The following is a 72,089-nucleotide window of genomic DNA, read 5'->3' as shown; positions in this document are numbered from 1 at the left end:
TGTCTGGATCAGATTTTTTTTATTAATAAGACAAACTTTGGAATATGGATTTAATAGATGGGGGGGAGGGGGGGGGTCAGCTCATCCGTGTCATGGTTTTGAGCTATGGCATTAACGTGGTTCTATTTAGGGGTTATCCAAGCCAGACAAATCCTTTAATAGATGAAGGGGAGTTTTCTCCATTAGCCAATGATATGAGCATACATTTTAAGGGGTGTTCCAGTAATAAAAACTTAGCCACTATCCACAGGATAGGGGAAAAGTGTCTGATCATGGTAGTGGTGAAGGGGGGTTGCGACCTCTGGGATGCATACCCAACCATTCCATTCATTGTCTATGGCACCATTGAAATAGGCTATCTCTGGTGACTCCACAGAGTATACATGGAGTATGTGTCAATTTAGCAGGGAGTCGGACCCTGTTTCTGCAATTGGGGGGTTCCCAGAGGTTGGACACCCTGCAATTAGAAACGTATTAACTATCTCTGGAATAACCCTTTAAGATACACTTCCAATGGATAGAATGGGTAAATATTTAAGGCATTTAATCACCTGACATTCTTTGGGGATCAAAGGAAGATGGACGTTTTTTTAAGGGCCCTGGAACATATACCACTAACTCTGTCGGCTGTATTCTCTGAAGAATATGGGACATGCTGAATGTTGGCTCCGGTTTGGCACTATTAGAGGGCTGCCTAGAATCCACTAGTTTCTGTGTTGTTCATTGAATTTAAAGTGGCATGTTCTGTAAAGCTGAACATTACATTTCATTAAATGACCGAATCCTCCTTTGAACCCAATAAGACACCTTCTCTGTATATTGCTGCTGGGTATGTTGCATGGAAAATAAATATATAGTACGTATATCACTTTTCTAGAGTATTCTGTACAGACAAATGGCATGTCTCTTTCTATCTCATTACCTCTCCGGGAGGCTGAAAAGGAAATCCTTTGGAAGCTTTATCAGAGTTCTATCATTTTCTGATTTGTCTTTCGTGACCTTGGGAACAACCGAATAAAAAGATGACTGCAATTACTGTATATGTGGCTCTGCTGCAAGCAATTTATAGGGACAATGTTAGCACCTGTCCTCTGCAGATCTGCATTTATAACAGCAATGCCATGGTATTGTAGCTAAGAATGTAAAAAAATCCTCCGACGTAGAATGAAAAAAATGTCTTAACTGACTACTTTTAAGTTAACATGAATGAAGCATTGTTCTAGTGTATTGTCTTATCATCAGAGCATGTCTTTCAGAGAAAGTCCGCTTTCTATTGCAGCCCATCTGTGGGTCTGGTTCCTTGCAATCTGCAACAGTTGGGAAGGCCGTATAATGCCACACATTGCAAAGGAATGGCTGTCAATAACAATAATAATAATAATAATAATTAAGGTTGCACCAATATCATTTTCTTAATACTGAGTACAAGGACCAATCCTTTTTTCATTGATGTCGATTGGCAATGACATGTAGAACACACAGACAGCTATAATAAAATGGTGGATGATCACTATTGGTGTATCACTAGATATAATACAGAGGATAAGAGGGGAATACATGATAATGGGGATACAGGGAATAAGAGAAGTTTACTTGATATAATACAGGGGATGTCCTCTATAAAATAATGCTCCTTTAGTATTAATGTCGCCTTAATGCCTCCTGGGTTGCCCTCCACCTAATAATAACAACCCCCTCTCCCCCTCCTAAATGATGATGACCCCTGTATTGACTACATAAAAAATTATAATAACAGCACCTACCTATCCTTGGTTTCACGATAAATGGAGCTTCTTTGTCTTCATGTATGCAGCCTTGGGGATCCCATTCTGCGGCCTTTGCGACTGCATAAAGGTGAAGGTATCTGGTTGTTGTGCAAATTTCCAGTAATGGTGCCTTACTGTAAATAAAAATGTTGATATTAATAATAATAATAATAATAATAAAAATAATATGCATTATGAATGACAGCCCATGCAATACATGGATGGTTCTGGAGCTAGCAGAGCTGTTATTTACTGTGTTTCTGAACACTTAGGAAAGTGTTTTCTGAGTAAGAGACCAAAATTATTTACATCATAATATGTTTTGACCAGGGTTGTTTTTATAAGTGTCATGGGGGCATGGCTTTTTGATAAAGGAGGTGATGGCTGAGTTCATGTGATACATGCAATGACTTGACCTGGTCTGGCCAATAGGGTTAAGTTTTCTAGTGTTTAGCTGAAACATCATGCATAGCTGTGTTGATGCCCGATCCTATCAGAGGGGTTGGACTTTAGCCTATCACATCTGGTCTCTGTGTCTACACCCCTCTCGGGTAGATATAAATTCCCAGGCAGCCTGTCATTCATTGCTTGTGTTTGTTTATATCTGCACTAGCTCTTGAGGTATTATTTGCTTGATTTTTCTCTGTGTATAACTGATCTTTTGCTTTTGTAACCTGCCCATTCTACTGTCTTCCGTATTGGTACTGCATTCTATCCTGTTTGTTCCGGCCTATCTGACATTGTTCTGTCTGTTTGTCCGTTTGCTGTACTGTGCTCCCTGGTTTGTGCTTTTGTTAATCATTTGTGTCCTGACCTGTTTCCCTGACCTCTGTACAGTGTTATTCATTGTTTTGGACCCTGTTATGCCCCTGCATTGACTGAGAACAGGGACCGCCATTCAGTAGAGGATTTGTTATTTAGGGTTGATTCGCAAGTAGCAGGAAAAGTGGCTGTGGGTGAGCTCAGGGCTGCACAAATCCCTGCCCGAGGTAACAATACATATAGAAGATTTCTTTACATGTAGTAGATTTCATTGTTATATGAATGTCCACACAATGTTATGGTGCTCTCCTTAAGGAGAGATCTTACCCCTTTGACTAATTTTTTATTGAATATTGAGACCAAGTAGAATAAAAGGAAAGGGGGATTATGAGAGGAAGAACTTGGATACTTTTTGTGTGCATTTGCTGTGTTTAGTGTCCTTCAATGGGATTTTCTAGTTTACTGGTTATTTTTAACTTTCAATCAAAGTGCTGGACAATATGACATTTATAACATTGGAAACTCTCCAAATATTATCTTAAAAGTATGAAGTATTTCAAAGCATTTGAAGCTGGCTTACAATACTTTCTGCTCTCTGTTTTTCTGTACTTTCTCGGCTGCATTTGGATCATAAAAAAATATATGTACCTCAACCGATTAAGAATTACGATAACATTTTGGAAATTACCAATAAGCCCTAGAGTCTTGAACTCTTGCTAGAGATAATAATACAGTACAGTACATTACAGTACAGTACAAGTGTAAGATATATATATATATATATATATTTATTTATATTTTTTTACTAAGATTAAAATGCATTCCTTAGCCACATGATATATTCCTTAACCACAAGAAATAACTATCTGAACAATGGGGGTCTGCCTGATGGAAAATGGAGACAGTTTGTCCCCCAAGTGAATGTAGTGACAGCGCACATGCTTAGCTTCAGCTAGGTGAGTGCCAGTGTACACACCTTCTATATTTTTTCTATTACAGTGTGCTCTTTGTGGGGAATTTATCAATCCGTTTCTAAATTTTTTTTTTGTCTAAATTTGTCACAGGAAAAGTCGCAGACCTTTAAAATTTCCTGACCATGATGTGATCTTATTTAGACCACTTTGTGTAGTGGTCACTAATTTATCATGTGCGACTTTTTGTGAAAAGTCTCACAAAAGTTGCAAAGGCCAGATTTAGAAGTTATCACAGGGCAGGTTAACCATGCCCTATAGAACTCTAGGCAGAGATTGTATTAAAGTCCATAAGATATTTAACCCCTTAAGGACGCAGGACGTAAATGTACGTCCTGGTGCGGTGGTACTTAACGCACCAGGACGTACATTTATGTCCTGTGCATAACCGCGGGCATCGGAGCGATGCCCGTGTCATGCGCGGCTGATCCCAGCTGCTGATCGCGGGCGTCAGCCATTAACCCCTCAGGTGCCGGGATCAATACAGATCCCGGCATCTGCGGCAGTTGCGCGATTTGAATGAATGATCGGATCGCCCACAGCGCTGCTGCGGGGATCCGATCATTCAGAACGCCGCACGGAGGTCCCCTCACCTTCCTCCGTCCGGCTCCCGGCATCTCCTGCTCTGGTCTGAGATCGAGCAGACCAGAGCAGAAGATCGCCGATAACACTGATCTGTTCTATACATGTCCTATACATAGAACAGATCAGTATTAGCAATCATGGTATTGCTATGAATAGTCCCCTATGGGGACTTTTCAAGTGTAAAAAAAAATGTAAAAAAATGTAAAAGTAAAAAAAAAGTGAAAAATCCCCTCCCCATATAAAAAAGTAAAACGTCAGTTTTTTTCTATTTTACCCCCAAAAAGCGTAAAAAATAAATTTTATAGACATATTTAATATCGCCGCATGCGTAAATGTCCAAACTATTAAAATAAAATGTTAATGATCCCGTTCGGTGAACGGCGTGAACGAAAAAAAAAAAAAAACTGTCCAAAATTGCTACTTTTTTTAATGCATTTTATAAAAAAAAAATTATAAAAAATGTATTAAAAGTTTTTTATATGCAAATGTGGTATATAAAAAGTACATATCATTGTGCAAAAAATGAGCCCCCATACCGCTGCTTATATGGAAAAATAAAAAAGTTAGAGGTCATCAAAATAAAGGGATTATAAACGTACTAATTTGGTTAAAAAGTTTGTAATTTTTTTTAAGCGCAACAATAATAGAAAAGTATGTAATAATGGGTATCATTTTAATCGTATTGACCCTCAGAATAAAGAATACACGTCATTTTTACCATAAATTGTACGGCGTGAAAACAAAACCTTCCAAAATTAGCAAAATTGCATTTTTAGTTTTAATTTCCCCACAAAAATAGTGTTTTTTTGGTTGCACCATACATTTTATGTCATTACAAAGGACAACTGGTCGCGCAAAAAACAAGCCCTCATACTAGTCTGTGGATGAAAATATAAAAGAGTTATGATTTTTAGAAGGTGAGGAGGAAAAAATGAAAATGTAAAAATTAAATTGTCTGAGTCCTTAAGGCCAAAATGGGCTGAGTCCTTAAAGGGTTAAAGAGGTACTCCACTGGAAAACATAATTTTATTTTTTTTTTTAAATCAACTGGTGCCATAAAGTCAAACAGATTTGTAAATTACTTCTATTAAACAATCTTAATCCTTCCAGTACTTATCAGCTGCTGTATTATCCACAGGAAGTTCTTTTATTTTAAATAGGTTTTTTTAAAGAGTCGTAGACTTGAAACGCGTCAACCGTGCATGTTGACTGTTTGTTCACCTTTTTACTGATGATTTTAAAGCTGCAATAAACTTGGAGTTTTAAGTGTGCCGGCCGTTCCACTTTTCATTCTTCTAATTTACAAATCTGTTTAACGTTCTGGCACCAGTTGATAAAAAAAAAATGTTTCTCAGTGGAGTAAGGGGGTTAATACAATTAAGGGGGTTAATACAATTGCCGCACGGTCGGCACTACTCTGCAACAGTAAACCAGAGCAGTTCTATGGTCAGTCATCAAAGCCTGTGCGCCATTTGATAAATTTGGTGCACGGCCGCCACTTTCACAGCAACCTTTTTGCTCTAAAGTCAACAAGAAGAAAATACAGATTTGATAAATCCCCTCTTTATTCTTTTGTCATTGTGCTCCCCAATTTATTATTCCGATTATTGTCTGCCATTTTTCCAGGCACATGTTTTCAGGTGCATCTTAGGTATATTTTGTTCCAGTAGTGCCACCCCGTTTATCCTCTATTTGTGCTTTACATTCATGGCTGTAAATGTGGGAACCCCTGAATTTTTTCAAGAAAATTAAGTATTTCTCACAGAAAAGGATTGCAGTAACACATGTTTTGCTATACAAATGTTTATTCCATTTGTGTGTATTGGAACTAAACCAAAAAAGGGAGCAAAAAAAGGAAATTGGACATAATGTGACACCAAACTCCAAAAATGGACTGGACAAAATTATTAGCACCCTTTCAAAATTGTGGATAAATAAGATTGTTTCAAGCATGTGATGCTCCTTTAAACTCATCTGGGGCAAGTAACAAGTGTGAGCAATATAAAAATCACACCTGAAAGCAGATAAAAAAGGAGAGAAGTTCACTTAGTCTTTGCATTGTGCGTCTGTGTGTGCCACACTAAGCATGGACAACAGAAAGAGGAGAAGAGTCTGAGGACTTGAGAACCAAAATTGTGGAAAAATATCAAAAATTTCAAGTTTACAAGTCCATCTCCAGAGATCTAGATTTGCCTTTGTCCACAGTGCGCAACATTATCAGGAAGTTTGCAACCCATGGTACTGTAGCTAATCTCCCTGGGCATGGACAGGAGAGAAAAATTTATGAAAAGTGTCAATGCAGGATAGTCCAGATGGTGGATAAGCAACCCCAAACAAGTTCCAAATAGATTCAAGCTGTCCTGCAGGAAGCATCAGTGTCAGCGCGAACTATCTGTCAACATTTAAATGAAACAAAACACTATGGCAGGAGACCCAGGAGGACCCCACTGCTGACACAGAGACATAAAAAAGCAAGACTACATTTTTGCCAAAATGAACTTGAGTAAGCCAAAATCCTTCAGGGAAAATGTCTTGTTGACAGATGAGACCAACATAGAGCTTTTTGGTAAAGCACATCATTCTACTGTTTTCCCGAAAACGGAATGAGGCCTACAAAGAAAAGAACACAGTACCTACAGTGAAATATGGTGGAGGTTCAATGATGTTTTGGGGTTGTTCTGCTTCCTCTGCGCACTGGGTGCCTTGAATGTGTGCAAGACATCTTGACATCTGAGAATTACCAACGGATTTTGGGTTGCACTGTACAGCTCAGTGTCAGAAAGCTGGGATTGCATCTGAGATCTTGGGTCTTCCAGCACATATATGTCAAACATATGTCAAAAAGCACCCAGAAATGGATGGCAACCAAGCGCTGGAGAGTTCTGAAGTAGCAGCAATAAGTCCAGATTTAAATCCTATTGAACACCTGTGGCGAGATCTTAAAATTGCTTTTGGGAAAAGATGTCCTTCCAATAAGAGAGACCTGGAGCAGTTTGAATAGGAACAGTGGTCCAACATTCTGGCTGAGAGGTGTAAGAAGCTTATTGATGCTTATAGGAAGCGACTGATTTCAATATTTTTTTCCAAAGGGTGTGCAACCAAATATTAAGTTAAGGGTGCCGATAATTTTGTCCAGTCCATTTTTGGAGTTTGGTGTGACATTATGTCTAATTTGCTTTTTTTTAAACATGTGTATAGCAAAACGTGTTACTGCAATCCTTTTCTGTGAGAAATACTTCATTTTCTTAAAAAATTTCAGGGGTACACACATTTACGGCCATGACTGTATTACTACTTTGCTGCTATATGAGATTACATCAAGTATAGGAACCAGAGTCTAGTCACAGGAGGGGCACTATCAGAGTATCATGCGCCTGTCGACATGCCCCCTCCCATAGACTTGCATTCAGGGGGCGTGATTTGATGTCCCAAGGGGCGTGGCTATCACATCACAACCCCCACAGCCTGTATCCAGAATTTGGAACAAGATGTTCAGAACACTGGGGCAGTGGAGTACCCCTTTAAGTACGCAGCATAGTGCCCCCATACTAGGTAGGCAGCATAGTTCCCAGTTCCCCCACACTAGGTAGGCAGCATAGTTGCCCCACACTAGGTAGACAGCATAGTTCCTTCACATTAGGTTGGCAGTATAGTTCCTCCACATTAGTTTGGCAGTATAGTTCCCCCACATTTGGTTGGCAGTATCGTTCCCCCACATTAGGTTGTAGTTCCTCCACATTAGGTAGGCAGTATAGTTCCCCCACATTAGATTTACAGGTGATTACAGGTGTCGTCTTCTCTATAGTGAGGAGAATACACAATGATATCAGTGACTACAGGTGACATCTTCTCTATAGTGAGGAGAATACACAATGATATCAGTGACTACAGTTGACGTCTTTATAGTGAGGAGAATACACAATGATATCAGTGACTACAGGTGACGTCTTCTCTATAGTGAGGAGAATACACAATGATATCAGTGACTACAGGTGACGTCTTCTCTATAGTGAGGAGAATACACAATGATATCAGTGACTACAGGTGACGTCTACTCTATAGTGAGGACAATGTACAATGAAATCAGTGACTACAGGTGACGTCTTCTCTATTGTGAGGAGAATACACAATGATATCAGTGACCACAGGTGACGTCTTCTCTATAGTGAGGAGAATACACAATGATATCAGTGACTACAGGTGATGTCTTCTCTATCGTGAGGAGAATACACAATGATATCAGTGACTTCAGGTGACAGCTTCGATGATACATACCGCTGTGACTTTGCCAGCTAAATCTTCTATCTGCAGAAAATGACACCCAGATGGCTCCTTAATTTGTCAGTGAATTCTAATCCTCTATATGAATAAAAAAAAAATATTTTAATACTGCTAAGCACCATATCCTCTGAATATAATACTACCACACACTGCACTCTCTGAATATAATAATACCGCACACTGCGCTCTCTGAATATAATACTACCACACACTGCACTCTCTGAATATAATAATACCACACACTGCGCTCTCTGAATATAAAAGTGCCACACACTGCACCCTCTTACTATAATACTAACACACACTGCACCCTCTGAATATAATACTAACACACACTGCGCTCTCTGAATATGATACTACTACACACTGAATCCTCTGAATATAATACTACCACACACACTGCACCCTCTGAATATAATACTACAACATACTGCACTCTCTGAATATAATACTGAAACACACTGCACCCTCTGAATATAATACTACCACACACTGCACCCTCTGAATATAATACTACCACACACTGCACCCTCTGAATATAATACTACCACACACTGCGCTCTCTGAATATACTACCACACACTGCACCCTCTGAATATAATACTACCACACACTGCGCTCTATGAATATACTACCACACACTGCACCCTGTGAATATAATACTACCACACACTGCGCTCCCTGAATATAATACTGCCACACACTGTACCATCTGAATATAACCTTGCCGTGTATTGCACCCTCTGAATACAATACTGTAATGTATTGTGGCCCATAAAAATCGTACCACCCCTGAAATTCCTTTATAATATACACCATATCTCTAAAATGCAAAACACACTGTGCCTGCACATATAGTAATAATGACCCATCCTGTGCCCCACAAATAATAATTATGACCCCTCCTGCGCCCCCCACATATTAATAATGTCCATCCTGTTCCCCCACATAATAAAAATGCCCTCTGTCCTGTGCCCCTAACATATAATGCCCCCTGTGCTGTACCCCTTACATATAATGCCCCCTGTGCTTTTCCCCTTACATATAATGCCCCCGTCATGCTCCCCTAACATGTAATGCCCCCTGTGCTGTGTCCCTCTTATAATGCTCTCATCATGTGCCCCTCGCATATAATGCCCCCTGTGACGTGCCTCTCACATATAATGCCCCCTGTCCTGCCCCACAGGGGGATCATATATGAGGGGCACATGACAGGAGCATTATATCTGAAGGGCACATGGTGATGATGGGGGCATTATATGTGAGGGGCACAGCACAGGGGGCAATATATGTGAGGGGCACAGCACAGGGGGCATTATATGTGAGTGAAACATGACAGTGGATCCCCTGTCATGTGCTCTTCTCATTTAATGCCAACCCTGTCATGGGCACCTCACATTAAATGTATCCTTTTTTATGTCCCCTAAGTTTTTAAATTGCCCCCTGACCACAGTGCCATATAGTTGTGCCAAACTGTTAAAAAAATATACACTTATATTAAGTTCCCCCGTTGAGCAGCTCTCCTTACTTGCACAGACTGTGCAGACAGGTAAGCGGCAAACTGCGGTGACAGGATCTTAAGGTGCCAGCGTGATAATGTGACGTCTTGTCGGCCTGCTGTTGATCGACGATCATGTCCCAGCGGCGAGAATGGTAAACTAATGAGCAAGTGGTGGAGATTCCACCATACTAGAAATCGGGGGCAGAAATCTCGGGGGTGGGGGGGTGGGGTTGGGTTTGGGGGGCAGTTGCCCCCCCCCCCCCCGCATCCGCCACTGATAGGAACATTCATGGCAATTGAGTAAAGCAGAATAACCATAATATATATGTCGTCAGGGGCGTAGCTATAGAGGTAGCAGAGGTAGCAGTCCCACCAGGGACCTGGTGCCTAAGGGGGCCCCAAAGCACATCTTCCCCATAAGAAACCAGTATTATAATTGGCATATTGGGCCCTGTTGCAGATTTTGCATTGGGGCCCAGAAGCGACAAGCTACGCCTCTGTATGTTGCTATATAGTGACCTTTATACATGTGAGAAATTTATATATTTAAATCTATATTTTTATAGTTCTTCATTATAGAACCAACGTTTGACCATACTGTAAGTCTCCATTCAATTTTGGGACCTATGTAGTACTTTCCATCTTTTCCATCTAAACTGTTTGAAGTTCTCACAATGTTGCTTAGAAGGCCATGACTGTCAGCACCAAATCTTTTTAAAGGCGCCAAGCCAAGGTGCAGACTTAATAACTGTCTTACTGCCTGGGGCATAGCATTGATTAATGATTGATTGATTGTTTCACTGCAAATTATGAATAAAGTTTACAGAGAGGCAATCTGGTAATGAGAAATCTGACAGCTAATCATTGTTGAAGAAGAAATTAGATTTATTAGCAAAGTGTCTGCTACAAATAAACGTTAAACAAAAATGTCACTCTCAAATTACACTATACGACGACTGTGCTTCACAACCATTGTGCCTCCAGCTGTTGCAAAACTACTACTCCCAGCATGCCCAGACAGCCAACGGCTGTCTGGGCATGCTGGGAATTGTAGTTTTGCAACAGCTGAAGGCACGCTGGTTAAGAAACACTGCTTTATGATATTCAAACATGTATCGGTTCAGAGTTGTGGTCTACAATTTTAGTGGGTCAATCCAGGAAATGATGTGGTGACCAAAAATAATCAACCATCTATCATTACTCTAAGTAGAAATGAATTCATTTTGTCTAATTTAGTCTACTGATTATGGTTGGGACTCCTTATGGGCACAATGGGGGAGATTTATCAAAACCTGTCCAGAGGAAAAGTTGCCCAGTTGCCCATAGCAACCAATCAGATGGCTTCTTTCATTTTTAACAAGGCCTCTGCAAAATGAAAGAAGCGATCTGATTGGTTGCTATGGGCAACTAGGCAACTTTTCCTTTGCACATGTTTTGATAAATCTCCCCCAATATGCCCACTCAAGAGAAAAACAAGAAATTATGTTTCAAAAATCACAATCACTACTTAAAGTGGTACTCCGGCAGAACTATTATTTTTTAAATGTTTTAAAATAAACTGGTGTTGGAAAGTTATACAGATTTGTAAATTACTTCTATTTAAAAATCTTTATCCTTCCAGTACTTATCAGCTGCTGTATGCTTCTGAGGAAGTTGTGTAGTTCTTTCCAGTCTGAATACAGTGTTCTCTGCTGACACCTCTGTCCATGTCAGGAACTGTCCAGAGCAGGAGCAAACCTCTCCTGCTCTGGACAGTTCCTGACATGGACAGAGCACTGTAGTCAGGCAGAAAAGAACTATACAACTTCCTCTGGAACATACAGAAGCTGATAAATACTGGAAGGATTACAATTTTTAAATAAAAGTAATTTACGAATCTGTATAATTTTTGGAGTACCCCTTTAAAAAAGACTTGCGGTCAGTTACGATAATAGGTAGTGGATTTTATTTTTATAGCTCTGGATGCACGAGATAAAGGGGCTTTTATTTTTGGTTGACTATTTGTACTTTTCACTGAAAAGTCAGATGGGTGTGAGCTTTATTGCAAAATGGGTGTGAATGCTTGCCTCAGGGGTTGTGATTTGGAGGCCAAGAGGCCTTGAAGCTAAATAATAGGGATGTAATTATAAAGCTCCTGATCCTCCCCCCTTAGCATAGCATTCACATCTTGTTTTGCAGTAAAGTTACCACCCAATTGACTATTTAATGAAAAGTACAGATAGCATAGTCAACCAAAATAGCAAAACCCGAAATATTGTCAACAGAGGGGAATAGCTAGAAGGTAAAAGCAATCTAGGAATCCAGGCACCCGAAGCTATAAATTGATGTAAAAAAATTATAAATATTTAGTTTGGAACGACTTTAGGTCTTCTTTAAAGAGGTACTCCGGCCCTAGACATGTTTTAACATGTCTGATCGCGGGGGTCTAGCCACTGGGATTCCCGGGCCGATGCTGCGGCGTTCATAAACATGAAAGCCTGAGGCTTCCCTGTTTGTGACGTCACGCCATACCCCTCCATTCATGAATCATACAAAGTAATTTTTTGAGCTGTTATTTCCGACACTGATCCATTGTCACGATTCGGCTTACAGGTAGTGGATCCTCTGTGTCAGCGAGGGATTGGCGTGGACCGTGCTGGTGGACCGGTTGTAAGAGGCTACTGGTGTTCACCAGAGCCCGCCGCAAAGCGGGATGGTCTTGCTGCGGCAGTAGCAACCAGGTCGTATCCACTAGCAACGGCTCAACCTCGCTGACTGCTGAGAAGGCGTGGGACAGAAGGACTAGGCAGAGGCAAGGTCAGACGTAGCAGAAGGTCGGGGCAGGCGGCAAGGTTCGTAGTCAAGATGGATAGCAGGAGTTCAGGTAACACAGGCTTTGGCCAACACTAAACGCTTTCACTGGCACAAGGCAACAAGATCCGGCAAGGGAGTGCAGGGGCAGTGAGCAGATATAGCCAGGGAGCAGGTGGAAGCCAATTAAGCTAATTGGGCCAGGCACCAATCATTGGTGCACTGGCCCTTTAAGTCTCAGAGAGCTGGCGCGCGCGCGCCCTAGAGAGCGGAGCCGCGCGCGCCAGCACATGACAGCAGGGGACCGGGACGGGTAAGTGACTTGGGATGCGATTCGCGAGCGGGCGCGTCCCGCTGTGCGAATCGCATCCCCGACGGCCATATCAGTGCAGCGCTCCCGGTCAGCGGGACCGACCGGGGCGCTGCAGGGAGAGAGACGCCGTGAGCGCTCCGGGGAGGAGCAGGGACCCGGAGCGCTCGGCGAAACATCCATATTCCACATGAAGATTGAATACGTCAATTCTTCCGGTACAATCAATATATTTCTGCACTAAATAAGTGCCGATTTCTTCCTTATTTTAGCATGGAGCATGTAAGGAAACTTCATTAAGGAAATTTTTTTCACCATTTCTTTTCCTCAGGGTGAACATACCTTTACAGTGTGCAGTCTCACAGACACAGTGTAAGGGCTCCACCTGGCCAATCACTGGCTGAGGCAGTACACCACCACGGCCAGTTAGTGGTGGAGGGGCACTGTGAGCTTTGCATAACCCCTTTAACAAGGGAAAAGCTAGAAGCCACAGGGCCCCAATGCAAAAAATGATCCTGGGCCCTCCTACCCCCCCCCCCCCCTTCCCATTTTTTTACTAGTTAAAGACCAAGGACGTATATACACAACCTTGTGCCATTAACTGTGTATGGCGCAGGCCCCTGACTCGAGTCCGCGCCATACCAGCTGGCCCCCAGCTGATTACTGTAGCTAAGGGCCGCCATCAATAGCTGACATGCAGCGATCGCCATGGCCGACTATTAACCCTTTAGATTGACGCTATCAAAGCTGACAGCGGCATCTAAAGGGACCTATAATAGTCTCTGCTGGTCCAGTGGAGTGGATCGCCTCCCCTGCAGCGCGATCGCAGGGGCGATCCACTGCTGAGGTAGCCGGAGGGCTTACCTCTCCTGTAGTCCTGTCTGTGGCTCTGTGATTGATTGAGCCTGGCTGGACCAGGCTTTATCACTCGAGCGCAGAGCACGCAGATCAATGAAGTTCTATGGAACTACATTGACCTGCATGATGAATCTAAGGATTCCTCCTAAAGGGACTACTAATAAAGTGTAAAACAAAAGTTAAATACAAGTTAAAAAAAATCACCCATTAACCCCATCAATATTAAACGTTTAAATCACCCCCTTTTCCCAAATTCCACATAAAAAAATATGTAAACATAATAAAAATAAACATATGTGGTATCGTCGCATGTGTAACTATTTAATGTTATTTAATCTTTACATTCAATGGTGTACATGTAAAAAAAATACCAAAATTGTGTATTTTTGGTAAAATTTGTATAACCTAAAAAAGTTATAAATAAAATTATATAAAAAAATAAACATGAACATAGGTAGTATTGCCGTGTGCATTAATGTTCGTACTATTAAAATATACTTTTATTGTAGGGTCACACATAACGGATCAGCAGCGTATGTTACGCTGCATATCCGCCGATGACCCGACCCTATAGTCTTCCTCCAGCTGTTTTCCCAGGTGTCCTGTCTGCAGCAGCAATCTGTGTGGCTGCTTGTAACAGTTTGAGGCACACTATAGGGTCATCGGCGGATCTGCAGTGTAAAATGTGCTGCAGATCCGTTAAGTGTGACCAGGGCAGATTAAGGCTGCCTGGAAGACAGAGCATTTCATTATGATGCCCCCCCCCCCGACAGTTCTCCCACATTAGGTGCAGTATAGTTCCCCTACATTAGGTGCGGTATAGTTCCCCACATTAGGTGCAGTATAAGTCCCCCCACATTAGGTGTGCAGTGCAGTCCCCCCACATTAGGTGTGCAGTACAGTCCCCCCACATTAGGTGTGCAGTATAGTTCCCCCACATTAGGTGTACAGTACAGTTCCCCCACATTAGGTGTGCATTACAGTTCCCCCACATTAGTTGTGCAGTACAGTTCCCCCACATTAGGTGTGCAGTACAGTTCCCCCACATTAGGCGTGCAGTACAGTTCCCCCAAATTAGGTGTGCAGTACAGTTCCCCCACATTAGGTGTGCAGTACAGTTCCCCCACATTAGGTGTGCAGTACAGTTCCTCCACATTAGATGTACAGTACAGTTCCCCCACATTAGGTGCAGTACAGTTTCCCACATTAGGTGCAGTACAGTTCCCCACATTAGGTGCAGTACAGTTCCCCCACATTAGGTGCAGTACAGTTCCCCACATTAGGTGCAGTACAGTTCCCCCACATAAGGTGCAGTACAGTTCCCCCACAGACATACAGCCTTCAGCCATATACAGTGTATGGCTGGAGGCTGTATGCCTGTTTACTGCCCCACTTCAGTGTTCCGACCACCGCTCCTCCAGTCCGGGGTCACAATCTACTGCTGTGGCCTATGGGCCATAGCAGTAGGTCCAAGGAGCGGAGAGGAGCGGTGGTCGGAACACTAAAGATGAAGGGCCGCTGGTGACTTACCATGCGCGTGTCCTCCTCGTGTTCCACTCCGCTCTTCTATGGGTGCACGCACGGGACGTCAGTGACGTCCCTGCGTGTGCTACCTCCCGGCAGCCCCTGCGTTTTTAAAGTTAACGTGGGGCCGCAGAGAGAGGTAACCTGGGCATCCTTGTGTCCTGAAAAGATTTTTTGGGACACAGGGATGTCTCGAATGTGATGGGGGCCCCCTGCGGGCACGGGTCCCGGAGCAGATGCTCCAGGAGCGCCAATGATGATCCGGCCCTGCGTGTGACCCTACCCTAATGTTAATCTGTACAAGGTGATTTATGGTAATAAGTGAGGTTTCCACAATATATATTTTTTTCTTTAAGTTAAGACAGTTTTGCCACTTTGCAAAACTACTATGAAGTGAGCGCAGGAGCTCCTGCGCTCACTTCATAGTCATGGCGTAAATGAACAGCGCTGCACGCCACAGCGCCGTACATTTATTATTGTCTTAATCTTACTGGGCGGGATAGCGGGGCCGGCGAGCGACCAGGCGAACGGGTGGGCGGACGGGCAGACAGGCGGCCGGGCAAACGATCAGGTGGATGAGCGGGCGGTCACTCTGGCGAGCAGACCTGCTACATTGCAAAAAGAGAAGGGCAGGGCTTCCTGGACTTGGCACCGTATGTGCCCTGCCCCTCCTCCTCCACTCACGGTAAGGCAGGGGTGAGACAGTCACGGCGTGATGATGCCTCCGCACTAACCCCACCGATCCCAGGTCCTGATGCCGCCGCGCTGCCCCAGGTCCTCATGCCAAGGGGCCCGGTCGCAATGGCCACCATTGCGACCTCTAAAGCTACACCACTGCCATTTAATATGATTCTGAAATGAATCATGAGATTAACCATTCAATCAGAAACCAACCCTGTCCACCAAGACAGACAGATTCAATGTTACATATTTTAGACTTATACATTGGGCCCTAATGTTATCTCTAAGGAGTACTGCAAACAGGCAGAAAACTGGAAAAACAAAACCAGAAACACTAGTGAATTACTCCTTTTCATCTTTGTGCTGAGCCAATGTATCCAGCTTAATAAATGTAACATTTCATTATGGTTCTGTCAGGCCAGCAAAATTGTTATCAATACATAGATGCCATGGTGATAATGAATGGTTATTATATTAACAAGCAGATAAATGAGAAAAGTGATATTTGTTATGGAGCACAATGAAGAGTGAAAAGCAAATAAATAACATATTACTGTTATTGTTCACACTACAGGATGATTGATCCGCATTGCATCATCACCCATAATTCTCTACCTTTCACCAAGTATTCATATGTGAAGGTTTAGCTATAGATTATTATGGCCCATATATCATGCTTATTACTTCTTCCAGAAAGCCTTATTAAAATCTATGTTCATCATCGTCACTCAGAAGGCTTGTACAGGGGATGAATAGTATATTCTCCCTTGCAGGACTGTATCCTTTCTTTAAATGAATGCCATTGCTTTAAATGGAAAAAACAAAGGCGCTCCCTGTGGAGTTACGTAGGTGGTAAGGGTATGGGGAAATGAGGGATTCAATACCGCTTACTGAAAATGGTTGTGCACCAACATACACAACAATGGTAAATGTGTGTAGTTGAATAGGGGGTCCGTCAGCAGCCTTCCTGGAGTTGTAGTATCAGTAGAAAGAAAATACTTCGTAATACCAGGATTTCGTGGCGCTGATTAGGACGCAGGACGCGTTGCATTATTGTTAACAAACCTGATGTTCGTAACTCTTAATCTGTGAGTCCTGCGTCCTGATCAGCGCCACAAAATCTTGGTATTATGAAGTCTTTTCTTTCTACTATTGCTTTAATGGACATTTTGCATCTGAGAGACTGCTAGCCTTGCATGTTTGCTTATGTATATATATATATTTATTTATTTTCTTTTTTTTTGCATGTAACACATTCAGTACAATTTATATATGTTTGCTAGAACTATAGGATGGCAGGCCGTGATGCCACCATGTTGGATTGTTGTGACTGCTGACAGGGATGGGACACTTCTGGCCTGTTGGACTGGTGGATTAGAGGCTGGGAATGGAGTTGACAGCTATATATATCTACATAAAAGGTTCCCATGTAACACTAAAGAAGGAACAGCTGGTCAGCTTTCCTCACTTTTTTGTCCTCATATATTGAAGTCTCCTGGTCTGTAGCATTTTTTGTGGAAATGTCATTCGTTTGGGATATGTATATGGCAGAACCATCATGTGCAGAGGTGGTGAGACTACTTGTGGGCCCTGCAGGGAAGGGGTACCAACAGTGTCATTATCAGTGCCACTTTTAACTATAAATTTACCAAAACCCAGGGCCTAAGCCTGGGGCATAATATCCCTACTGTGAAAAAAACCCTTTTAACCCTTTAACCCTTAACCCCTTGGGGATGGAGCCCATTATGACCCTAAGGACGGGAGCATTTTTTGCAAATCTGACCACTGTCACTTTAAGCATTAATAACTCTGGAATGCTTTTACTTATAAATTTGATTCCGAGATTGTTTTTTCGTGACATATTCTACTTTATGTTAGTGGTAAATTTTCAGCGATACTTGCATCCTTTCTAGGTGAAAAATGCAAAAATTTCATGAAAAAATTGAAAATTTAGCATTTTTCTAACTTTGAAGCTCTCTACTTATAAGGAATATGGATATTCCAAATAAATTATATATTGATTCACATATACAATATATCTACTTTATGTTTGCATCATAAAATTGACGAGTTTTTACTTTTGGAAGACATCAGAGGGCTTCAAAGTTCAGCAGCAATTTTCCAATTTTTCGCAAAATTTTCAAAATCGGAATTTTTCAGGGACCAGTTCAGGTTTGAAGTGGATTTGAAGGGTCTTCTGGTTAGAAATACCCGATAAATGACCCCAATATAAAAACTGCACCCCTCAAAGTATTCAAAATGACAATCAGTAAGTGTGTTAACCCTTTAGGTATTTCACAGGAATAGCAGCAAAGTGAAGGAGAAAATTCAAAATCTTCATTTTTTACACTGGCATGTTCTTGTAGACCCAGTTTTTGAATTTTTACAAGGGGTAAAAGGAAAAAAATCCTCTCAAAATTTGTAACCCAATTTCTCTCGAGTAAGAAAATACCTCATATGTGTATGTCAAGTGTTCGGCGGGTGCACTAGAGGGCTCAGAAGCGAAGGAGCAACAATGGGATTTAGGAGAGTGAGTTTTTCTGAAATGGTTTTTGGGGGGCATGTCACATTTAGGAAGCCCCTATGGTGCCAGGACAGCAAAAAAAAACACATCGCACACTATTATGGAAACCACACCCCTCAAGGAACGTAACTAGGGGTACGGTGAGCCTTAACACCCCACAGGTGTTTGACAACTTTTTGTTAAAGTCGGATGTGTAAATGAAAAAAAAATATTTTTCCACTAAAATGCTGTTTTTTCCCCAAATTTTACTTTTTTACAAAGGGTAATAGGAGAAAATGCCCCCAAAATTTGTAACCCCATTTCTTCTGAGTATGGAAATACCCCATATGTGGACGTCAAGTGCACTGCGAGCGAACTACAATGCTCAGAAGAGAAGGAGCGCCATTGAGCTTTTAGAGAGATAATTTGTTTGGAATGGAAGTCGGGGGCCATGTGCATTTACAAAGCCCCCCGTGGTGCCAGAACAGTGGAACCCCCCACATGTGACCCCATTTTGGAAACTACACCCCTCACGGAATGTAATAAGGGGTGCAGTGAGCATTTACACCCCACTGGCGTTTGACAGATCTTTGGAACAGTGGGCTGTGCAAACAAAAAAATAAAATTTTTCATTTTCACGGACCACTGTTCCAAAAATCTGTCAGACCCCTGTGGGGTGTAAATGCTCACTGTACCCCTTATTACATTACGTGAGGGGTGTAGTTTCCAAAATGGGGTCACATGTGGGTATTTATATTTTTGCGTTTATGTCAGAACCGCTGTAAAATCATCCACCCCTATGCAAATCACCAATTTAGGCCTCAAATGTACATGGTACGCTCTCACTCCTGAGCCTTGTGCGCCCGCAGAGCATTTTACGCCCACATATGGGGTATTTCTGTACTCAGGAGAAATTGTGTTACAAATTTTGGGGGTCTTTTTTTCCTTTTACCTCTTGTGAAAATAAAAAGTAAAGGGCAACAACAGCATGTTAGTGTAAAATTTTTTTTTTTTTACACCAACAGGCTGGTGTAGACCCCAACTTTTCCTTTTCATAAGGGGTAAAAGGAGAAAAAACTAAACAAAATTTGTAGTGCAATTTCTCCCGAGTACGGAGATACCCCATATGTGGCACTAAACTGTTTCCTTGAAATACGACAGGGCTCAGAAGTGAGAGAGCTCCATGCGCATTTCAGTACTAAATTAGGGATTGCATAGGGGTGGACATAGGGGTATTCTACGCCAGTGATTCCCAAACAGGGTGCCTCCAGCTGTTGCTAAACTCCCAGCATGCCTGGACAATCAGTGGCTGTCCGGAAATGCTGGGAGTTGTTGTTTTGCAACAGCTGGAGGCTCCGTTTTGGAAACACTGCCATACAATAAGTTTTTCATTTTTATTGGGGGGGGGGGGGGGGGACAGTGTAAGGGGGTGTATATGTAGTGTTTTACTCTTTATTAGGTGTTCGTGTAGTGTAGTGTAGTGTTTTTAGGGTACATTCACACTGGCGGGTTACACTGAGTTTCCCGCTAGGAATTTGTGCTGCGGCGAAAAATTTGCCGCAGCACATACTTGAAGCAGGAAACTTGCTGTAAACCCGCCCGTGTGAATGTACCCTGTACGTTCACATGGGGGGGGGGGGGGGGGGGGGGGGGGCAAACCTCCAGCTGTTTCAAAACTACAACTCCCAGCATGCACGGTCTGTCAGTACATGCTGGGAGTTGTAGTTTTGCAACAGCTGGAGGCACACTGGTTGGAAAACCTTCAGTTAGGTTCTGTTACCTAACTCAGTATTTTCCAACCAGTGAGCCTCCAGCTGTTGCAAAACTACAACTCCCAGCATGCACGGTCTGTCAATACATGCTGGGAGTTGTAGTTTTGCAACAGCTGGAGGAACACTGGTTGGAAAACCTTCAATTAGGTTCTGTTACCTAACTCAGTATTTTCCAACCAGTGAGCCTCCAGCCTTTGCAAAACTACAACTCCAAGCATGCACGGTCTGTCAGTACATGCTGGGAGTTGTAGTTTTGAAACAGCTGGAGGCACACTGGTTGGAAAATACTGAGTTGGGTTCTGTTACCTAACTCAGTATTTTCCAACCAGTGTGCCTCCAGCTGTTGCAAAACTACAATTCCCAGCATGTCTGATCACAGCTGGGAGATGTAGTTATACAACAGCTGGAGGTACGCAACTACAACTCCCAGCATGCCCAGACAGCTGTTTTCTGTGTGGGCATGCTGGAATCTGTAGTTTTGCAACATCTGGAGTGCTACAATTTAGAGACCACTGAACAGTGATCTCCAAACTGTGGACCTCCAGATGTTGCAAAACTACAACTCCCAGCATGCCCAGACAGCAAACAGCTGTGTGGGCATGCTAGGAGTTGTAGTTTTGCAATATCTAGAGGGCAGTATAGAGATCACTGTGCAGTGGTCTCTAAACTGCAGACCTCCAGCTGTTGCAAAACTACAAATTCCAGCATGCCCACACAGCAAACAGCTGTCTGGGCATGCTGGGAGTTGTAGTTTTGCAACATCTAGAGGGCTACAGTCTAGAGACCACTATAGTGGTCTCAGACTGTAGCCCTCTAGATGTTGCTATGCAACTACTCACCGGCTTCCGTCGCATCCGGGAGCCGTCCTCTTCTGCCGCACGCCGCCGCAGATCTCCGTCGCCGCCGCCGATCCCCGTCGCTCCGCTGCCTCCGGAGGGGTAAGTGGACGTCGGCGCCCGGTCCTCTTCGTTTTCCCCATTCTGCCCCGCCTATTGTGGGTGGGCAGGACGGGAAAAACGAAAGTAAACCCCCCGCCCCAGATCTGCTATTGGTGGTCGCGTCTAGACCACCAATAGCAGAGATAGGAGGGGTGGCAACTCTGCCACCTCACTCCTATCGCTTTAGGGGGATCGTGGGTGTCTTAGACACCCGCGACCCCCCTTCTATTCCGGGTCACCGGGTCACCATAGACCCGTAATGACCCGGAATCGGCGCAAATCGCAAGTGTGAATTCACTTGCGATTTGCGCCGATCGCCGACATGGGGGGGTCTAATGACCCCCCTGGGCATTTGCACGGGGTGCCTGCTGATAGATATCAGCAGTCACCCCGGCACGGTCCCCGCCCGGCGCGCGGCGGGGGCCGAAATTCCCACGGGCGTATGGATACGCCCTTCGTCCTTAAGTACCAGGACGCAAGGGCATATGCATACGCCCTTCGTCCCCAACAGGTTAAAGACGCATAGTTTTTCCGTTTTTGCATTTTCATTTTTTCCTCATCACATTCTAAAAATCATAACGCTTTCAATTTTCCACATAAAATTCTATATGATGGCTTATTTTTTGTGCCACCAATTCTACTTTGCAGTGACATTAGTCATTTTACCCAAAAATCCACGGCGAAACGGAAAAAAAATTATTGTGCGACAAAATTGAAGAAAAAATTTCATTTTGTAAATTTTGAGGGCTTCCGTTTCTACGCAGTGCATTTTTCGGTAAAAATAACACCTTATCTTTATTCTGTAGGTCCATTCGGTTAAAATGATACCCTACTTATATAGGTTGGATATTGTCGTACTTCGGAAAAAAATCATAACTACATGCAGGAAAATTTATATGTTAAAAATTCTCATCTTCAAACCCCTATAACTTTTTTATTTTTCCACGTAGGGGCTAATATGAGGGCACATTTTTTGCGCCGTGTTCTGGAGTTTTTATCGGTACCATTTTTGTATTGATCGAACATTTGGATCGCTTTTTATTAATTTTGTCATGATATAAAAAGTAACCAAAAATACACTATTTTGGACTTTGGAATTTTTTTGCGCGCATGCCATTGACCGTGCGATTTAATTAACAATATATTTTTATAGTTCAGACATTTTCACACGCGGCAATATTTTTATTTACACAGCAAAATTCTTTTTCTGCCATTCATTTTCCAACAGCTGTAACTTTTTAATTTTTTTCCGACACCATTGGTGTAAGGGCTTATTTTTTTTGTGGGATGAGCTGTACTTTTTATTGGTATCATTTTTGTGCTATGTGCTACCTTTTGATCTTTTTTATTCCGCTATTTGTACCAAAATTGGTGAATTTTGCGCTTTTTTAATGTTTTTTTTTTAACGGCGTTCACCATGCGGGATGATTTACATTATAGTATTATAGTACATGTCATTACGGACGTGGAAATACCTATTATGTATATGATTTGTGTTTTTGATCTTTTTTGGTGATAATACAGGGCTTTTATTGGGAAAGGAGCATTTTTTTAATTTTTTTATTTACACATCATACTTTTATTGAAGAACATTTAATTTTATTTTTTACACTTTATACAGGTTATGCTATGCTGCAATACATTTGTGCTGCAGCACAGTAGAACCTGATGAGCTGAACACTGTACAGCCTGAGGCTGGATCTCACAGGCTTCCATTGCAGGCTGACAGGAGGTCATGATCTGACCTCCTGCTGCCATATCAATCAACGGCGACCTCATATCGCGGCGCCACCATTGGTGAACAGGAGGAGAGCTCTTCCCCTGTCAACTCCATAGATGCCGTGATCAGGATTGATCATGGCATTTAGGGGGTCAATGCTGCCGGGACCAGCACGATCGCGTCCCCGGCAGCTGCGGCAGGACTCCGGCTGTGATTAACAGCCGGGTACTGTTGCCGTTCTCCTGTGCTGCCGCGGCAGTGCCGGAGATCGCTGGGACGTATGCATATGTCCAATTGCGCGAACGTGTCGGATGCTTGGACGTAGTCATACGTCCTATAGAGGGAAGGGGTTAAAATATAAGTTTTATTATACTTCTATTAAGATAACAGTGACAAGCGGTTGTTAATGAAAATATACTGACAACCAGTGGGTGATTAGTCCCCTTTGGATAATGGATATAAATAGATATATTGACAGTTAGTTGGTGATTACGTAGTGTTGCTCACGAATATTCGCAATGCGAATTTTATTTGCGAATATCGCATATTCGCGAATTCGTGAATATTCGCGAATATAGCACTATATATTCGTAATTACGAATATTGTTTTTTTTTTTTTTTTTTTTTTCACAGTACACATCACAGTGATCATCCCTCTCTGCTTCCAGCTTGTGTGGTGTAAAGAAGGCTCTAATACTACTGTGCGTGCGAATTTTCGCGTATGCAAATTTTCACTTATGCTAATTTTGTATATGTTAATTTTCGCATTCGCGAATTTTCGCTTATGCGAAAATAAAACGAGAATATTACGAATATGCAAATATTTGCGAATATATGACGAATATTCGTCCATATATTCGCGAATATTCGCAAATTCGAATATGGCCTATGCCGCTCAACACTAGTGATTAGTCCCAATTTGATAATGAATTAGATGGTACAGTGATTTGTCCAGAGGATATAAACATTATTGGTGGTTTATATATTATGGAATATATTTTTGGATAATATATGTTTTTGTTGATACTTCCTTAATTTGAGATATTCATCATGAATAGGAATTCTGTATTGTGGTAATTATTTATCTTTCATGCAATGTTTATATTTGACATTTATTAGACAGAAGAAATGCTTGTTAGAAGGTAATATTTTCACTTTAGGGGGGCTTCAATATATACACGGGTTCACATATTTTATTTATCATTATACATATGCACACATTTGTATGGGTTTCACATATCTTATTTATTATTATATATTTATTATATAGCAGGTGATTTAATTTATGCTAATTATTATATTCATTTTCATATATGTGTAATGAACCCAGCTATTCTACTGTATATATCATTATCGATCCATTACCAATGGGTAATTTGCAGCTAATCAGTCAGCTGACAATGGAGGACTAACGTTAATATAGTAATCTATTGCATGTTTTCATATATATACATACACCTTTTGGCCATTAAAATGATAAAGTAAGTAGATGGGTCTGCTATACGCAAGCGCAGGGAGCTTCTGACGTTTTGACATCTAGCAATGATCTCATCTGTTTACAGGTGAGTTACAGCTCCCATTGGATGGTAGGACTTTGTGATGTAGGTAACATGCACCTGGACATTGGTCTGTTGTATAGAGGAGTGTGATTGGCTGATTAGCTGTCACATTTTTATGGCATTGTATACTTAGAGCATATAAGGCCGGGGAGAACACGTGGAGGAAGATGCTGAGGAAGATGCTGATGCACTGAAACTAGTAGAGGGCGGCAATTTTTCTGTTTTCAAATAGCAAATACAGCATTCCAGATTAAAAAGGGTGACAGCAGAACCCTGTAATCAATAATGAGAGGGTTTATCCCATAACAGGTCTTCACCTCTGGAGCTGTTTTGCTGGTTTTTAAACCACTTGTCACTGTTTTCTTAAACCACTTGTCACTGTTACCCAGGCTTAGGCCCTGGGTCTTGGTAAATTTATTGATTAGTGATTTCCGACCCACCCAGGGGATCTTTTGTATTTGGGACTTTTAACTATATCTTCATTCTTTTTAAGGCTGGCCCCAGACATTGTGCTGTCTGGGTCCAAGAGTGAAATTCTATGACAAACCCACAGCCCCCCCCCCCCCCCCCCCACCAAAAAAAAAAAAATAAATAAATAAATAAAAAGGACTATGCCATTGCATATCAGGAGGACAAATAACATTTCATATAAGTAATTACAAACAGGACCAGCTGTACACAGGATCTGTATAACAAATAAATGAATACAGTTATAATTGGGGACTCACATTTGTGTCTTCTTTTATCGGCAATGTCCTCTTTCCTTTTTTCTTCTTCTCTGTCCAGATCAAACCGCCATGTCGATCTCTTAATATCTGCAGGACAAACATGTTCAACTCTTTTTACCTCTACACAATCTTCCCATCAATAGGCTCCCAAACTATAATAATGCCCTCCTTGGTGGCCTGCAAAGTAAAATGGAAGGTAGGTAGCAAGTTATATAGGTAGGTAGTTAGATAGCCATGTATATAGTTAGCAAGGTGGGTAGGTAGACAGCCAGGTATATAGTTAGCCAGGGAGGTAGGTAGGTCGGTAGTTAGGAAGCCAAGTATATTGTTAGCCAGGGAGGTAGGAAGTTTGGCAGCCAGGTATATAGTTAGCCAAATAGGTAGCCAGTGATCCTCCCCGGATGAAAACAACAACAAAAAAAAAACACCTGATTATATCCTACACAGCCATACCCTCTGGAGCACAGCTGGCTCATGTCTTCCTTCCTCCACAGTGCAGGCGTCATTGGCGCCTGCACCACGTGCTGTGTGGGGGCGGAGGCCACAGACACTTAGAGGAGGTTTTTAGTTGTATGCGAGTGAGCCACGCATACAGGTGATAGCAGTGCAAACATGTCAAGTGTCCTGGATCCCCAGTAGCAGAAGTGGACCACATCCAAATGGACCAGCCAGTCAGTCCACCTCTGCCTGTCTGTTAAAAATCCTCTCATGGTGGCAATTTGTCTCCCCTGTGAAGGTGCTGCCTGGGTCCAATGGACCCAGTGGGACTCATTGTAGATCCAATTGAATACTATGAAAGAGCAGAGAGCCACTGACTTGTTGCCTCATAACTATTCAATGTATCATGTGGTGCACTGTAGAGGACTCTAATCACTGATAATCGCTGGTAATAATGGCTTAAATATATTGAGTTTGTGACTATTTTTTAAGCCACTTCCCACACATATACAGTAATTTAGCTGGACTCAATAGTGCCGAACGCTGCTCTCTGGCTAAAACAATGGAAGTGGCCCAAAGGTATTCACTAGTCTACTACATTCAGACTGTTAAAGTGAACAAGACCTTACAGTATACCCCGTTTATGATGTAATGACGATGTAAAGCTAGGACATGAAGGATTTTAACATCTGAGCTGTTCGTCATGTTGATGCTTCCTGGGACAGTGGTGGGTGGTAGTTATTGCATTGTTTTTTGTTTTTATATACAATTTAAGCTCAGAAACTCAGCATATGAAGCATATGATGTATATTTTATATATAGGAAGGAGCAGAATCCATCCATACGAGTCAATGTAAGTTAGAACCACAGTTGGTTATCTTTACACTAAACAATCTAGACAGGTACTACCAGTGGGCCAGTGGCACATGAGGGTATGTGAGCACAAAGTGATGAGAGGAGCTATCTGCAATAATTTCCATCAGTATTAATCTCCAATCACCTATTGTGTCTTACACATCCTGCAGTATAGTTTAACCCTGAACACGATGGTGGATCCTCGGTAGGATTCTGCAACAGACGCAAGATGACACGGGCCTCAAACAAAACCTTTCCCTGTGGCTGAGTAGCTGTCAACTTTGCTTTGGTTAGAAAGTGAGGGAACCTCCCTGTGCAGTCACATAACAGGCTATGCCATGTAACATTAATTTGACAAGCATCACCTCCCAGCGTGCAGGAACCTTTCGAGAGCTCCTAATTAAACTGTAGACACCCGTCGCTTTTATTTGTGAGGTGGTTTCATTGCTAATACACACAGGATGATTTAATTACAGGCATGTGCGCCGATTAGGAGCGAGATCGTGGCGAACACAGGCAAAGCAATGATAACATAACAAGCGTGCATTCGCCAGGTCACTGGCAGGCATGTACTATTTCTGTAGCCAAAGACAGATACAGGATTCTGTCAGTAAGTACAAGTTGTAAAACCGAGTCTAGCAAGGAAGCATTGCAGGCACCAAAATACAGTACTGACCTCAAGGCACAGCAAGCCCTGTTGACATAAAGATGTAGCCAGCATCACCTTGATCCTTGGTGTGTTGAGATATTGTACTGCACTCCTGAAATTGTTAAAAATTATCCGAAAATGTTGCACACTGCTCCTCAATTACTGAAACCAATGTAGCTATAAAAATAAATAAAAATAATATTATAATATTAATAATAATAATGATAGTTGTGATACGTTATCCTAACACATAGCACAACCCTAATTTTGACATTACTTCTTAATTACTGGAACCAAGGTAGCAATAAAAATAAAAAATAAATAAATAATTATTATTATATCAGGACAAACAAAAAAACATATAAGTGATTATATACAGAACAATATAGAGTTGGATACCAGCTTTACAATGGATCTGTATGCCATATAAGTGATTACAGCTGTATCTGGGGACAATTATTAGAGTCCTTTTTCTTTTCTTCTACGCCCGGACCAGACCACCATGTTGATCTCTTAACATTTGCAGGGCAAACATATTGGACTCCATATTTTCCTGGTGTCCTTCCCTCCTCTACACAATTTTCCCATCTATTGGCTCACAAACTGTAATAATGCCCTCCTTGGAGTCCTGCAGTAAAAGGGCAGGTAGCCAGGAAAGTAGATAAATTGCAATGTATGTAGGTAGGTAGGTAGTTAGACAGCTAGGTATATATTTAGCCAGGTAGGTAGTTAGATAGACAGCCAGGTTTATAATTAGCCAGGGAGGTAGGTAGGTAGTTAGGAAGCCAGGTATACAGCTAGCCAAGTTGGTAGGTAGGTAGATAGGCAGCAATGTATATAGTTAGCCAGGGGGGGGAGTTAGGTAGTTAGGCGGCCAAGTATATAGTTAGCCAAGTAGGTAGCCCCCCCCCCAATGAAACAAAAAAACTGTGTGTTTCTTCCTTCCTCCACAGTGCAGACGTCGATAAGTGACATCACTGATGCCTGCACCGCGTGCTGCGTGGAGGAAGAGGCCACAATGGCTCACACTCAGAGAAGGCTTTTAGTTGTATGGGAGTGAGTGTAAACAGCTGAAAGAAGCATAAGACTGCGTGGGGATCCGGGACAAGTGCCCTGGATCCCCAGTAGCAGCAGTGGGCCACATCCGAATGGACCAGCCAGTCAGTCCACCCCTGCCTGCCTGTTAAAAGTCTTCTCTGGGTGGAAATTTGCCACCCCTGTGAAGGTGGCGCCTGGGTCCAATGTTCCCAGAGGGACCCATTGTAGGGCTTTGTACTTACTGATCATCAAAATTTTTGGTGTTAGCATATCCCAATAGTACACATGGGGGAGTCCTAGTCATCAAAACCGTAAAAAAATATGTCAAGCAATTTAAATCCTATTGTAGCTTAACCCTCTAATTTAGCCTATTTTGGGCTTTGATAGTTAAAATCTAACAAGCTCAATCTCCTCCAACATCACCTGCCTGGGAGAGTTGGGAGGCCATCAGAATTGTCAGGTTGAATTGATATATGTCTAATATATATGCAGGCCTAAAATCCTAAATCCTAATCACTGCAATGTGATAGCATGAAATGCTCCAATCCTGACAGTATGCACTGGGTGATTTTGCAATATGTTCAAGTACACTATTCCTGCATGAAAAGTATTCTTATATGAAGAAAAATTGGAAGTAAAGTGTAAAAGTCTTGTAACATAAGTGTTGTACGAGTGCTTTCTATGGTGGACCAATCCTGACATCTGCCACCGTGCTCGGGCTAGCAGACAGTGGTCCCCACCAAACAGCACAAGAAGAAGCAATGTCCGGCAACAGGAATGTAGATAAAATCCAACTTTCTTTATTGAAGGCAAAACATGATACAGCAGAGCATCATTTCCTACGCGTTTTGGGTAGTCACACCCTTATTCATACCATGATCACTGCAGTGAAGAATAATGCTATGTTATGTATAACTCTCACCAACCTTATTCCAGCAATTCATGTAACCATAGTATATGATATCCCTACTGTGTTCCATGCAGCCCAAGAAATTAACCATAAAGGATTTAAATACAAGTGGGATAGTTTTAGATATACTACACCACTATGTATCATTTCCAAAGAAAGCTACATTCTCGTAAAACGTACATTGTAAAGCGATATGTAAAGGTGACATCCTGCAGTATGGGTTCATTTATGGGAAATGTTCCTGAATTATGGGATGAAAGAGCGTATTTATTTTGGACAGGTTATATTTGATAGACCTGTAATTAGCCTCTTTGTTAATGAAACATAGATGTGTATGTTTTTCTCTCGCAGACATATATTTGGAATGTCTGTCCTTTTTAGTAGTCTTCACCTCTGAATCATCTGTTACTAGGACCCCATCCAGGCCCCATCCGCTGTCTCTTCATGTTTGCTCAGCACTGAGAAATTGAGCTTGCTCAGCGTCCAAGAGGAACTTTCAAACTCAATCCTATTAATAATTCAGAAAGCAGATTTACTCCTGTGAATTTACAGCACACAGAAAGACTTACTCAGCTCTGTGATAACTGGAATCCTGAGCGTCGCCTTCTTCCGATCGCTGGGCAACAGCAGGACAGCCGCGAGAGACAAAATGTAAGGAATGCAGTAAAAGAAGATGGGCACAGCAATATCATTCTCCAGCACTTAGTGATCGCCTCCTTTCCTAACATCGTCCTGGCATGACATTTTTCTGAAATACAGTTCAGCAATTTAAGAATAACCACAATTCATAAAACTTTTTCTTCTCCTTTGGCCCTGAAGTAATCGGTAGAGCCGTGTGCGCGAACAAAGCATGGAAGTAAGGAGAACCCCTATGGCTCTGTACTACTGAGCACTGCTTGTGTGGCCATAGAGTGGTTTGTATGGCTCCGAATTACATATAGCTCCGGTAGAAGCAATGCTGTCATGGAGAATACTTCCTTAGTACAGAGATTAATAAAGATTTATGTCAGGTTATAAGGATTTACATCAGAGCCTCAGAGAAATCTAATGGGGCAGTATAACAGTTCTGTACATTTCAGAAGTTATATGGAGGTATTGTACACAGTTATAAAGTGCAATAATAGTGACATATTCAGTAGAACCTAAATTTTATACAAAAAGTTGAAAAATAACAATCAATTAAAACATAAGATAACTATTCAATGACACAACCTTGCCTTGACCTTAGGGATGTGCCTATTATTATGTTTGCTTTTATTTTTTCCTCCTCCTCCTCACCTTTAAAAGCCATACCTCCTTGAGTTTTCCACCTATAGGGCCATATGAGGGCTTGTTTTATGCAGGATCCATTGTATTTTGTAATGACAGCACTCATTTTATCTACAGCAAGGTCGTTCCTATGCAGTGCACCTCACGGTTAAAATGACAAATTGGCCCAGATCTATCAAACTGTAGCGGGGCTTGTTCACATTTATTACATTTTTTTTTTAAATTATTTTATTCACAATTTTTAGTCCCCATAGGATACTATAGCATGCAATCTTTTGATTGAAAGATGATTGCAGGGTCTAAAGGCTCAATGTCTTGCATCAGCATGATCACTGCTGCTTGGCATTAGTGGTAAGTCCTGGCTGCTGAGAGCGTTTCTTACTGTCTATAAAGCAAGTGCAGCTCCTGTGCTCTCTTAATAGACTGTTAACACTAAATATATATAATTTTGCATTCATGTTTTCCAGCCCATGACGTACAAATATAGGACAAGAAAAGGTTGCCACTGTCATAATTTTTTTTTTTTTTAAATACTTTTTAGAGAATTTTTTTTTTTTAAATGATTGCACGGGTTCTGGGTGCTGAGACACCCATTGATCAATTGATCACCAGAACAAATGAGGAGAAGCACTTAAAGGGGTACTCCAGGGAAATATATATATATATATATATATATATATATATATGTTACACTACCTGGATATGTTACCTGCAGACTATACTGCCTGATATGCATGGCTCTTGTGGCCTCTGTTATCTCCTCTGGCTGCTTGATATTCTTTGCCATCCTTCTATCTCTTTGCTTACATCTCCCAGTAATCATTGCAACTCTTCTCTGCCAGCCCCCACCATCCTGCTCTGAGCAGCAGAGAGAGATTCAGTGTCTGATTTGCTGAGGCCGCACACACCTGAAAGTTCTCAGCACTAAAGGTCGCATGACTTATCAATGCAGGGCTGAAACCACATGGTCTGTATCTCTCAGGAGGGCGGGGGCTGATTTTAGAGAGGGGTTTGCACAGAGACAGAGTGTATGGCTGGATGATGTCATTCCTTCACTTTATGCATGTAAGTGACAATCAAAGAGGGGGGACTGCTCTGTATAGCTAATAAATGATATTTAGACAATTAAATAGGTTGATAAGAGGGAAATGATGGGCTATGCGTTTAGTTCTATGGAGCACCCCTTTAATTAAATGCTTTGTCTCTCCATTGTATCCATGCTGGAGAAGATAGATTCTATAAACGTCTCCTTTTGTCTCTACTGTCATCATCACAACAATAGTCAGGTGAAAGGGTTTCCTAACAATAATATACTGTTCTAGATGTTGCTAAACAGCTGGAATTGTATGTGTGAAGAAAAATCTCTTAAGGAAGCATTGAAAAGTCTCATTATTTACTATGTTATAACTTTTTAAGGTAATTTTAAAACAGTTGTAGTTAATAAGTACAGTCAGTCAAGAGTTAAATCTGTACCAAGTCGGTCTAAAGCCTAGAGTAACCAGAAGTACTACAAGTCCCATAATACCTAAAGACTGCGACAGTGGCATCTCACAAACTTGTCCTGTACAAGTAAGAACCAGGTGTCTACAATTCTGTCTATGTCATCTGAACTGTCATTTGTATTCCTGGACCCCAACAGGTGAATTTGAGGTGAATTATTCTCCCGGGGCTTTAATACAGATAGCGCCTGTCCAGACACTACAACTACCCTCATCTACCTTACATCTAAACTACCATTCTCCTGGCATCACAAGCTGACAACCAGCCAGACTAGTATCCCTAACATACACAGAGATTATTCCAAATCTTCTGCCTACCACAAAAGCATTACATCTGCACTATGAAGTAAGGGAAGAAGATGACCTGTCTAATAAATGACATTTTCTTTTGTATCATGTGACTGGCTGGTTATGTGCATTCCACTAACCCGAGGAGGAAATATCGCCAGGTCGTACTATGGGAAGAAGACGAGCCAGAGGGGGTGATGAGATGCTCTGGACAGAGTTCTGATGCAAAGCCTTGGGTCCTGGGATTCATGGGTGTTTTACTTTGGCATTTACCACCTACCTCAGTAAAAGAGGACCTATGACCAAGCCAAAAAATAAGATGTTGTCTTTAAATTGTTTAGGGTGCCCTGATCACACACCTTTTTATAGTTGTTGATACTCTCTCACGTTCCTAAGATCTGAGGGTTTATAATTTGTCTGACAATTCAGGGAATCAGTAATAATTGGAGTAGATAGCATGTGATGGGCAAGCAGGGTTGTAGCTATAGAGGTAGCAGTTGCATCGGGGCCCTGGGGCATAAGGGGGCCCAAAAGCACATCTGCCCCATAAGAGACCAGTATTTTAATTGGGATAAGGGGCCCTTTTGCAGATTTTGCATCGGGGCCAAGAAGCTACAAGATACGCCTCTGTGGGCAGGATTATACAGTCATGAGGTATGAAAATTGTACCTTGAGGCAATGTATACCTAATACACACCCCTGACTGTATTTTATTATTTTACTGACCTGCATAGAAAATAGACCTTCCCACACAGCTCTGGAGAATCTCATTAATAAATAGTGTTATGGGATTTAATTCCACTGAATTTTCTTCTTCACTATCCTCCCCAATGTATCCTTCTTATTTATTATCTGTGCTTAAAGTGTATCTGTCATTTTCAAAAAAACTTATTATAACATGATATGTATTCTTGTAATTTACATTGTGTATATTTTTGGGGCTAAGAAATGCTGTCTTTTTGCATGTGTGTATCTGGACAGAGATAAAATACAGGAAGTGGAGCTCTGTGCAGGCTCCTGGTTTGTCAATCAGCCTGCTGTATAAGCCAGGGGTCCAACTTGTACTCAGTGTATGGAGCCCCCCTGCTTGTCCACAGTGTACAGAGGCCTGCTTGTCCTCCAGTGTACAGAACCCTGCTTGTCCTCAGTGTACAGAGCCTGCTTGTCCTTAGTGTACAGAGTTCTGCTTGTCCTCAGTGTACAGAGCCCTGCTTGTCCTCCAGTGTACAGAGCCCTGTTTGTCCTCAGTGTATAGAGCCCTGCTTGTCCTCAGTGCACATAGCCCTACTTGTCCTCAGTGTACAGAGCCCTGCTTGTCCTCAGTGCACAGAGCCCTGTTTGTCCTCAGTGCACAGAGTCCTGCTTGTCCTCAGTGCACATAGCCCCACTTGTGCTCAGTGTACAGAGCCCTTCTTGTCCTCGGTGTACAGAATCCTGCTTCTCCTCAGTGTACAGAGCCCTGCTTGTCCTCAGTGCACAGAGCCCTGCTTGTCCTCAGTGCACAGAGTCCTGCTTGTCCTCAGTGCACAGATCCCTGCTTATCCTCAGTACACAGAGTCCTGCTTGTCCTCAGTGCACAGAGCCCTGCTTGTTCTCAGTGCACAGAGCCCTGCTTGTCCTCAGTGCACAGAGCCCTGCTTGTCCTCAGTGTACAGAGCCCTGCTTGTACTCAGTGTGCAGAGCCCTGCTTGTCCTCAGTGCACAGAGCCCTGCTTGTCCTGGATGTACAGAGTCCTGCTTGTCCTCAGTGTACAGAGCCCTGCTTATCCTCCCACACTTCCATTTTTGTCTCCGCACAGAGACACACATGCAATAGCTGCAGGGTCAAGGCACCATTTTGTCACCCCAAAATATACACATTTTTTTATTACAAATATACCTAAAATGACAGTGCCATTTTAATATACTGTTTAATATCCTGTATGTCTTTCTACAAGGCTGTATATGAAAAGAGAGGGAAAAATAGTACTATGCATACATTCTCTCATCCTTTCTCTCTTTCTCTCTCATGATTCTCTATACAGATTCAGGCTTATAGAAGTCCATAAAGTATATAATGTACACATTTCTACACAGGTATCAATGCAGTGAGGCCAGATATCACAAAAGGCTGTGGCAGATGGCCACAATCTGCAGAAATAGGAACAGCAGGGAGCACAACCACTGACATCAAAGTAAGATATCTCAGAAGAGAAGATTTTTTTAATTAATTACTATTGATAAAATGCTAAGTATTAGAAATATACCCAATATTTCTCATAGGAAAAACCCCTTTAAAAGGATACTCCGCTGCTCAGCGTTTGGACCAAACTACTCCGAACGCTGGAGCCGGCACTGGGAGCTTGTGACATCATAGCCCCGCCCACTCATGACATCACACCCGGCGTGACGTCATGGGAGGGGGGCTATGACGTCACGAGCTCCCAATGCCGGCTCCAGCATTTGGAGCAGTTTGTTCCAAATGCTGAGCAGCGGAGTACCCCTTTAAGGCTTTTCATTGTATATTGCTGACATTGTGGAATACCAGATCAGTAATATCAGGATTACAGCATTAGACACAATGACATAAAATGCTCAGTTTTTCTCTAATAAGATGTCTCGAAACCCCTTTACATGTACTTTTTTTTACCATAGAAACACTGCCAGGTGACTGCTCACTATTTCTGTTCCTATTCCATGTGCCATCACCGCTGACTTCTTTACCCATAATACCTCTCTTCTTCAAAAATGGAAATAATGGAAATTCACTCTGAAATCTAAGCGGCTGCCCAGTTTAACCCGTGCGCATATGTCAATATTTTCTCAAAGTGGAGTCACCAGTCGGCGTGGTAACACTGTCTTCTTACGCCAGGATTGCTTAATTATAGATTAATACTGTACATTTAAACTCCAGTGGCAGATTAAGGTGTCAGCATTAATTATTATTACATGTTTGGAATATGTCACAATCTATTTAGATCACAGGCTCCATTTACTAACACGCTTCTGCCGTGTGCTGTCACTCTGTGAACTGACACGCATCTGAAAGACAGTTCAACTTTTCCGTGGAGAGGTAGAGAGGGAGTCAGATATCATATGCGCTAAATGTTCTGGCAATGAAGCCAGAACAAGGAAAAAAGAAGCAAACAGAGGTGTAACTCATTCCTAGGCATGAATGAAGGATCCGCCGGGTGATGACGCTTGTTCCCAAATATACATTGCCAAGGACGCAGCATTCTCCCATAAACCTAGATTTAGGCAGCCGGATATATGAGATACCTTCTAATTACAGATAATTAACAGGTGCGGAGGATTTCTTTACAACCATAAAACTAATGAAGGCTCCTACTGTATTGAACATGCTTGGATGACATTGCCCTTAGCAGTTTCATTAATTTATGACACTCTTTAAGGGCTCTTCAGTCTGAAGCGAGATCTGTCAGGAAGTGGTTTTTTCCACCTGTTCTCAAAGAGAGTGCAAGCCAGGCCTATTATCAAGTCTTCAAGATGGCTGCGGAGTGGACTGGAAGTTCACTATAACATTATAAACCTTGTATTATATCCAGCTGATCATTGACAATGACTGACAAATTTAGTAAGTGGTATCCCGGTACAGGATTGCATCCGTTACCTTGTGGTGAGGCCAAAGTCAGAGTCCCTAGCTACCGGTGGGGTACTCATCTATAGTTAGCCCCTTGTCACCCGTTTAATAGTTAAAGTTATTCAGATTCAATGTGTAAATATGTAAATAAAGTGTACTTACCTTGTTGTAGTGTCGCAGGACCTGCGGGTCACGTGATGCGTTCCAAAACTCTATGGTTTTATGGTTCAAGGACCTTTGGAGGAAGTCAGGTGATCGCCCACCATGCATTGTAACGGTGAGTGACAGCTGACACGTACCAATCCAAAACGGCCCTGCCCATATAAGGGAGCGGAGGCCATTAATCACGCTCTTTCCTCGTGAGCTGCTGATAGAGGAGGATCTGCACAGCTGTCATCAGCAGTGACTAGGCCCAAGCCTTGCGGCAACGGCCATCTTACAAAACTGTGAGTTACCTCAATCCCTGTTAAGTCTGCAAGATCACCGGACCTAAACAGACCCCTAAATCTGGACGGATCTCTGCATCAATCCTAATTCTACTAGTCCTTTGGATAAGCTAATGGTCCGCAGCATCTGTCAATCACTGCCGTGCTGTATAGAGACTGTATTGCTAAGACTGTTGCTGTTAATTGGATGTACCGCAAGTACCTCAGTAAAGTTTATACAAGTTCAAGTTCATCTCTATTGTGGACCTTCATTCAGTTAAGCACGCACCTATCGTTTCTGGGAAGGGTGGCGATAGGCTGAAGATTTACCTCAGCGTATTATCCCTCACCCTGGCGTCACGAGTGACAGGGGTTATATTAACCCCTCCTATACCGAAGCAACACCCCAACTACACTACACCCCCAAGGCCCTACCACAAGTATACTTGGTTATAACTGTAACCCTTGTATACATTTGTCCGACATCAGACAGGCAGGTTCAGTCACCTAAATATAGGTGAAGATCTCTAACAAAAAGTGCCCACACACATTCGATTAAAGTTGATGAAAACGAACAATTACAACCAAAATGGTCCCTCCCCAGGTAATTTTTAACATCAATGTTTTTCTTTTTTTCTTTTCTTTTTTTTTTTTAGCAATAACGACCTGATTACTATTGTCTGGAATGAAGTGGGCCTGGTGCCTTATGGCTAGGGGTAAAAGTAGGAGGCCCCTACAGTGGTTCAAGCGAGTGGTATGTCTTCAAGTCTTTCTCCAGCTGGTTCTCTCAGGAAAAGTTTACAAGGTTATAAATCTTATGTTGTTGTATGATGTTCATTGTATGATGTCCATACTTGGAGAGCACTGTTTCCAGACAGATGAGAACAACTCAACTTCAGCAGCTGATAATTATTGGAAGGATTAAGATTTTTTAATAGAAGTAATTTACAAATCTGTAAATTAGAATATAGTGAAATATATTCATTATGACAAATATTCTTTTTTTTTCTTTTTTTTTTCACAGTACACATCACAATGCTGTGTACTGTGTAAATAAAAAGTGATAATCCCTCCCTGCTTCCAGCTTGTGGTCCAAAGAAGGCAAACATGCGAAAATTTGCAAATATCGGCACTTCCAGAGGACACTGATTCCTCCCTTCTTTTAGCTTGTGGGCCAATGAGAAGGATGAAAATACAGTTGTCAGAGGCTATCAACATCCCTAGCAACCAATAGGAAAGTAGTTAGTTGAAAGATATAATCGCACATGCGCATTTTGCAAATTTCATTACGAATTTTGCATGAAAAAAAAAAGTGAGCGAATATGCGAAATTTGCGAATATAGGATGAATTTTCGTCCATATATTTGCTAAATATTGCGAATATGAATATAGCCTTTGCCGCTTATCACTAGTCTTTGATACACCAACAAGTCTCTGTCTTTTTTGGGGGAAAGGGGTGAGTTCGATTGGAGCTGAGGATGGTGTTTTATAGGTCCACAGCAACAAGATTATCCCCCTAGTCAAGAACGTTCCCAGAACAATGCCGGAATCTCTGTTCTTTCTTTGTCTAGAGTGATTAAAGGAGATATCCAGTGGTGATTCAGTGGTGAGCAACTTAACCCTTATCCTAAGGATAGGGGATAAGTTGCAGATCGCGGGGGGTCCGACCGCTGGGGCCCCCTGCGATCTCCTGTACGGAGCCCCGACAGCCGCGGGAAGGGGGCGTGTCGACCTCCGCACGAGGCAGCGGCCGACACGCCCCCTCAATACAACTCTATGGCAGAGCCGAAGCGCTGCCTTCGGCAATCTCCGGCTCTGCCATAGAGATGTATTGAGGGGGCGTGTCGGCCGCCGCCTTGTGCGGGGGTCGACACCCGCTATCTCGGCGGAGAGTCGGGGCCCCCTACAGAGAGATCGCAGGGGGCCCCAGCGGTCGGACCCCCCGCGATCTCAAACTTATCCCCTATCCTTAGGATAGGGGATAAGTTTTTCACCACTGGACTACCTCTTTAATCATGTGCATCCAGTCTAAACCACTGTAACTACTTCTATAGGCTTAAAGGGGTACTCCCGTGGAAAAGTTTTTATTTATTTTTTTAAATCAACAGGTGCCAGAAAGTTAAACAGATTTGTAAATCACTTCTATTAAAAAATCTTAATCCTTCCAGTACTTTTTAGGGGCCGTATACTAAAGAGAAATCCAAAAAAGAAATGCATTTCCTCTGATGTCATGACCACAGTGCTCTCTGCTTACCTCTGCTGTCCCTTTTAGGAACAGAGAAGGAGAAAATCCCCATAGCAAACATACGCTGCTCAGAACAGTTTCTAAAATGGACAGCAGAGGCCAGCAGAGAGCACTGTGCTCATGACATCAGAGGAAATGCATTCCTTTTTTGGATTTCTCTTTAGTATACAGCTCCTAAAAAGTACTGGAAGGATTAAGATTTTTTAATAGAAGTGATTAACAAATATGTTTAACTTTCTGGCTCCAGTTGATTTAAAAAAAAAAAGTTTTCCACGGGAGTACCCCTATAAAGGGAATCTGTCTGATGAATTTGCTCAAAAAAGCTGCCGACACCATTAGATAGATGTTAGGGTATAAAAGAAAACTGCAACTTCCCAGGAGTTGCCAAACTTGTAAAATTGCCTTTCTTTCTGTCAAATGTCAAGGAGGCGGAGCCAAGTTTCTCAGATGTCACAACCTGCCATGCTCCTTTCTCACTCTCACCTTCCATCTCCTTCTTGACTGATTTACACGGCTTCTTTTACAATCTAGGAAGGGTATGGAGGCGAAGGAAAGAAAAGAAGCTTGCTGGGTTTTTGCATTTGAGCCGCTTGGCTCTGCCCCCTGGAGACACTTGGCTGAGAAATATAAATGTGTTTTTATATGTCTGGCCACCACCAGCTCTAGGACAGATACAGTTTGCTTTTATACCCTAACAGCTATCCAGCAGTGTCACTCTGCAGCTCTTAGCAGATTGCCTTTTAGGGTACGTTTACACATGCATATTTTCTGCAGCTGATTGTGTTACCCATTGATTTCAATGGGCAGCAAAATCCGTTGCAGAAAATCTGAAGAAAAATATGCAGCAAAATATGCAGGTGTGAACATACTCCAAATGTGTGACTATGTGTTCAATGATTGTTCAACCATTAACCTACTTCTAATCTAATGTATATGGATACCTATGGAATGTACAATACAACTACATTGTAGCCAAATAGTTTTCAATATAGTTGCTTTATATCTCTTAAACTGATGGAGCAAGATATGTTTCTCAACTCCCAGTCCATATGTTTCCCCAAAAGAATATTTTTCAAAGGGGTATTCATATCTCCTAAAGTTATAGCATATCTATAGGATACAGTATGTCATCACTTAATGATCAGGGGGCTCCATAACTATGCTTAGAATGTAGGGGCCGCAGTGCTGGTGTATTGTTGCATTCCCTTTTTTGTTTTTCCCATTCACATCAGCCACTTCGGTGTGCAGGGAAATGTAGCTTATCTCCATTTAAGTGTGTGGGGCAGAAGCATCCCTGGTAAAGACATACTCTGGAGGGGAAAAAATGTTCTTAAATCAACTGGTGCCTGAAAGTTTTACTGATTTGTAAATTACTTCTGTTTAAAAATCTTAATCCTTCCAGTACTTATCAGCTGCTGTATACTACAGAGGAAGTTGTGTACTGTAGTTCTTTCCAATCTTACCACAGTGCTCTCTGCTGACACCTCTGTCTGTGTCAGGAACTGTCCGGAGCAGGATATGTTTGCTATGGGGATTTGCTCCTACTGTGGACAGTTCCTGACATAAACTGAGGGGGGCAGCAGAGAGCACTGTGGTCATACAGAAAATAACTACCCCACTTCCGCTGTAGTATAAAGCAGCTGATAAGTACTGAAAGGATTAAGATGTTTAAATAAAAGTAATTTACAAATCTGTATAACTTTCTGGCATCGGTTGATTTGAAAACATTTGTTTTCCTCCAGAGTATCCATTCTCAGTACTCCAAACTGAGAATGGATGCAGTTATACCCTCTATTTTCACGATCAGTGGGGGTCCCAGAGGTCGGACCCCCCCCCCCCCCCCCACCAAACATTAAGTGATGGCATTTCATAATGATCTGGCATCAGTTCCTTTAAGAAAAACTGATAGAAAAAGAACATATGTGACAAATAATGAGGCACTGATACCACTACAGGGTTAAAGGGTTTTTCCCAGCTGTAAAGATATTTCACTAGGATATGAAGTCACTTCATGATCCGTGGGGGTCTGACTGTTGGAATCCTCCATAATTATGTGATCAAAGAAGCTGCTTCTTTCACATATCAATTCCTTACTGTTTTCAATAACTCTGCTAGTTGTCAGTGATCAGAAACCATGTTTCAAAACTACAACTCCCAGCATTCCCAGACAGCCGCTGGCTGTGCGGGCATACTTGGAGTTATAATTTTGTAACCACTGGAGGTCCAAAGTATGTTAATAATGATTTTAGAAGACTTGATCAGCAAGTAGGAAAATAAATGACATTGCCTTTGCAGTCCTGTCAAGTACATTAACCTTAATCTGCCATATCTATGACATTTTCTGCCACTAGGAGGCAGCAGTGCCACCCATATTCAGAGGTACAACTTCTGAAAATGAATGTTTGATCTGAAATACTTAAATATTTTGCTAAAACTGAGTGTGAAGTTTGATGTTGTTTGCTCTAATTTAATATATTATGGCCAGGATATGAAGGACTGTGCTATTACTAGTAGAAATAATTCCTAAGCTACATGAATACTGTGCATAAACTTACATTTCCCTTCTACTGTAAAAGCATTTGAATCAGAGATAGAGAAATAGTTGTTGATGTTTCTTTCGGACTCAATGACCTGGTTATGATATGATAGAGGGAAGGGGCACTGTATACAGAATGTATGGTATTATTCCATGCCTTACAAATCACACCATGCCATACCATAATGAGGGAGACATGATGGCTGCTGGAAACGCTCGCATTGGGAAGCCGGCTCCGCACTTTCAGGCCACCACAGTGGTAAATGGCGAGTTCAAAGAAGTGAAACTGTTAAGCTACAGGGGTAAATACGTTGTGCTGTTTTTCTACCCTCTGGACTTCACCTTTGTCTGCCCTACTGAGATCATCGGCTTCAGTGAACACGCAGAGGACTTCCGCAAGATCGGCGCTGAGGTCATTCGAGCTTCTGTAGACTCGCATTTCTCACACCTCGCTTGGACAAATATTCCTCGTAAGGAGGGAAGCCTGGGACCCATGAATATTCCCCTGGTGTCAGACCTGAAGCAGACAATCTCCAGGGACTATGGTGTCCTCACGGAGGAGGATGGGGTTGCATACAGGGGTCTGTTCATCATAGACAACAAGAGCATCCTGCATCAGATTACCATCAATGATCTGCCAGTGGGTCGCTCCATACCATAATGATATAACAGAAGATTTAGGTCAGGGAGTGAATGAAAGCAAGAGGCATTCTCTAGCTCAGTGAAAGTATTTTTTAAGGTCCCCAATCTACTATACACGGGGTAGCCTAATTTACTCAACATTAAAGCCTCTTTTGGTTGACTTCTGATATTTTAGAGCAGCAAGACATGCTCATACATAATAATTAAGAAATATAGAAGTACTAGCAGCCCCCCTGTAGTATCAGTGCTCCCCCCCCCTGTAGTAGCAGCAGCCCCCTGTGTAGCTCCCACTGAAGTTACCTAGTTTATGCTGCTGCTCCCCTTCATCGGGCAGGGAGAGGGATGTTATCGCCAGCTGAACCGTCACTGACAGGCATCCTCAAAATGTGTCTGTGTGTGGCACTTCTGCTCCCAGTTATCCCTGCTCTGGAAAAGTGGTAGGACAGATGGTTGCTGCATTCATGGGGGTTGGAGGTGAGCCTCGGTCTGGCCACCCCTGTTTGATACCTTGTGAGAGGTAAGTATGCAAAGTATCTCCTCTCCAGAAGGAAAAGGACTTGCTCTACACTGCCACCTATCTTAGGTAGATTCGCTTCACATCAGTGTTTGACCCTTTAAGGGCCTTAAAGGGGTACTCAGCTGAACACATCTTATCCCCTATCAAAAGGACCCCCGCGATCTCCGCGGCACCCCAGTCAATCGGTGCACAGAGTGCACTCTGCTCCATGCCCAATGACTGGCAATGCCAGCAGCCACGACCTCTCCATTCACCTCTATGGGAGGAGGCGTGACTGTTATGTACTAGCCGTCATGACACCTCCCATAGACATGAATGGAAGGGACGTGGCTTGGTGTTCCGGATGCTGCTGCTGCCGGCCTGGAGACCAGCGGTGGTGCCCCTACGATCAAACATCTTATCCCCTATCCTTTGGATAGGGTATAAGATGTGTACAACGGAGTATCCCTTTAACCACTTAGGGACAACGGGCGCACAGGTATGCCCTGATGCCCTGGTACTTAAGGATCTGGCGTACCTGTACGCCAGTGGGAATTTTGGTCCCCGGGTGGGGACCGGACCGGGATGCCTGCTAAAAAATCATTCAGCAGGCATCCCATGACAATGCCCAGGGGGGTCCCGAGAGCCCCCCATGTCGGCGATCGCTGCAGATTGCTCGTGAATTCACACCGGTGATTCCGGTCATACGGGTCAATCAATTTGCAGTGATTCCGGTGATACAAGTCACGTGTGAACTGATGACCTAGAGTTAGAGGGCGATCGGCAGTGTACAACACCAATCACCTCCTGTAGCTGGGGGGAGGTGGCGATCCCATCACCCCCCAGGAGCGCTGCTATTGGTTCATCCAACCAATAGCAGCCTGCAGAGGAGGGGTTAATGAGAGAGCCAGGGTCCCCCCCCCCCCCCTCTGCCGAGATCTGTGCCACTCAGGGCTGAAAACTGTCCTCCTGTGTCCAGTAGTTCAGGAGTTTTGTCTGCAGGGACAGGTGGGAGTTAAAAAAAAAATTCTTTCTCCGACCCCCTGATAGGTCTTCAAGGGTCTACTGCAGATTTTGTAGCAGGACCCGGGCCCTATTAAGGTTTCAGTGCGCTGCATTTAGTCCCCCTTATTTTTTTTGGCTGCAGCGTGTTGTTATTTTTTAGTATAACAGTGTGTGACTTATAATTACACACACCGTTATAAAGTATATACCAAGCACATACGCTACATACTTCCCTGCCCCCCCCCCCCACACCCCATCCCCCCCTGCCACCGTAGAAAAAAAAAAAAGCCGGGCATTTTTGGTGGAGGAGGCATACACTTTACTTTCCTCGTACTCCGAATCTGCCAGTGAGTAGAAGGAAGATCCTACTTTTCTGTGTTTTTCCTCATACTCCTCATCATCTAGAACTGATGATGAGTCCCCTATACGCAGGCAGAGATGCCGCCAGGCAAGGCCATGCACTCCCCATGATAGTGACCCAGTGGCTGACACTAGTACGAGCATCCATGCCGCTCGTAATAGGAGTCCCTCCCCCAGACAAGCATACCGAAGCCCCCTCCGGTGAACCTGTCTGGAGACCCCCAGAGGGTTATCAGCCACAGATTCCTGAGTTTGCTGCCAACTCAGGAATTCGGATTGGCATGGCCGGATACACTGAAATAGATTTATTCAGTTATTATTTCAGTGACGACTTTATCAATCTAATGTTGGAGCAAACGAATCTGTACGTCCAACAGTTCATCGTCCACCACCCTGATTCGCTTTTGGCTATGCCCAATGAATGGTACGCCATCAATGCAGCCGAAATGAGGACATTTGAGAGCCTCATGCTGCATATGGGTCTGGTCAAAAAAACAAGTGTCAGGCAGTACTGGAACGGGGACGTCCTCTACCAGACCCCACTTTACAGTATGGTCATGGCACAGAGACGGTTCAAGGCCATTCAGAAATGCCTCCATTACACTGATAGTACGGCAAATTCTTGAAGGCCTATGTACCCCTCAGGGAGCTCTCTGTAGATTAGTCTCTTATCAGTTTAAAGCGGATGACCGTCAAAGTCACTGTTTTTTTTCTGACTTTAATGGACGTTCTCTTAATGGGGAGCAATGGCAAACAATGGGTGCCAGCGGCTCCCATTTACTATTATAGGGAAATGAATAGGGGGAGAAAAATACTGCACATGCTGTAATTTTTCTCCCGCTATTCTGCAGCAGCTGTCACACTGCCGGGCACCAGCAGCAGTGTGAAAGATACCTAACAGTTGGGAGTAGCATTAAAGTAAAAAGCCATTCAAAGAACCTATAATTGTGTTCCCCAACCATTGTGCCACCAGCTGTTACAGAACTACAACTGGGAGTTATAATTTTGCAACAGCAGGAGGCACCCTGGTTGGCTAACCCTGAACTATAGACATCTTATAGATGCATATATCTTTTCATGACAGTGACACTTTAAATATACATGCTCCTCTATGTTAGAGGTCCAAGACTCACTTAACACTTGGATGATGATTTATAAAGCAAGCCAATTTCTTTCAAATTGGCAGGATCCCCAGAAATACACAACCTTCAAGAATATGCCAAGCTGTCCTTCACTGTGACTGGAGGTCCAGAAAATCCCTGTTTCTCAATAAGGTCCAGCTAATGTTAAGCCCTATTTTGGCAATGACCCCAGACAGCTCAACTTTCTTTGCAACCAATGGGGACATGACTGTTCTTCTCTGAAGCTTATCCCTAGACTCTTAGTTTCAGCTTGGCTTCCTTTAGTTAATAATGGGGCACTCATTAGGGGAAACAAGACTCAAATTGGGTATATATATATATATATATATATATATATATATATATATATATATATTGCACATTAATCCTGTAGGGCAATGTTCCATTCATTAAAATGTATCGGTCATTTACCACAAAAAAAAAAAGTTATATGTTACTCAGTATCTAATTCTGATCCTGTACAAATATTTTATATGTGTCTAGTATCTATATTTCTCTTACAAATACCATGCTCACTTGGTTTGTCATCCTGTGCTCTGGAGGGGGTATGTCCTCGCTCTGTATGACTCCCTCCCTGAGTCTGCTGTGCTGGGTATCTTCATCCAATCACTGCAGGCTGCTTTGTAAACCACTCCCCCTTTTCATGCTGCAGTCTGATAGGACAGGAGTAAGCTCAAAGGGTTGCTAGTCCCACCCTCTCTTACTGGACTTTGTCCATGCTTGTGTTTCAGTATCGACAAAGATGATGATGCAGACAGAGAAGATTATGTTCTGAATGGTATGGGGACCCCTAGTAGTGTTTTTTTTTTATAATCCATAATTTCTATAAAAAGAAAATAAACATTTCTTACGAAGTATATAAGAAAAGTTCACTTTATGCCATGATGTACAACATACATAAAGTTTTTAAATTGGACACTGCCCATTTAAGACATATTCGATTTACAGGAGTCTTCAGACCATCTGGTATGTCGGTGGTGTTTTTTGTATTTTGTCCCCCAGTACAGGGTCACTAATTTCAGTCTCTATTGTAGATACATTGTAATTTTGTAAATATTTTTCTATTACATGTATTGTTTGTAAACAGACTTCCTAAATCTCCATAAATGCTTCCTTTTGCTGCTTTATGTCCTATAAGCTACGTTACATTTTATCGACTTTGCTGAAAGTACATTTCCTGTTTCCTAGATTCTATGTAACCACAGAGTCTAGAACCGAAAGCGTTAATGAAAAGCTTTAACTGGCTGGCGCGGGCTCCAGAGGGACAGTAATTTAGTTTTTTGGTAATGCAGTTTAAATTTTTTTTTAAGCTGCCAACATAAGGCGAGTAATTGAAAGTGAAGGTTTGGATACAGAGAACAGGGAAAGTGTTCATCCCGAGAGGTGTTTAATAAAACTCTTGTTCAATTACAAAGAATTACATTACTACGGAGACCGGGAGAATGCTTAATATTGCATTTTCACTCTACAAAGTCTAGGCTGATGTCAGAAAGGGGAAAAGACAGCCATCCAAATACATGAAAAAGACCTAGTTTGTTGATGTTTCTGCATTCAGAGTCAAGAGAAGAATGTTTTCGGTGTCTCTGGCGCTTATGACAAAATAGAAAAAAAATGCTAATTACTTCTTCATTTTAGGTTACGGTGCAAAATTCTGAAAGTGAACAGAGAAATGATAGAGGCGTCCAATTGTCAATTCAGCATCATAATGAAGCATGAAGCGTCTTAGAATGAAAGACATCCGTTCTTTTTACTCAATAGAAATTTTGAGTCTGTAAGAAATAAGATTACATTAGAGGCGCCTCGGAGACTTGATGTGAAACACCTTTTTGGTCTTTGAATATACTTTAAATATAAAGTTGGATGTACACTTTTTCCTTTTATTGGGTGTGATCTACTAGTTGAAGAATTAGCTAAAATGACAATGAAAGGAGAAGTTATCATTATGGGAGACTTCAATGTTCCGGATATAAACTGGAAAACCAAAATAGCTAGTTCTGCCAGGTCCAGAAAACAGAAAATTACATTAGACTTGTCAGTAAAAGCAGAAAAAGGAAGAGACCACTGTGGTACTCAGCAGAAGCGGCCAAAATCATAAAAAACAAAAAGCTAGCATTTAGTAATTATAAAACAACCCAGAGCAATGAAGACAGGGAAATCTACAAGACTAGACAGACAGAGGCCGAGCAAGTTATTACAACTTATAAAGCGCAAGCAGAAGAAAAACTAGCTCAGGCTGTGAAAAAAGGGGATAAGACATTCTTCAGATATATAAATTAAAAAAGGAAATTAAAACAAGGAATAACAAAATTAAAAACAAAGAAGGAAAGTATGTAGCAGAGAATAAAGGGCTAGCCGACTGCCTTAATGAACACTTCTGTTAAGTTTTTACAGAAGAAAAAAAAGGAAAAGGACTTCAATTAAGGAGGAAGACTAATGAATCGTTTGATGCATGTGTCTTTACAGAGGAAGAGGTTCTACGTTTGCTGTCTAAAGTTAAGCCAAATAAGCCACAGCTAGCAAAACCGTTGACAGATTTATCTAACCAATCACTGGTAACAGTAGTCCTCCTGGAAGATTGGAAATTAGCAAATGTCGTGCCCAATCAAAAGAAAGGTAGTTGGGAGGAATCAAGCAACTATAGGCCAGTTAGTCTGACATCAATAGTGGGGAATTTAATGGAAACCCTACTAAAGGATAGGATTGTGGGACATCTAAAATCCCATGGATTGCAAGATGAAAAACAACATGGGTTTACTTCAGGGAGATCATGTCAAACAAATCTTATTGATTTTTTTGACTAGGTGACTAAAATAATAGATGGCAGAGGTGCAGTAGTCATCGCATATCTAGATTTTAGGTAGGCTTTTGACACTGTCCCACATGGAACTTATCAATAAACTACAGTCATTGAGCTTGGACTCCCATATTGTTGAGTGGATTAGACAGTGGCTGAGTGACAGGCAACAGAGGGTTGAAGTCAATGGAGAATATTCAGAGCAAGGTCTTGTCACCAGTGGGGACCTCAGGGATCTGTACTGGGACCAATTTTGTTTAATATCTTCATTAGTGATATTGCAAAAGGTCTCGATGGTGAGGTAGGTCTTTTTGCTGATGACACAAAGATATGTAACAGGGTTGATGTTCCTGGAGGGATAGAGGAATAGTCAGAACTCTTGCAACTGAAATTCAATGTGGATAAGTGCAAGATAATGCACCTGGGGATTAAAATTCCTCAGGCAGAATATAGAATATTTGACTCAGTAACTGAGGAAAGGGATTTAGGAGTAATTATTTCAGAAGACTTAACTCCTTAATGACGCAGGACGTATATTTATGTCCTGCACTGGCTCCCACCATATAACGCAGGGTTACGCAGTCGGGTCGGTCCCGGCGGCCATCAATGGCCGGGACCTGTGGCTAATACAGGACATCACCGATCGCAGTGATGCCCTGTATTAACCCTTCAGACGCATCGATCAAAGTTGACCGTCGTGTTTGAAATGAAAGTGAAAATATCCCGGCAGCTCCCCGTTTGACCCCGTTTTAAACTCTGGGACCGGACAAGGGGCATGTATAGCTGGGAAGAAAGAAGAGACAGAGGTAATATGATAGAGACTTTTAAATACATAAAGTGAATAGACACGGTAAAGGAGGAGAGCATATTTAAAAGAAGAAACACTACCACAAGAGGACATAGTTTTAAATTAGAGGGGCCAAGGTTTAAAAGTAAAATCAAGAAGTATTACTTTACTGTGAGAGTAGTGGATGCATGTAATAGCCTTCCTGCAGTAGTGGTTGCTGCAAGTACAGTGTAGGAGTTTAACCCCTTAAGGTTTTTTTTTTCCGTTTTTGCACATTCGTTTTTCCTCCTTACCTTGAAAAAATCCTAATTCTTTCAATTTTGCACCTAAAAATCCATATGATGTCTTATTATTTGCACCACCAATTGTACTTTGTGATGACATCAGCCATTTTGCCCAAAAATCTACGGCGAAAGAGAATAAAAATCATTGTGCCACAAAGTTGAAAAAAAAATTGTAATTTTGGGGGGCTTCCGTTTCTACGCAGTAAATTTTTCGGTAAAAATGACACCTTCTCTTTATTCTGTAGGTCCATATGATTAAAATGAAACCCAGAGTTGCCTCTATCCTACATCCTTTGGCAGTATACGTGGATAATTATTTGCAGTAGATTGTTAAAAAACTGAAAAATTGCCTAAGGGATACTAACGATTTCCCAGATCAAATAGAAAATTTGGAAATTACAGAAAAAACATTGCTGTGTACATTAGACATTAAAAGTCTTTATACAAATATCCCCACACATGAAGGAATAGCTGCGGTTGGGGAAGAATTAATTAAAGATCCTACACTCTGTAACTCTAAAATTGCCTTCATAGTGAATCTGCTGGAGATTATTTTACAAATTTTTTTTTTTAGATTTGGAGAAGATTTTTATTTGCAGATACAGGGGAGCTCGATGGGATCCCCTGTCGCACTAAGTGTAGCAAATATTTTTATATCTAAGTTTGAGGAGGCATTTGTTTATTCTTTTGCTGTAAGTGAATATGTTATCAAATGGACTCGATACGTGGATGACGTGTTCTTGTTATTGGCAGGTTCAGTTGAACAGCCAGGAGAGTATGTACAGTTACTTAACAGTTGTCATCCACTTATCGAGTTCACAATGGAAGTACATCACCAGCAGATTCACTATTTGGACATGGAAATATTTAAAAATGGTACAAAAATGGAGTCTACATTGTTTGAAAAGCAAGCAGATAGAAATAATGTTCTCCTTAGACAAAGTCAGCATGCACCACAAACATTTAATGGAATACCGAGAGGCCAGTTTATAAGAGCGAGAACAATATGTAAAAAATATAGAAATGTTGATACAGAAATTTGTTGAACGAGGATATGAAGAAAAAGTAATAAGAAAAGACTGCCATGCACAATTAATCAAAAAGACAGTGAATAAATATTGGGGACTGTTACGTGCGGACCCTAAGTATGGAAAAATGTTTGAAAAATCACCTAGATTTATATATAAAAAAGGTAAATTGTTTGGCGAATTATTTAGTCCGTGCAGACATGAAAGAAAAACGAAAAACAAAACAATCTTTTTTATGTACAAAAAAGAAAGGTACCTTTCTGTGCTTGAGTTGTCAAAACTGTAACAGCATTATTTAAACTGATGCTATCTGCCATCCTCTTAAAGACACTAAAATTACAATAAAAGGCTTCTACAGTTGCAACTCTAAGCACGTGGTCTACATGTTAAAATGTCCCTATGTAGGGCAGACTATGAGGAATGTTAAATGCTGGATTAATGAGCACCGTTCCGCAATCCGGAATATGAAGAGTAAGGAAGGTCAGAGTCAGGTTGAAATGGAAAGTAAGTTTGGGGAAACCGGAGTGGCAAAGTATTTCCATGAATTTGGACATAAAGTTAGTGAGTTACGCTGGTTAGTGATTAAAGAAGTAGAAGGAGAGTCAGAAGAGAAGATTAAAAGGAAATTACTCCAACAAGAAGTATATTGGATAGAAGCCCTTAATTCACTGAGCCCGGACGGGCTCAATTAATTATGCAATTTTTCAGTTTTTCTGTAAGTGTTGCTAACATCTCATTAAATATTACTGTAACAAAATTGTTTTAAACATATATATGTTTTAAAATTTTAAATTTCTCATTCCAGAAATGAGCTCTCGCGAGAGATGATTGCTAAGTAATAGGTTATGGGTGCACGATAGGGTCACCTGAGAAAGGGGGCGTGTCCTCCGAAACATCGGAAGTGTCCGGCCTACACACTCACCTATTTGCCCCTTCGTGAGAGGAAGGAGGATCCGCTCCGCTATGCCTGTGCTAGGGTCAATATATATCGGTGGCTGGATCAGGAGACGTTCTTTAGTGAGCACTTGGGGTGAAGTACTATTTGTATCGAATGCATTTGAAAAAAGTGGAGCTTGCTCCGAATTTGTACGAATAATTAAGAATTCACTAAAGCAATTTTAAAACGTACATACCTGTCTAGTGTGAATTGTCTTCTATTTTGGATACTGCTTTGAATGGGTTGAGCCCCCATATATTCACACGCATACCCCAATGCATCTAAGGTTTACCATTTAATTGCTATATAAAATGATACCCTACTTATATAGGTTTGATTGTGTCCTACTTCTGGAAAAAATCATAACTACATGCACGAAAATTTATAAGTTTAAAATTGTCATCTTCTGACCCCTATTACTTTTTAATTTTCTGCGTACGGGGAGGCATGAGGGCTCATTTTTTGCGCTGTGATCTGAAGTTTTTAGCGGTACCATTTTTGTATTGATCAGACTTTTTGATTACTTTTTATAAATTTTATCATGATACGCTATTTTGGAATTTGGAATTTTTTGGCGCGAACGCCCTTGACCATGCAGTTTAATTGACAATATGTTTTTATAATTCGGACATTTCTGCATGAGACGATACCACATATGTTTATTTATATTTTTATGTACACAGTTTTTTTTTTTTTTTAAAGGGGTGTGATTCAAATCTTTATTAGGGAAGGGTATGATCTTTATTAACATTTGCTTTAACTTTTTTTTGCAATGTTACATTGTACACTGCACACACTGATCTTTTACATTGATCATTGTTATCCCACAGGATAACATCGATCAATGATTATCCCGCTTGACTGCTCATGAGTGGATCTCTGGCACTGAGCAGTCATTCGGCAATCGGACATGCATGAGGAAGGTAGGGGTGCTCCTTGTGTGTTCCAGCTGTTCGGGATGACGCAGTTTCGCCGCGGCAGTCTCGAACAGCTGACTGAGCTAGCCGGGATTTGTTTACTTTCACGTTAGACGCAGTGATCAACTTTGAACACCGCGTCTAAAGGGTTAATAGCACGTGGCACAGTGATCGGTGCTGCGTGCTATTAGCCCCGGGCCTGACCTGCTATGATGGGGGCCACGTCATGGCCCCATGTTGTGCAAAGGGAGAAGACTCAGGGCGTACAGGTACGCCCTGCCCCTGAGTCCTTAAAGGGGTACTCCGCCCCTGGCATCTTATCCCCAAAGGATAGGGGATAAGAGGTTAGATCTCTGCGGTCCCGCTGCTGGGGACCCCGGGGATCGCCGCTGCGGCACCCCGCCATCATTACTGCACAGAGCGAGTTCGCTCTGTGCGTAATGACGGGCGATACAGGGGCCGGAGCAGTGTGACGTCATGGCTCCTCCCCTCATGACATCATGGCCCGTCCCCTTAATGCAAGTCTATGGCAAGGGGCGTGACGACCGCCACGCTCCCTTCCCATAGACTTGTATTGACGGGGGCGGGCCGTGATGTCACGAGGGGCGGAGCCGTGATGTAACAATGCTCGGGCCCCTGTACTGCCCATCATTACGTGCAGAGCGGCAGCTAGACCCCGGCGATCTGACATCTTATCCCCTATCCTTTGGATAGGGGATAAGATGTCTGGGCGCGGAGTGCCCCTTTAAGTGGTTAAACATGCATGGGATAAGTATATGGCTATCCTTTATATTAGATAGGGCCAGGGACAATTTTATTTCAGATTTTGAATTAAGATTATTGGGCAGACTAGATGGGCCAAATCGTTCTTATCTGCTGACACATTCTATGTTTCTATGTTTCACAAGGTGAATGTTCCATGTGGAATTCCACAGGAAGAATTCCGAAGGAAATTCTGTCAAAATGTACTGCATATGGACTTTAATGGGATTCCACTGTCCCATTCACACAGCTAAATTTTTGCAGAAACAATGCGTAAATTCAGCATGCAGCAACATTTTAAGACAATGGCGGCAGAATCCCGTTGAAGTCAATGGGGCTTTGAATTTTAGCAGAATTCTTTGTTTTGAGAATACCACCAGAATTCCTAGAGAATTCTTCAAAAATTCTGCTTGGCCCCCTCATATCTGTATCCATCAGTGGTATGTTTTTATTTAATTTATATAAGCAGCAGCAAATGTCCTATAAATATAAAAAATAGCATTTACCCCACATCCAGGAGACAAATATTAACCTCTTCAGGACATAGGGCGTATGGATACGCCCTGCATCCCGAGTCCTTAAGGACGGAGGGCGTATCCATACGCCCGTGGGAATTCCGGCCCCCACCGCTAGCCGGTTGGGGACCGGAGCCGGATGCCTGCTGAAATCGTTCAGCAGGCATCCCGGCATATCGCCCAGGGGGGTCATTATGCCCCCCCATGTCGGCGATCGCCACAGATCACTGGACAATTCAGTCCAGCGATCTGCGGCGATTCCGGGTCAATCGGGTCTCCAGTGACCCGGTGACCCGGAATTACTGGCTGTTCGGGGCCGTCTCTGACGGCCCCGAACAGCCAGAGCCTGCAGGGGTGAGGTGGCACTGGTGCCACCTCACAATCGCCCTGATTCGTCGGCCGGATTACCGGCCGACCAATCAGGGCGCCTGCTGCGGGTGTCACTCCCGCTCCCGCTCCGCCCCTCTTCCGGAGGACGTGAGCGGGTGCGGGCAGAAGACCCCGGGTGCTGGGGACCCCGATCCCCGGCGTCAATGTTGGGATCGGGGCCCCAGGAGCGACGGCCGCGGCGGGACTGACCTCATGCGGCTGGATCGTTGGAGGTGAGTGACAGCCTCCTGCTGTTGCTTAGCAACAGCTCCCAGCATGCAAAAAGGGCATGCTGGGAGCTGTAGTTATGCAACAGCAGGAGGCAGACCACCACAACTCCCAGCATTCCCTTATGGGCATGCTGGGACTTATGGTTTTGCAACAGCTGGAGGCACATTTTTTCTATGGAAAAGTGTACCTTCAGCTGTTGTATAACTACAACTCCCAGCTTGCACAAACAGCTAAAGTGCATGCTGGGAGTTGTAGTGGTTGCATAACTACAACTCCCAGCATGCCCGTTGGCTGTCGGTGACTGCTGAGAGTTGTAGTTTTGCAACAGCTGAAGGCACACTGGTTGTGAAACAGAGTTTTTTTTTTTTTACCTAACTCAGTGTTTCACGACTGGTGTGCCTCCAGCTGTTGCAAACTACAACTCTCAGCAGTCACCGTACACCATGCACCGTACATGCTGGGAGTTGTAGTTTTGCAACAGCTGGAGGCAAACTGGTTGTGAAACACTGAGTTAGGTCACAAACTCAGTGATACATAACCAGTGTGCCTACAGTTGTGGCAAAACTACAACTCTCAGCAGTCACCGACAGCCAACGGGCATGCTGGGAGTTGTAGTTATGCAACAGCTGGATGTCCCTCCCCCCCCCCCAATGTGAACGTACAGGGTACACTCACATGGGCGGAGGATTACAGTAAGTATCTGGCTGCAAGTTTGAGCTGCCGCAAACTTTCTGCTGCAGCTCAAACTGCCAGCGAGAAACTACTGTGAACCCCCGACCGTGCGACTGTACCCTAAAAACACTACACTACACTACCACAAAAAATTAAATAAAAAGTAAAAAAACACTACATATACATATACCCCTATACAACCCCCCTCCCCTCCCCAATAAAAATGAAAAACGTCTGGTACGCCACTGTTTCCAGAACGGAGCCTCCAGCTGTTGCAAAACAACTCCCAGTATTGTCGGGCAGCCGTTGACTGTCCAGGCATGCTGGGAGTTTTGCAACAGCTGGAGGCACCCTGTTTGGGAATCACTGGCGTAGAATTCCCCTATGTCCACCCCTATGCAAGTCCCTAATTCAGGCCTCAAATGCGCATGGCGCTCTCACTTTGGAGCCCTGTCGTATTTCAAGGCAACAGTTTAGGGTCACATATGCAGGGATGTGGAATTTCTATCGCCTGACGCCCGGGACTAGCAGTTTTGGGCGCCGGGCAGGTGAATTTGTCCGGCCCTTAGCCCGGCTTCGGGCAAGCAGGGCCGGACCTGACAAGTGCAGTCTGCAGTCTGTATGGAGTGGGCTCCTGACTCCTGCCCGCTCCATACTCTGCAGCCTGTGTCCTCGGAAGCAGAGCAGGGGAGATGAGAAGCTGTGTATTTGTCTTCTCTCCCGTTGGCTGTCCGGGCATGCTGGGAGTTGTAGTTTTGCAACATCTGGAGGGCCACAGTTTGAAGACCGCTGCATTAACCCCTTCCATGTTAAAAGTTCAAATCACCCCCTTTTCCTATATAAAAACATGTAAACATAATAAAAATAAACATATTCGTTATCGCTTCGTGCGTAATTGTACAACCTATTAAAATATAACATTATGTATCCCGTATGGTAAACGTAAAAAAATACCAAACCACAGATTTGAAATTTTTATAATATCCCAGAAAAAAAAAGTTAAAAAGCGATTAAAAAGTCAGATCAATACCAAAATGGTACCGATACAAAAAACAGATTATGGCGCAAAAAATGAGCCCTCATACAGCCTGGTATGCGGAAAAAAAATAAAGCTACAGGGGTTAAAAAATGGCAATGAAATTTTTTTTGAAAAAGTCCGGAATTAGTAAAACGTAAAACATAAACGATACAAATCTGGTATCGCTGTAATCAGGTGCCTAAAGTATAAAACTAACATGTTATCTGACCACAAGGTAAATGGCGCAGAAAAGAAAAACCACCAAATCTGCAAAATGATCTTTTACTATTTCAATTTCACTTCCCTTAATATATTTTTTTTTTGGTTCAGAGAATATGTTATTGAAAAATTAAAAGGTATCATTATAGTAGGTAGTTATGGCTATTATAGGGCAAGGAGGAAAAAACAAGAGCGTAAAAGCGAAAATTGGCCGGACAAGTGGATCGTCATGGGGGACAAGTAGATTTTGCTCCATTTTAGTCTCGTGGACAAGTAGTTTTTTATAAAATTTCCACACCCCTGATATGGGGTATCGCCGTACTCTGGAGAAATTGTGTTACAAATTTTGGGGGGTATTTTCTGCTTTTACCCTTTTTAAAAATTTTGGGGAAAACAAGCATTTTTTTTTTTTTTTTACATATGCAAAAGTCGTGAAACACCTGTGGGGTATAAAGGTTCACTTAACCCCTTGTTACGTTCCCCGAGGGGTCTAGTTTCCAAAATGATATGCCATGTGGGTTTTTTTTTTGCTGTCCTGGCACCATAGGGGCTTCCTAAATGCGGCATGCCTCCAGAGAAAAATTTGCTTTCAAAAAGCCAAATGTGACTCCTTCTCTTCCGAGACCTGTAGTGCGCCAGCAGAGCACTTTTCACCACCATATGGGGTGTTTTCTGAATCAGGAGAAATTGGGCTTCAAATTTTTAGGGGTATTTTCTGCTATTACCCTTTTTAAAAATTACTAATTTTTGGGAAAACAAGCATTTTAGGTAAAAATTTTTTTTTTTACATTTGCAAAAGTCGTGAAACACCTGTGGGGTATTAAGGTTCACTTTATCCCATGTTACATTCCCCGAGGGGTCTAGTTTCCAAAATGGTATGCCATGTGTTTTTTTTTTTGCTGTTCTGGCACCATAAGGGCTTCCTAAATGCAACATGCCCCCCAAAAACCATTTCAGAAAAACGTACTCTCCAAAATCCCCTTGTCGCTCCTTCGCTTCTGAGCCCTCTACTACGCCCGCCGAACACTTTACATAGATATATGAGGTATGTCCTTACTCGAGAGAAATTGGGCTACAAATAAAAGTAAAAATTTTGTCCTTTTACCCCTTGTAAAAATTAAAAAATTGGGTCTACAAGAACATGTGAGTGTAAAAAATGAAGATTGTAAATTTTCTCCTTCACTTTGCTGCTATTCGTGTGAAACATCTAAAGGGTTAAAACACTTACTGAATGTCATTTTGAATACTTTGGGGGGTGCAGTTTTTATAATGGGGTCATTTATGGGGTATTTCTAATATGAAGACCCTTCAAATCCACTTCAAACCTGAACTGGTCCCTGAAAAATACTGAGTTTGAAATTTTTTTTGCTGCTGACCGTTGAAGCCCTCTGATGTCTTCCAAAAGTAAAAACTCATCAATTTTATGATGCAAACATAAAGTAGACATATTGTATATGTCAACCAAAAAAAAAAAATGTATTCGTAATATCCATTTTCCTTACAAGCAGAAAGCTTCAAAGTTAGAAAAATGCAAAATTTTCAAATTTTTCATCAAATTTACGGATTTTTCACCAAGAAAGGATGCAAGTATCGACAAAAATTTACCACTATGTTAAAGTTGAATATGTCACGAAAAAACAATCTCGGAATCAGAATGATAACTAAAAGCATTCCAGAGTTATTAATGTTTAAAGTGACAGTGGTCAGATGTGCAAAAACGCTCCGGTCCTTAAGGCCAAAATGGGCTCCGTCCTGAAGGGGTTAAGGGATACAACATGACCACATTTTTCATCACATGACTGACTAATGGTGCCATACTGTTACTGAATACAAAACGTCATACACAGACCTATATTACCTCCATACAGTGACCATATAGTGATTACAGTGCAGTTATATCCAGTGACTGAAAGGGTGTTCACTTTCTGTTCTTTTCCATCTGTCAGAGATTGCCAAGACAATCATCCCCCTCTTTTTACAAACTTCCCATCTACAGTGCCTCAAAAAGTTATGATGCCCTGTTTGTGTCCCACACAGTAATAGTGCCGTTCATACAACAGGTAGACCAATTAATATTGCTCCTACACAGTAGATATCCTCAACCTACACAATTATGTCCCCATCCTGTAGATACCCCTTTTATATCGCACTCAGAATATAGTAGATGCACCCCCCCTCCAAAGTTACCCAATGGCCAGTCACTGTACCGTTATGATGGTTAGGCATAAATAGGTTATGGGTTATAAAAACAATAATAGGGATGATAAAGTGCTGAGTCTATCTCCACTGGACCCACCGGGACACAACATAACATTATACCTTTGGGATCCATGCAGGCTGGAGGAGACCAGAGAAAATAACATTTAATGGAGACCTTCTTGATGAATGACTGGGCAGTACTAAAATGTTCTTTCACACTGTAGCACAATGCTGCTGCTGCTCTAGTCGTAGATTGATTCAATGTGTCCTAAGCAGGTATACAATGAAGCTGCACAGATCTAGACAGGTTGGCTTCAATAAACTCTTTTGGACAAAAGCAGCGCTGCCCCCTGATAAAAAACAGTACCTCCACATGACCTGCCTCTCCTTCAGGCTGTGGAATGGATTCAGAGTGGCAGAGTTTATATGCTGCAGCACAGAGACACACATGACTATAAGTGTATGATCTACTTTGCACCCCCTAGCCCCTGGCATAGTGGTTGGCACTGGAACACAGAGTAACACATGATATATGTTGGTCCTGCCATTTTAGGAAGGAAGGAGACAGGACAGAGAAGCAGCACCCCCACTTTACATTCTGGGAGTAATGTACCCTGTATGATTGTACAAGTCTCACATACCAAAGCCTGGCACTGATTCACATAAATCACAGAGACCCATAGTGGCCATAATGCCTACTTTCAAAATCTGCATCATAATTTTTTTTTTTTTTTTACTTAATATATATTAAAGAAGTACTCCAGTGGAAAACATTTTTTTTTTCATATCAACTGGCTCCAGAAAGTTAAACAGATTTGTAAATTACTTCTAATATTTTTTTTTTAAATCCTTCCAGTACTTATGAGCTGCTGTATGCTCCACAGGAAGTGGAGTTGTTCTTTTCTGTCTGACCACGGTGCTGATGACACCTCTATCCATGTCAGGAACTGTATAGCAAACCCCATAGCAAACCTCTCCTGCTCCAGACAGTTCCTGAAATGGACAGAGGTGTCAGCAGTGAGCACTGTTGTCAGACAGAAAAGAACAACTCAACTTCCTCTGTAGTATACCAAAGCTGATAAGTACTGGAAGGATTAAGATTTTTAGTTTCAAAATGAGAAATTTATTGATAGCAATACGTAAAAAAGTACAACATCAACAGTCAAATGAGAAAACAACGATTGCTTACAACAATAACATAGCATGTAGTACAGTATAGTTAAATCGATCTTCCATCAAGTGACAAACGGGGAAGAAAGAAGGAAGATCAGCAGTTACCGACATGAAGGGGTATAAGGGGGCTAGGACAGATTAAGGGCGGGAATACAGAGACGTCAGGGGGTACCCAGGTTGATCGAATCAGGTTTCACACAACATGAGTCAGACAAAATGAACATTAGAACAGCACAGAAGCATCAATATACTATATTGTTAAATAATAAGAAATATCTGGGGCGTGAGAAGAGGAGACCCAGGGATCCCAGAGCTTAAGGAAGCTATCCATAGTATCTGCTCTGATAGGGTTCAGTTTCTCAGAAAGAAGTATACTATTAATTCTGGTGATGACCATGTTAAGGGATAGGGTCGTGGAGCGCCACTGTGCAGCAATGTGTATTGGTGCTGCCAGAAGTATGAGTTGTGCTAAGCGAAAGGTGGGATTGTGAAAGCCTGCAGGTTTGAAACCTAAAAGGCATACCTTAGGACACACGGGGCACCTCCTATCAGTAATCGTTGAAATAAGGTCAACCACCTGTTGCCACAAAAGGGCGACTTGAGGACAAGTCCACCAGATATGGTACATGGATCCCCTCTCCCCACAGCCCCTGTAACACAATGGGGAGACTTCTGGGTATATGGCATGCAATCTCGTGGGAACATAATAGGTCCTGTGCAATATTTTAAGGGAAGCTTCCACCAAGGAGACCTGCCAACTCCCCCTACTAAGGGTATCACAGCAGGAATGCCATTCTTGAGTGGTGAGCGATTCCCCAATGTCCTCCTCCCTCTGTCTCATGAAAGGCAGTTTACCATCAGATGGTGGGTGATTTAATGAAGAGTATATGAGGGATAGTGATCCCGCTCTCGTAGGTGAATAGAGCGAGGTCAATTCATAAGAGGTGGGATCATATGTCATGTGAGATGGAGACATGGAGGGTAAAAAGGAAAATATTTGTGTCATTCTAAAGTGTTTTGTGGAGGGAGGGTGATAACGGGATATAAATGTTTCCTTGGTCATAAGTTTTTTAGCAACAGGAAAGTGGTTAAGCAACGTAAGATTGTTTTCCTTCCACCACGCAAAATCAGATGTATTGACTCCCAGAGGGAAATCTGGGTTTGCTAGAATGGACACAACATGGGATATTTGTGATTGGAGCAGGAGCTTAAACCTGACCGCCCTCCACAATAGTAAAGAGTACAGGGAAATAGATGCCGTTAAAGGCACGTGTGCCATGATCGGACCCGACTGCCACATCAGGGATGAAAGAGTATATGGATGCAGTAATTCATTTTCCAAACGCACCCATCTAGGGGAGGAGTTGGTTGCATTACAGAGTATCAGCTGTGAGAGTCTTGCTGCCTTGTAGTATAACGTGAAATTGGGAACTGAGAGACCTCCCAGGCGTTTGTGATAGTACATAATGGATCTAGAAATGCGTGGATGGAGACCTCTCCAGAGGAACCTGAAGACAACAGCCTGCAACATTTTCAGATCTGCCACACGTATCGGGATCGGGAGAGTCTGAAACAAAAATAGTAGCTTCGGCAGCACCACCATTTTTATAGAGTGCAAGCGGCCATACCAGGATATGTGTGGTAGGTTCCACCTGACAAGGTCTGCTCTAATCGATCTGTACAAAGGTAAGTAATTAAACCTGTATGGAGCCGGTAGTGAAGCAGGGAGCAGGATGCCAAGATATGGAAGATGAGAGGTAAGGATTTTGAGAGGAAAGTTAGAGGAAAGAAGTGTCCGAATGCCTGAGGGAGTGTTACACAGAAGAATCTCCGACTTGGTCTTATTAACCACCAGGCCCGAAATGGTCGCAAATTTGTCTAATAGGGGAAAAAGATTGGGAATGGAAATAATGGGGTTCGTGATAGTGAGTAACAAGTCATCCGCAAACAGGTTAACTTTGTATTCTGAGTTCGCAATCCGCACCCCCTTAATGTCCGGGTGATGACGTATGAGTCTCGCCAGGGGCTCCATGATCAAAGCAAATAATGCTGGAGACAACGGACACCCCTGACGAGTACCCCTTTGTATAGGGATGGGAGATGGGGATGAAGTTGGGATTTTAAGATATGCCAGCGGAGACGAGTACAGCACCCGCAAGACATCCACAAATGGACCCGCAAATCTCATAGCCTTCAAGACTCCGAACATATAGTACCAAGAAACAGAGTCAAACGCCTTTTCTATGTCCAACCCTAAGAGCGCTAGCGGTGTGTCCGTCTGTGACGCCCATTGAACAATATTGAGAACCTTGCGGATGTTGTCAGGTGCTTGCCGCCCTGGGATGAATCCTACCTGTTCGTTATGCACTAGATCAGGGAGAAGCCTATTGAGTCTCCTGGCCAAAACTGAAGTAAAAATCTTGGCGTCTAGATTGATTAAAGAAATGGGCGGTAATTGGAGGGAAGAAGGGGATCTTTGCGGGGCTTGGGGATGACCACTATGGATGCTTGCATGAATTCTTGGGACATGGGTGTACCGGACATGATAGAATTACATAAATTGGTAATATGTGGGGCCAATAGGGAACTAAATTTTTTGTATTACATAGCGGAAAGACCATCAGGGCCTGGTGCTTTGCCTATTTTCAAGCCGGTGATTACCTGACACTTCCTCCAGTGAGATAGCGGCATTTAGATACTCCCTAGCAGCAGAAGTAAGATGAGGTAAAGATACAGAGTTTAGGAAAGCCTCCACCTCAGCTATAGAAGGAGGAGAGGAGCGTTCAGAATAGAGCGAGGTGTAGAAAGAATGAAAGGTGTTGTAGATCCGGGAAGGGTAAGAGGTGGTAATTCCGGGTCTCATTTGAATGCTGTGTACCCTAGTCGAGTCCTGTTTCTGCTTCAACATGGAAGCAAGTAGCTTATCGGGTTTGTTAGCCCATTTATAGTACGTAGCCTTAGTCCATCTCAGGGCTTTTTCTGTGGCATTCAATAAAACAGCATCGAGCTGCATCCTAGTTTTTTTAATAGCTTTATATAAGTATGTAGTGGGATTAAGCTAATGGGCTGTAATCAGATGGGTCAACCGAGTTTCCAGTGTGGTTTGGGCCTGGAGTCTGCTGCGCTTAGGTTTGGATGCCAAAGCAATAAGCTTCCCCCTAATGACAGCCTTGTGGGCAGTTCAGACCCATCCCACATCGGTATACGGGGTAAGGTTGTTAGCGAAGTAGGCAGTGATTTCCTCCTCCAACTGGTCTTGTACAGCAGGGCAAGTCAGAAGCGACTCAATAAGTCGCCAGGAAAAGGGGGTGAGACATTTGGTGCCAAATTAGAAATGTGACAGGACAAGGTCGTGGTCCGACCATGCACAGTGGATGTGTCTAGAGTAAAGTAAATGGGGCAGAGTGGAGGAATTAGCCTGGATCCAATCAATCCGTGTGTAGAGGTTGTGTGCAGGTGAGTAGTAAGTGTAGCCATGGACTCCCAGATTATGTTCCCTCCATGTATCAGTCAGATGTAGTGATTGTAAAGTTCCCGTAAGGAGCCTCTGCTGAGGGCCTGTGTGTCTGAATAGACTGGTACTAGAACGGTCCAGGACCCCATTGTATACCAAATTAAAATCACTGCACCATATCAAATGATCAAAGGTGAGGGAACCTAGCCGCCCCACCATCTGAACCAGGAATTGCAGAGGGTCCTCATTGGGAGCATATGAATTCACTAAACAGAGTTTGGTCTCCTGTAGGGTACCCTCTAGTATCAGAAACCTGCCCTCCGGGTCCGTGTGCGTGGTATGTAAGACAAAGGGGAAGGAATTGTGCAGAATAGTAGCTACACCTCTAGATTTAGAAAAGATAGAAGAAAAAAACAGGGATATGCGCCCCTAGTGAAGGATGTTTATAGGTGAGATGAAAACAGGTTAAGTTGTAACACTCACCTATTTTCGTTGTGCTGAGAGCACAACATCTGTGATAGCCTTAGGTGATATCTCAGGTCTGCAGCCACGGTCCTCTGGAGCAAAGGTGATGTCCCAGCAGTGTAAGTAACAAGAAAAAAGCAAAGTTGGGCCGTTGGTGGCGCTGGTCCTGATGTAAAGGAAGCTCTGTAGACCCTTCTCAGTGTCTAAACATGGTTTTATTAGCACAGAAAGCAACGCGTTTCTGGTCCGAACTGGACCCTTCGTCTGGCAGTGTGCATACAACATAGTGAACAGATGCGGTTAAAATACATTCCTTACGCAACCTTAAAGGTTACGTTCATTTGGCAATTCACAAACATGGTTTACGCAAGTAGCGTGGGTAAGTAGAACATCTGTAGCTGGAACCCGATGCCGTACGAGTGCATTCCTGTATCTGCACTAGACGGCCGGGAAGTCAGCAGCTTGCAAGGGAATGTGAGGTAAGGGCAATCTGATGCAGGTATGTGCAGGGATTGCCTTACTGGGAAACAATATCGGCCGGAGAGTGATATCCTCTTTGTTACTGCAGCCGAGGGAAAACAAGGCTGATTGGGTAAGTGGAGCTGGAGATGCTCCTGATAGGTCAGGGGGCGGAGACCTATGTTCCGTGCGTATCACTCTGACTACGGAGCTGTCAGATCCCTTAGCGCTATGGAGCGGTGGCAGAGTTGAGAAGGGGCGGACCTACAAAGGTATTGTACCAATGCGTGTGGGTCTGCTATCGCACAGCGGGGCGATATGCAGCAGTGGCAGAGTTGAAAGGGGGCGGACCTGTGTTGGAAGCGGGCGATATGCAGCGGGCCGATATGCAGCTGTATTAGAAGCGGGGCGATATGCGGCGGTGGCAGAGTTGAAAAGGGGCGGACCTATATTAGAAGAACTGACACAGAAAAAGGGGGCGGACCTGTATTAGAAGAACTGACACAGATTTGGGTAGGAGGGTAGTGTGACCGGCTAGATGTGCTGTGAGGCACCTTGCTGGGTGGACAAGGGGTAAAGTAACATATAAGGAGCTATAACCGAATATACTGTGTAGGGTATACAGCAGCCGTATGAAGTGTGTGGTGTGGTAGAGATGGGGACAATTTTTTCCTTTTGGGAAGAAATCCTATTATTGCCAGGGATAGGGGAGGGTGGGAATGGTAATGTCCCAGGTATACCCAGGTATGCCGTATGTAGGGCTGTTGGCATATAATACAGTATGTACAGTATACCGTGTGAGGTATGTAGGACTGTCAGTATTTGGTGTGGCATACTGGTGATGTGTGAAAGTTGGAATTGAAGGAGCAGGCAGTATTTTAAAATATTTAGGGTGTGTAATAGAGATTACACAAGGATAGTTTCAGAGACTTCGTTGAGTCCAGTAGGCTGGAGAGATCCACACTTGAAAATCCCAAAGATCTCTAGTCTCTTCAATATTTCAAATCTATTCGAACGGAATTTAGGAACATGATCAACAGGGGTAACATTGAAAGGTTTAGCAATCCCTTTGTGGGCCAGGGCACAGTGCCTGGAAAGTCCATGTAAAAGGAATCCTGTCCTTATGTTAAATCTGTGCTTATTGATCCTGCTGCGCAACTTTTGAGTAGTCCGCCCAATGTACTGCAGGCCGCAACAGCATTCAATCAGGTAGATGACAAATTCAGACTCACAGGTAAGATGGTATTTTATCTGGAGGATTTCGTCTGAGGTTTTTGAGCGGAATTCTTGGCGGTTATGCATAATTTCAGCACAGCATAGACATCTGGTTTTTCCGCATCTGAAACTTCCTGGTTTTCCTTTTTGAGCTGGTCTTGGTTGTAATTGCCTGAGCTGGCTTGGAGCAAGGAGGTTTTTAATAGTGGGGGCCCTACGGAACGTGACTCCTGGATGTTCAGGTAGATTATCACAGAGAAGTTTGTCGCTCTCAAGGATGTGCCAGTGTTGTTGGAGAATTTTCTTGATCTGAATTGAGGATGAACTGTAGGTGGTGATGAAGTTGAGTTCCCAATTCTTAGTGGTGGTTCTTTGTATCTTTGGTTTAAGACAGTCCTCTTGTGTCAGTTTTTTGGTTTTTTCGTAGGCGTCAGATAGTAGTTTCGGGTGATATTTTTTGGCCATGAATCTTTTCTTGAGTATCCCAGCTTTAGTGCATAAATCTCTTTGGTTGGAGCAGTTTTTCCTTATTCTCTTGTATTGAGAGTAGGGGATATTCTCAAGCCACTTCTTGTGATGCCCACTGGAGAAGTCAATATAGCTGTTAGTATCGACTTTTTTTAAAAAGGTGGAGGTGACGAATTTGCTGTGATCATGTGATATGATCAGGTCTAGGAACTCAATGGATGTATTGCTGGTATGTATAGTGAAGTTAATACCCCAGTGGTTGGCATTTAGGTGTTCTAAGAGGTAGTTGGTAGATGATTCTGGACCTCGCCAGATGAAGATCAGATCATCGATGTACCTCCGATAGAGAACGATGTTCTCCATGATGTTACTGTGGCCCCATATATGTTCGATTTCGAACGCCCCCATGAATAGATTGGTGTAGGCCGGCGCCACCTTGGCCCCCATAGCGGTGCCCTTCTGTTGATGGTATATGCCGCCGTCATACAGAAAGATGTTGTTTTCCAGTATAAACTGGAGACCTTCCAATAGGAACTTTCTCTGGGGTGTGGTAATTTCTTCATCTCCAGTGAGAAAAAATTCCACCGCCTGCAGTCCAAGTTGATGGTCAATATTGGTATATAGCGACGTAACATCACAGGTGACCAAGATGTAGGAGGAATCCCATGGAATGGAGGAGAGCTGTTGTATGAGTTGGGTGGAGTCTCGGAGAAAACTCTGAAGATTTACAACATATTTCTGCAGATATAGATCAATAAAATGGGCAAGATTACTGGTGGGTGAGTTAGTGCAGGCGATGATGGGTCTACCTGGCGGTTTTTCCAAGATTCATGGCCAAAAAATATCCCCCGAAACTACTATCTGACGCCTACGAAAAAACCAAAAAACTGACACAAGAGGACTGTCTTAAACCAAAGATACAAAGAACCACCACTAAGAATTGGGAACTCAACTTCATCACCACCTACAGTTCATCCTCAATTCAGATCAAGAAAATTCTCCAACAACACTGGCACATCCTTGAGAGCGACAAACTTCTCTGTGATAATCTACCTGAACATCCAGGAGTCACGTTCCGTAGGGCCCCCACTATTAAAAACCTCCTTGCTCCAAGCCAGCTCAGACAATTACAACCAAGACCAGCTCAAAAAGGAAAACCAGGTAGTTTCAGATGCGGAAAAACCAGATGTCTATGCTGTGCTGAAATTATGCATAACCGCCAAGAATTCCGCTCAAAAACCTCAGACGAAATCCTCCAGATAAAATACCATCTTACCTGTGAGTCTGAATTTGTCATCTACCTGATTGAATGCTGTTGCGGCCTGCAGTACATTGGGCGGACTACTCAAAAGTTGCGCAGCAGGATCAATAAGCACAGATTTAACATAAGGACAGGATTCCTTTTACATGGACTTTCCAGGCACTGTGCCCTGGCCCACAAAGGGATTGCTAAACCTTTCAATGTTACCCCTGTTGATCATGTTCCTAAATTCCGTTCGAATAGATTTGAAATATTGAAGAGACTAGAGATCTTTGGGATTTTCAAGTGTGGATCTCTCCAGCCTACTGGACTCAACGAAGTCTCTGAAACTATCCTTGTGTAATCTCTATTACACACCCTAAATATTTTAAAATACTGCCTGCTCCTTCAATTCCAACTTTCACACATCACCAGTATGCCACACCAAATACTGACAGTCCTACATACCTCACACGGTATACTGTACATACTGTATTATATGCCAACAGCCCTACATACGGCATACCTGGGTATACCTGGGACATTACCATTCCCACCCTCCCCTATCCCTGGCAATAATAGGATTTCTTCCCAAAAGGAAAAAATTGTCCCCATCTCTACCACACCACACACTTCATACGGCTGCTGTATACCCTACACAGTATATTCGGTTATAGCTCCTTATATGTTACTTTACCCCTTGTCCACCTAGCAAGGTGCCTCACAGCACATCTAGCCGGTCACACTACCCTCCTACCCAAATCTGTGTCAGTTCTTCTAATACAGGTCCGCCCCCTTTTTCTGTGTCAGTTCTTCTAATATAGGTCCGCCCCTTTTCAACTCTGCCACCGCCGCATATCGCCCCGCTTCTAATACAGCTGCATATCGGCCCGCTGCATATCGCCCGCTTCCAACACAGGTCCGCCCCCTTTCAACTCTGCCACTGCTGCATATCGCCCCGCTGTGCGATAGCAGACCCACACGCATTGGTACAATACCTTTGTAGGTCCGCCCCTTCTCAACTCTGCCACCGCTCCATAGCGCTAAGGGATCTGACAGCTCCGTAGTCAGAGTGATACGCACGGAACATAGGTCTCCGCCCCCTGACCTATCAGGAGCATCTCCAGCTCCACTTACCCAATCAGCCTTGTTTTCCCTCGGCTGCAGTAACAAAGAGGATATCACTCTCCGGCCGATATTGTTTCCCAGTAAGGCAATCCCTGCACATACCTGCATCAGATTGCCCTTACCTCACATTCCCTTGCAAGCTGCTGACTTCCCGGCCGTCTAGTGCAGATACAGGAATGCACTCGTACGGCATTGGGTTCCAGCTACAGATGTTCTACTTACCCACGCTACTTGCGTAAATCATGTTTGTGAATTGCCAAATGAACGTAACCTTTAAGGTTGCGTAAGGAATGTATTTTAACCGCATCTGTTCACTATGTTGTATGCACACTGCCAGACGAAGGGTCCAGTTCGGACCAGAAACGCGTTTCTTTCTGTGCTAATAAAACCATGTTTAGAGACTGAGAAGGGTCTACAGAGCTTTCTTTACATCAGGACCAGCGCCACCAACGGCCCAACTTTGCTTTTTTCTTGTTACTTACACCTCTAGATTTGGAAGTGAAAGAGGACATGTGGACTCTAGAGTAACGGGGATTAATATATTTAGGGAATGAAGTCTGGGTGAAGTGTGTTTCCTGTAAACAGATTATCTTCGGGTGGTGCCTCTGGTAATCCAAAAACGCTTTTCTGCGTTTTGTTGGGGAGTTAAATCCCCTAACATTATGCGAAAGCACTCTACACATGCTAAGTGAAGGGGATGGGGATGTAAATAAATGTGTGTGAACCAATGTGACCCATTAAACCCGTTATAAGTAGGGGGTAGATAGGTAACTCAGCAAATGGCATAACAACTGTTAATGGGTGTAGGGTTACCCTGACGTCAAGTAACAGGTAAGGGTAGGGAGTAGGATGGGAAGAGAAGGATAATTTCAAAGGCAAATACACATAAAAGAGGTTAAACAATAATTCAACAGAAAAATACCATCCATGAGCAATCGCCGACAGGGACACTCCAACACTGCTCCTCATCCCCGTCGACCGATCACATACAGGTAATAGGGGCAACATGATAGTCCATCCTGCCATACCGCCTCACCATAGGGGCAATGGCAAGGGTGGTACGAGGGAATATAGCATTGTTACTAAGCATAATACAGAGATAACCATATTAACCCTCTTCCCACCCCCCAAACCAAGCAACAGTCCCGAATATATCTGAGGGAATAACGGCTTCAGTGTATAGGGCTCTCGGGAATCGAGAGTAGGAGGCTATAGTCAAACAAACAGGTAATAACCATAGGGTCATAGATAAAAACCTGTAACCGGGCAGTCCCGAACATGACCAGCTTCCGAAGGCATCGACGTCCTCACAGGTATCACAGTCCTAAAAATCTTCAAAAAGCAGGAACCTCAGTAAAAAAAAACAAAAAAAAAACAACATCCATTTGAGTAACCAGAGACCAAGGGAGTCGGGAATAGCAAACCAAACTCTGAGATCCAGTTGGGAACAGATCAATCAAGCACCGTGTGCCCACACATCAGCAAATCATCCCGGTTACTGGGGTTGAGTGTGGTGTCGTTTGTGGGACGAATCCACTCGATTCCACATCCTTTTAAGCTGAGGTTGTCTTCTGGGCAATGGTGGGGGGTCCTCGTAAGGAATACATGTTCTTTGCGGAGAGCCTCCATGGCCTCCTGGGGAGTACGTACAGTGTAAGTGGAAGCATTAAGAACAAACTGCAAGCTAAAGGGGAACCCCCACTTGTAACAGACCTGAGCTTTTTGGAGAGCCAGAGTCACCGGTCACATGTTGCGACGACGTTCCAGGGTAGAAGGGGCTAAGTCCGCATACAGGTGAACAGAGGGCGGCATGCCCGGTAGCGGGGACACATTCCTCGTGGCTTGAAGTATGCAATCCCCCGCTTCAGGGTAATGGAGTCAGAGCACAGCATCTCTTGAAACTTCTGCGTTTTTAGGCCTAGTCAGGGCCCTATGGATTCTGTCCATCCGCAGGAGTGATGGGTCCGCCTGAGGGAGGAGAGCCTGGAACAATGCGGTCACCGGACCGGACAGATCAGTAAATGACTCAGTTAAGCCTCTGATACGTATGTTGGCCCTTCTGGACCTATTCTCCAAGTCCTCGATCTTAAATTCAAGGAGGTCCAGTCTTTCAGAATGTTCAGTAATGGAGGTGCGGTCTGCTTCCACTGCATCAGCTATCTCGTCCGCACGGATCTCAAGGTCAGCCACTCTGTGGCCTAATTCTCCCACTTGCCTGGTAAACTCTGCTACCTCTGAGGCCAGTTCGGCCTTAAACATGGCCTGGATGTTGCGGTCAGTCTGGTCCGGCGGGTCGGCCTGTGTAATCAGAGTAGGAGCAGTATCGGCAATGTCAGGATTAAGATTTTTAAATAGAAGTCATTTACAAATCTGTTTAACTTTCTGGCACCAGCTGATTTGAAAAAAGAAATTCCATCGGAGTTCCCCTTTTTGGTTGCATTTACACTTTTAACAGTAGCTAACTGTATCTGGGTTTGTACAATACTGGGATTGTGTCACCAACAACACTTATCCCTATGAATAGGATAGAGGAGAGAACAGCTGGTTCTGTGAGACCCTGTCGAGGTTCCCGCAGAATTCCGGCAGAAAATTCCTATTTCGGCTAAGAGGCGCACACCCAAGTACTGTGAAAAGAAGCAGGCTTTATTGATTCATAAAACATGCAGAGTGAACGGGAAAATGCGTTTCAAAAGTTTTCCTTCTTCTTCAGGACCTGAAGAAGAAGGAAAACCTTTGAAATGCGTTGACCGTTCACTCATGCCAAATATATTCTTCCTTCCATAGCCATGTGGAAACAACCGGTTAACTTAATTATACTCTATGACAGTGGTCTTTAAACCAAGGACCACCATATGTTGCAAAACTACAATTCCCAACATGCCCGGACAGCCAACGGCTGTCCGGGCATGCTAGGAATTGTAGTTTTGCAACATATGGTGGTCCACATTTTGGACATCCCTGATGTATGAAAAAGCCATTTACCAGTACTGTAGATACCCCCAGAAATTTTTTTTTTTAAATTGGGATGAATGGAAAAACTCTTCCCTTACTGCAGTAAAAAACCTTGCCCTATGACCCTAACATTCTTCACATGTGCATCTATTCCCTTTATTGAGTTCTGCTGCTTTCTGGGTAATTTATTGTCCTTCTTTGGATTCAACCCTGACTCATTTTACATGTTATGTTATGTCTTCTACCAACAGGTTTCGGTTACCTTGTTATTGTTTTACTTCAGGTGATTGTGTTTTGTCATGCAAGTATGTATTATGAAAGCCTTGTGCCTAGTACAATGGGATGTTCTCCATTTGTCTCTTTATTGTTTTAACATGTGAATTGGCAGGACTGTTTAATGCTACCTACTGTTGTAAACACCAACGATTAATAATATAATTAATTTTAAAAAAAAATCCATTATTCAATCCGATGTCCGCCGTTTGAAAAGAGGTGGGAGACCACAATACATGACTGTCATCAGGAGTCCTAGGTAATGTTAAAGGGGTATTGCAGTGAAAACATATTTTTTTTTTGTAAATCAACTGGTGCCAGAAAGTTAAACAGATTTGTAAATTACTTATTTTTAAAAATCTTAATCATTCCAGAACTTATCAGCTGCTGTATGCTCCACAGGAAATTAGTTTTATGTTATGTGCAACCTGCACAGCTTCTGGATGAGCTCATATAGCCAAGAAAAAGTAAATGCATCACATGGTACAAGATGATGAAGGGCTTGGACAATTTATTGAACACAATAGAGAGGAGTAGGATTCCATATCAGCTTATTGAATCCCATCAACCTTTTACTATATGAGATGCTCCCAAATGTAATTGGCAAGTGGCCTTAGTTTAAAGGGGTACTCCGGTGAAAAACATTTTTTTTTTTAAATCAGCTGGTGCCAAAAAGTTAAACAGATTTATAAATTACTTCTATTTAAAAATCTTAATCCTTCCAGTACTTATCAGCTGCTGTATGCACCATAGGAAGTTATTTTCTTTTTAAATTTCTTCTCTGTCTGACCACAGTGCGCTCTGCTGACACCTCTGTCCATGTCAGGAACTGTCCAGAGCAGGAAAAAAAATCTCCAAAGCAAACATATGCTGCTCTGGACAGTTCCTGAGACAGACAGGGGTATCAGCAGAGACCACTGTCGTCAGACTGGAAAGAAATGTAAAAAGAAAATAACTTCCTGTGGAGCACACAGCAGTTATTTGGGAGCATCTCATATTTGGGAGCAACTCTATTGTGTTCAATAACTTGTCCAAGCCCTTCATCATTTTGTACCATGTGATGCATTTACATTTTCTTGGCTATATGAGCTCATGCAGAAGCTGTGCAGGTTGCATATACGTTGTGTGTGCACCAGCTTGTTCCCTGATGTCCCTGAATTTGAAGAAAACAAATTGAACAAAATTCATGACTTTGAGTAAGGTCTCATATAAAGCGCATCTGCATCCCTTTGTGTGCAGTAAGGTTTAGAGGTGGGTCCAGCGCGCCAATGTGTCTGATAGTTGCAGAATCAACAGCGTATTATAGACAGTCCTGTGGATGCGATATGTGTCACCCTACCCTTAAAGTGTGCTTGTCATTGAAAAAACAAAAAAACTTTTGACATGACTAGTTTTGATCAGTTGAGGTGTGACCACCTCTGCTCAGCGAAATGAGCTGGAAGAAGCACATGCTTAAAGGAAAACTGCAGCTTGCTCCCCCCACACTAACCAGCCATACTGGCTGATCAGCGGGGGGACGCTGATCATTTTGATGCTTACTGTGCCCAGATTCCCCGCCCGTTCTGCCAATATCTTCATTTTTCCCTATATGCTAATGAGATGCTAATTGGCACAGGCGGGGTAACTGGCACTCTGACGTCAGCGCCGCCGGCCACAGCGCCGCCCAGCTCATCAATATTCCTCCCCTCCCTTTGCCTCTCCCTCTTCTCCCCGCTCTGTATTGAAGAGAGGGGAGAAATATTGATGAACTGGGCGGTGCTGCAGCTGGCGGCAGTGACGTCAGAGTGCCAGTTAATGCCACCTGTGCCAGTTAGCACTACATTAGCATATAGGGAAAAACAAAGATATCAGCAGAATGGCCAGGTGGATCCGGGCACAGTAAGCATCAAACTGATCAGCCAGTA

General features: G+C 42.9%; 1 protein-coding gene across 1 annotated transcript; it reads left to right on the top strand.

The window, feature by feature from the left end:
- Window positions 1–41,180: 41,180 nt before the first annotated feature.
- LOC130367377 (peroxiredoxin-2-like) lies at window positions 41,181–41,642 on the top strand. Its single transcript, XM_056569794.1, has one exon. The coding sequence runs from the start codon at window positions 41,181–41,183 to the stop codon at window positions 41,640–41,642; it is 462 nt and encodes a 153-aa protein (XP_056425769.1).
- The last annotated feature ends 30,447 nt before the right edge of the window (window positions 41,643–72,089 follow it).

The sequence above is a fragment of the Hyla sarda genome, chromosome 4 (assembly GCF_029499605.1).
Source record: "Hyla sarda isolate aHylSar1 chromosome 4, aHylSar1.hap1, whole genome shotgun sequence".
Lineage (NCBI taxonomy): Eukaryota > Metazoa > Chordata > Amphibia > Anura > Hylidae > Hyla > Hyla sarda.
The sequence above is the reverse complement of the archived record's forward strand: the minus strand, read 5'-3'. Positions and strand labels throughout refer to the sequence as shown.

What these genes read in the sequence shown, in the direction of transcription:
- LOC130367377 (XM_056569794.1), top strand. Translation starts at nt 41,181, where the DNA reads ATGGCTGCTGGAAACGCTCGCATTGGGAAGCCGGCTCCGCACTTTCAG.